Source organism: the organism of the source record quoted next, unplaced genomic scaffold (assembly GCF_019419815.1).
Source record: "Pyrus x bretschneideri cultivar Hongxiangsu unplaced genomic scaffold, Pyrus_bretschneideri_v1 Contig43, whole genome shotgun sequence".
Lineage (NCBI taxonomy): Eukaryota > Viridiplantae > Streptophyta > Magnoliopsida > Rosales > Rosaceae > Pyrus > Pyrus x bretschneideri.
In genome coordinates, this window is record NW_025999757.1 from 3069383 (window position 1) to 3141471 (window position 72089).

General features: G+C 36.7%; 6 protein-coding genes across 7 annotated transcripts in view; 1 reads left to right on the forward strand and 5 right to left on the reverse strand.

Annotated features, from left to right (window-relative positions):
• The first annotated feature begins 28046 nt into the window (after positions 1 to 28046).
• LOC103962250 lies at positions 28047 to 31748 on the forward strand. Its single transcript, XM_048566838.1, is given in 6 exon segments — positions 28047 to 28507; positions 29260 to 29667; positions 30204 to 30296; positions 30647 to 30786; positions 31127 to 31394; positions 31396 to 31748. Coding segments are annotated over 6 exon segments (1512 nt in total). The 5' UTR covers positions 28047 to 28099; the 3' UTR covers positions 31591 to 31748.
• On the reverse strand, positions 31697 to 37191 carry LOC103962269 (cell division cycle 7-related protein kinase-like). The gene is given in 16 exon segments (XM_048566839.1): positions 31697 to 32057; positions 32296 to 32383; positions 32478 to 32587; positions 32782 to 32843; positions 32918 to 33278; positions 33281 to 33447; positions 33688 to 33715; positions 33830 to 33919; positions 34049 to 34132; positions 34292 to 34385; positions 34470 to 34533; positions 34832 to 34894; positions 34992 to 35052; positions 35150 to 36040; positions 36305 to 36364; positions 36456 to 37191. Coding segments are annotated over 16 exon segments (2532 nt in total). The 5' UTR covers positions 36510 to 37191; the 3' UTR covers positions 31697 to 31802.
• Positions 37192 to 40831: 3640 nt separating this feature from the next.
• LOC103962251 (protein mago nashi homolog) lies at positions 40832 to 43836 on the reverse strand. The gene is given in 4 exon segments (XM_009374934.3): positions 40832 to 41054; positions 41613 to 41756; positions 41758 to 41790; positions 43490 to 43836. Coding segments are annotated over 4 exon segments (456 nt in total). The 5' UTR covers positions 43709 to 43836; the 3' UTR covers positions 40832 to 40994.
• Positions 43837 to 44534: 698 nt separating this feature from the next.
• On the reverse strand, positions 44535 to 45413 carry LOC103962252 (uclacyanin-3). Its single transcript, XM_009374935.2, has 2 exons — positions 45185 to 45413; positions 44535 to 45067 (listed from the first exon to the last, which is right to left on the reverse strand). The coding sequence occupies exons 1-2, from the start codon at positions 45336 to 45338 to the stop codon at positions 44691 to 44693; spliced, it is 531 nt and encodes a 176-aa protein (XP_009373210.2). The 5' UTR covers positions 45339 to 45413; the 3' UTR covers positions 44535 to 44690.
• Positions 45414 to 54865: 9452 nt separating this feature from the next.
• On the reverse strand, positions 54866 to 59162 carry LOC103962253 (RGG repeats nuclear RNA binding protein A). Its single transcript, XM_009374936.3, is given in 8 exon segments — positions 54866 to 55359; positions 56261 to 56314; positions 56416 to 56546; positions 56549 to 56573; positions 57145 to 57277; positions 57409 to 57474; positions 57571 to 57892; positions 58781 to 59162. Coding segments are annotated over 8 exon segments (1116 nt in total). The 5' UTR covers positions 58980 to 59162; the 3' UTR covers positions 54866 to 55173.
• Positions 59163 to 60426: 1264 nt separating this feature from the next.
• The window catches only part of LOC103962255 (glycine--tRNA ligase, chloroplastic/mitochondrial 2), a 14947-nt gene continuing 3284 nt past the window's right edge, over positions 60427 to 72089 (reverse strand). For both annotated transcript variants that reach the window (XM_009374937.3, XM_009374938.3), the window contains exons 9-36: positions 72042 to 72089; positions 71683 to 71799; positions 71487 to 71588; positions 70505 to 70631; positions 70166 to 70249; positions 69942 to 70028; positions 69129 to 69230; positions 68853 to 68916; positions 68675 to 68730; positions 67800 to 67871; positions 67258 to 67340; positions 66307 to 66355; positions 66099 to 66161; positions 65894 to 65983; positions 65730 to 65816; positions 65309 to 65380; positions 65142 to 65200; positions 64022 to 64115; positions 63618 to 63836; positions 63385 to 63479; positions 62890 to 62980; positions 62709 to 62813; positions 62401 to 62439; positions 61993 to 62082; positions 61553 to 61654; positions 61331 to 61412; positions 61149 to 61234; positions 60427 to 60801 (exon numbers count right to left, since the gene is read on the reverse strand). The exon at positions 72042 to 72089 is cut by the window's right edge and continues 23 nt beyond it. In XM_009374937.3, the coding sequence (XP_009373212.2) occupies positions 60703 to 60801; positions 61149 to 61234; positions 61331 to 61412; positions 61553 to 61654; positions 61993 to 62082; positions 62401 to 62439; positions 62709 to 62813; positions 62890 to 62980; positions 63385 to 63479; positions 63618 to 63836; positions 64022 to 64115; positions 65142 to 65200; positions 65309 to 65380; positions 65730 to 65816; positions 65894 to 65983; positions 66099 to 66161; positions 66307 to 66355; positions 67258 to 67340; positions 67800 to 67871; positions 68675 to 68730; positions 68853 to 68916; positions 69129 to 69230; positions 69942 to 70028; positions 70166 to 70249; positions 70505 to 70631; positions 71487 to 71588; positions 71683 to 71799; positions 72042 to 72089 (2464 nt within the window). In that variant the 3' untranslated portion in view covers positions 60427 to 60702. The remainder of the gene's footprint in view (positions 60802 to 61148; positions 61235 to 61330; positions 61413 to 61552; positions 61655 to 61992; positions 62083 to 62400; positions 62440 to 62708; positions 62814 to 62889; positions 62981 to 63384; positions 63480 to 63617; positions 63837 to 64021; positions 64116 to 65141; positions 65201 to 65308; positions 65381 to 65729; positions 65817 to 65893; positions 65984 to 66098; positions 66162 to 66306; positions 66356 to 67257; positions 67341 to 67799; positions 67872 to 68674; positions 68731 to 68852; positions 68917 to 69128; positions 69231 to 69941; positions 70029 to 70165; positions 70250 to 70504; positions 70632 to 71486; positions 71589 to 71682; positions 71800 to 72041) is intronic.

Genomic DNA, 72089 nt, shown 5'->3' on the forward strand with positions numbered 1-72089 from the left:
TTTTAAGGTTAACAAATGGATAACATAAATTGGCCAACATGAATTGAGTAACGTGAAACATGTGTAATTTTTTAGCTGTACACATCACAATTTGGCTATAATACCAGGAAAGAAGTTTGACCTATTAAAAAGTGAGGAAATATCACATGGGGTGTAGCCAAGCATGGTATCATGGCATGATGGATCTAATTCATTTCCGAAGAGTCCCTACCAGCCTAACATCATTTGGTACATTGATTATCAAATCTAAAGGTCCACAGGCATCGCATGGGTCTCCAACAAAGTTTATGTGCTAATTTATGTAGTGGGTGTGTTAACAAGGAGCGTGTTTGAAAGTATGTCTAAAATGATTGAAATTTTTTTTGATAAAAATGTTTTTAGAATTAATTAATTCTAGTAAAGAATATTTGAAGTTTTTACCACGAGATATTTCTTTTAAAATGTACTTTAAGTGTTTTTAGTACTTAAAAACATTTTTTTTTGTCAAATGATAGATTTTGTTATATTAGATATTAGATTAGTCATTGATGGGGTTCGAACTCATGCCGTAATGCAAATAATCAACCCCTTTCCATCACTGTGGTAAAGGGCCAAACATATTTTCAGTCATTTTAAAAACATTTCCGAACGAGTTCTTATAACTATTATGTTGTTAAGCTTGATATTTATTGACATATTGACATATTTATTGACATGTTCTTTTTGAAAAGACTAATTACATGACGAAGAAAGCAAAACTAATTATTAAACTAAATCTACACTACCGTTTCAACAAATTTTTTTTTATTAAATGGTGTGCGTGCACAGCGTGGTGAGAAAACAAAACTAATCTGAATCATATACATAGAAAACTGAACGAGATATTTGAAGACATCAATCAAGATTCTAACAATAACATTTAAAAAATAATTCATATATGGGATTTGCTTAATTAAAAATTAATATATTTTAATTTACACTTGGGAAAGGGATATGATTAACCCTGAAAGTTGTGGATTAAAAGAGGAAGACAGTAACCGCTAGAGCAATTTACCATTTGCTCATTACTCCGCAAGTGGTGGGTTACATGATAGATAGGGTCTTCATCTTCTACTTATTGCTTTTTGAGTTTAACATTGCACTGATACTATATTGCTTGTAATAGAAAAACATTTCCCTCTCTCAGTGGTTGGGGACGAATTCTACGCTCGTATTTCACATGGCGTGTCCTGAGTTTGATTCCTATGGTGAATCACATGATGATGGTCAGGATTGAAATGTCTCTGTATTCTTCTTAGCCTCTGGAAAGGTAAACTATCGTGGCGAAGACACCAACTGAAGTTAAAAAAAAAAAAAAAAAAATACAAACAAACATACCACATGATAGATAGGGTCTTCATCTTCTACTTATTGCTTTTTGAGTTTAACATTGCACTGATACTATATTGCTTGTAATAGAAAAACATTTCCCTCTCTCAGTGGTTGGGGACGAATTCTACGTCTGTATTTCACATGGCGTGTCCTGAGTTTGATTCCTATGGTGAATCACATGATGATGGTCAGGAGAAGGTTGAAATGTCTTTGTATTCTTCTTGGCCTCCGGAAAGGTAAACTGTCATGGCGAAGACACCAACTGAAGTTAAAAAAAAAAAAAAAAAAAAAACAAACAGACAAACAAACATACCACATGCACATGTTTTTTGTTTGATCACATGCATATTTTGTAGATATTATACTCTAAAATATAATCTCACCGTTCACAAATATTACAACACATCGATTATAATATTACATGACGATATATGCAAATATCATTGTAAAATCTTTTTCAAGTATTCGGCTTCTGATAATATGCAATATCATCGTGGGTTGCTTCTTCTTGAGAATAAAGGTGGAAGATAAGAGGGTTGCTTCTTCTTTAGAATAAAGGTGAAAGTGGTTGCAATCCTTAGTGCGTGCATGCGTCCTTGTATATATCCCCACTCCATCACACTAAAGATAAAAGGTATGAAAAAGTTCTATACTTTTTTCTCCACTTTCTTCCATTGGATACTTGGAGTATAAGTAAATTCTCTATAACGTTGAAACATTGCACTCCTTCGTTAGATTACATGACACTTGGCGCACACTAATCGTACGTGTAGTGCAAAGCGAAGCTGGATTCTCAGATTTTTCCATATACTCGAGCACGAGCCAGTACAATACATATAATAATATAACTAGCGAGAAGTTTCTCTTTTTTACATATGTTCCTCCATTCACATTATTTTTGGAGCCAAAAAATTATAGAACTAACACGTAAATTATTTTTCAAGCAAGACAAAACTATCCCTATTAAATGAGGGGCAAGCAACCTCATTCACCACGTTCAGCTGAAGTAGAGCAGACAGAGATTAACGACTGCTCAAGGCATGATAGAATAATCCCTTATTCTTATCATAAATACATTTCTAATTAAAGATGACATCTTTCAAGTAAGTTATCCTAATTTCATTTATTTAGAATATTTACCTAATTACTTCAAAATATTTATTTACACAAATATCTTGAAATATTCTCATCTAAAATATCACATAGGGCCTGCCACCTTAAATCCTAGAGGTCGGCCCACTCCTCCATCTCTCCTATAAATATACCATTTATCTCCAAAATTCAGTAAACTTTAGTTACCCCTAAAGTAGATTTTTGCTATCCACAAACACTCAAACACATTCTTTTCAAAATTCTAATTTTGGCATTGGAGATTCTTCGAACAAAACTCCCCATTTATCGTGGGAGCGTGAGACTTTTGATCTTAACATTAAGTGTTACTATTTTACAAGTGCAAATTCATCAATCAAAAGAAAGCTCACATTATGATATTGTGATGTACCACTGCACCAGTCCATGTTTGAATACACTGAAAAATTTATTATGGACTCTCTCCACAATCTACATCACTTTGCTGAAACCAAGAATCCTATGAAATTTGCCATCCGATCGTGTGAGCTCTGACGATTATGATGATTTTTAATGGAAATTGACATTGACTTTTCAATTAACAAAGGCATATATGGAACTTTTTTATTTTTTATTTTTTTTTATTTGAAGAACATGGAGCTTTAGTTTTATTGATCAGTCGTGTTATGCCCGCCATGTACCTGTAGGGCAAAGTAGGCCTTTTGAATTAAAGGCCTTTTAGGGTTTTAGCATTGTCGGCCACAAGGAAGGGTGGTAGGGTTTTCGGGTTGAAAACTTTTAGGGCTCGTGAGCATCTCTGATTCATGTTTCATCCATTTGCTAAGTGTTATTGTCACCGTTCAAATGAGAGGACATTGAAGGAGAGGGAGATTTGGAGGGAAGAGATTGTAAGTTTTATTATTATTATTATTATTTTATTTATTTTTTTATTATTTTTTTAACAAATGATATATCTATGGTAAGAGAAAAGGATTGAGAGTTGGTTTAGCTTCATAATAGATTAGTAATAATATGGTTCAAATTCGTTTTTTGTGAGAATAAAACCTAAAACATCTCACTTATAATTGAAGAAGAATACCACTAGTACGTAGTACTAAGTAAAAAAAGATCCTATATGTTATTTTCGAAAGCCAGAGCAGCTGCCATGCCAAGACCGCGCAAGAACCTCGCAAACTTTGACCGTCATATCCAAGGTTGGGGAAAGGAGGAGAGATTGACCAATATTACTAATTTATTAGTGTGAAAGAAAAGTGGAGTGGAATATAAAGTGAGACATATTTTTGGGATAATATTACGTATTTGATTTAAAGAGTAGAATATAAATTTATGGTCAAAGATTGATGCCATGACTTACTTCATGCGAAATGAATTCCCAGCGAACTTATGTTAAATATTGTCGGATGCATGTATCCATGAAGACTTAGTGTTCCGATTATAATCAACATGACCAACGAGTTAGATAATATAAGCAGTAAGAGCGTCTTAAAAAGAAAAATGTAAAATACATGACATTGTGTATTGTATACTTTTAATTAATCGAAAACCTCTAATATAATGTCATGTATCACTAAATTTTAATGTTGACCCGTAAAATTCATAAAAGGAAAAAACGAGCTCATGTCCATTTGATAGAAACCCGAAGAAAAGAAAAGTGACCGGCTTTCCAGAAAGAAAAAAGCTACATATTTCTTTTTCAGGTCAAAGAAAACCCCACCTATGCAAAGTCTTTTTCTACTTTTTCTATTTAAAAAGAAATAATGCTTTCACAAGGGTTTTTTTTTCTCTTTTTTCTTTTTTTAATATTCAATCAACTACCACTTTTGACCTAACGCGACTTGTTAAAAGGATGAGGAATCTTTCCGAATCGTCGTTTTATTCGTTGATCGTATACCGTGTAATTAATTCTCGTTAAAAATTTATTGATGTTTAATTTTAAACTAAAAAAAATTCAAAATGATTTCTAATCGAAAATGTACGATAAACGAATAGAATGTGAAAATCCTAATTTGAATGGGATCCAAATTACCAAGGCCAGCTCATGAAAAAGAAAGGCATCGTTATCAAATTTAGAAAGACTAGCCTTCATGCATGTGTTCACACATGTACATAAAGTATTTTTTGAATCATGGAGTGCTACGCACAACTTACACGTTTTAAATGTATTTATATGCGTGAATTGACAAAAGGAAACTTAAATATTTGAAGTAAATGAATAATCTTATATCATGTTAGAAAAAACTCCTCACAAACCAATCAAAGCAGTTGAATTCACATAATAAAATTGATCTTTCAATTTTCATCTACATTCTATTGAATTTACATAAAGAATAGAGAAAATAATATTTAATAAACAACTAATTGAATCACATTATTGCTAACCCATTATGAGGCTAAGCCCACCCTCCCCCTTCTTGTAAATAATGTCGTTTGTTCAAAAAAAAAAAAAATCATTTGACAACTAATTTGATCACATTATTATGCGTGTACGAAATACCTTTTTTTATAATCAGTATTACACGCCTCTTAAGATGTTTTGAACCTGTTTAAAAATAGAGAAAATAATATTTAATGAATAACTGATTGAATAACATTATTGCTTGCTTATTATGAGATACTAATTAAAAAAAAAACTGTACCAAATCAATTAATTATTAAAAAAAACACTATTAAAATGATGAAAATACCCTACATTATTTGGTGCATTATTTTGGGTTGCTTTTGAAATTTTTTTGTTTTGGGGACATTTTTGTCCAAAATTTTTTGGTGAAACTTGTGACCCAAAAGTAGTTGTTAGCTTTATATATAAAGATAAAAGTTTCCGTATACCAGAGAACACGAATCTAAGAATTCACTTAAGCAATTCTTATTACAAATAATATTAGCTTTAATTTGCTTAAAAAAGGAGCTTAATTTAAGAGATTGGATCACGCCATCATGATTAAACTAGTAAGAGCAAGAGCATCTTCTACGATATTTGGGTGAATTTATTTAATGAATATCCACAAAAATTCCAACCATTCATTGGACCCTTTCCTTTTTCAACTCACATCACATTGCTTATGGAAACTTTTATTCAGCTACTTATTGAGATATATTTAATCAACGTATGAAATTGGCATTTGGTTGCAAAGCTTCTAGTATCCAACAAAGTGGAACACACGTTTGTCGACGCAATCATGTGATATAGTTAGTCAAAAACCAAGATAAGAAGATGTGGTTCTCATGTTGCTTCAATCATAACAATATTGTTTTCTATTGTTTGCCATCTGAAAACTACGTGGAATGTTTATTTGATCAAGACCTTTGCCTCATCACATTTTTCTTCAACATAAAGCAACTGTTGTTAGAGAACAAGATTCCACATTGCTCATTGATAAAATAATATGCAATTAATATATGGGAGTTAACGTCTCGTTTAGACTTTTTGTAATAAAATCTAATATGTAGTAATAGATTATTAAATTAAAATAGTATTGATGATATCGTTTCCAAAATCAGAAACTTCATATTCTATGTTGGTCAAAAACTAGGACATTCTACAGTTTGGATTAACCGTATTAGTATATAGCTTAAGATTTAGGGTGTTTATTTTATGAAATATGATGATTCTTTAGTTCTCTGCATTTATTAAATGTGATACGAGAATTATTTTATTGTTTAACTTTTTTATGGGTTTACTAATGCATATGAAATAAAAAAAAAATTGTGTGTTCTCTTGAAATCTGTAATCAAATACCTATAAATCAGGAATAGATCAAGTGGGAGTGTTAGTTGATCCAATTTCCTTTCTTTACTTCTCATGTTTTTAAATTCTCCAATTCCTTCCTTCTTCCATTTTTTGAGAAGCAAACATGCCTTAAACTGAGAAAGATATTATGAAAAAGAAATGTATTTTGGTTCGTTTGGATCCTCACTTCAAGGGGAGTTCCAAGATGAAGTTCAGACTTTTGATTATTACTTCGCAGCTGGAAGTAAGCTACACGAACAACATCCACCACCCTTGCAACCCACGACATTTGGGGGAGAGCAACAGACCACTGAACAGCAATGTAGCAGGACTCAGGGCCCATTTCATTTCAAGAGGAAGAACAACCCACGAATTTTGGGCCTAAGGCTCCACGGAGTGAGTTGTGGCCCATGGTTTTCAGTGAAACAGAGCAGCAGCTAGTGCGGGAATTATCCCCATATGGTGTACCGATTTAGAGTATGGGCTCATCTGCGATTAATACTCATAAACAATCGTCTTCTACACCGGAGCGTATTAACCAAGGTATCCCTAAACCCACTTAGTCACCTGTCTAAATCAAATAAGTAATTCATATATCAATTATCTACTATATCTATTCCTTATAGTGTGCAAGAGGCCTTAGTAGATTCTCGTTGGAAAAAGCAATAAATGAGGAATTAAGATCATTGAAGAAGAATGTTACCTGGGAAATAACAAATTTTGTTAAGTACTAGGTTTATTGTTTGGCTTACCTTGTCAAAAAATTGCAAATCTTACCACACATGCTCATAATTTAGAGTTAGGGGACAATGCTGATCTTGGATTTCTGCTGGAATTAAATCATCAAACCACCAGCTATCTTCACCACAAAAGGTTTGAATCATACATTTGCATATGCATGTCAAGCATATTTTTCCAAAATCATTTGTCTAGTTAAAATTTTGGTCTATTTTTCCAGATGTCTAGGCACGCAAAATAAGATAGCCTATATGGCCCTTCTGACACATTTTCTTGTGTGTGGATCTTTCACCCTTGATCTGGGGAAGGTCTTTTTGGCTCGTGACACGCATCTCCTTATTCCCCTTGTTTGAAACATTCATCTCCTTCATTATAAGCGTTTTCAAGGTTTCATTTGTTCCTTGGTTAGGTTTTTTCACATTTTCAAGAAAAGAGTGCATTTAGCCAAGAGCTACCTCTTAAGCTTCCAAGCCAAAACGCTAGCCACAAAACCATCTCATGCATAAATACTCAATCACTGCATATTAGGGTTGCATTGTATTCATGGTTTTCCACTAAGTTCTTAGGCTAATCTTCAAAGTTTCATATCTTTCTTAGACTAAGCATTTGGATTCATGTTAAGTTCTTCTTCAACTGTTAGACTGGAGAACCGGACTAGTCGTTGAATCCTCATTTCATGAGCACATTATAACATCATATCATTTCATTGATCATGTTGATATCGGTATCACAAGGTGAATAGCTCAGGAGGAACCGCCACTTCGTGAAGACCGAATGAGTTCATCTCATGTAAAGCAAGGTTGCACAAAGGTAAAGTTGCTCCACAGATAGGGGTCTAGGAATTGAGCTTGTGTGGTCTTTGTATGAACCTTGTTTACACTAGTGGATTGGACTCAGTAAAGAGTTGCCGGTTTTTTAACCCAAATGTGGGTTTTTCCGGCTAAAATTTCCTTATTAATACTTTGCAAAGTTACCTTGATGTCCAAATAATCATTGTTAGAGATAAACTTTGTAAGGTGTGCTAGTATTGACACTTTGTTAACTAAGTAAACTTAACTTAAGAACAAAGGCTAAAACAATAACTGGAGATCATTTGTTTTGCTTTAGCAATATCAGGTTTACTTGGTTTATATGCTTGTGGCTATTTAACAACCTGTACTAGTTTACTAATTTATCTGACTAGTCAATACAATTGCTTCTTAGTTTTTATTGTAGGGTAATCCACCTGGTACCAATTTCAATTGGTATCTAAGCCTTGCTCTAGTCTAGACATACATAGAGTAATCTTTGGGATTTTATTGGTATTGGGTGGTCTCACATTATGGATAGTGATCGTGTTTCTGGATCGTGTAATTCTCCTCCATTTTTTGATGGTGTGAACTATGTGGCATATAGTGAGATGTTTCAAATATTCCTTTAGGCATATGATTTTCTTGTTGATTATCTTACTCTTAAGTAGAGGGCTCATTCTAGGTTATTAATGGGGAGTTGGTGATCAAACCTAAAAGTGAATGGACTACTGGTGAAGTGACATCTGCCATGGCAAACAGAAGGCACAAAATGCCATTGTATCAGCCATATCACCAACTCAGTTTGCTCATATTCACTACTGTACAACTACCAAGCAAGCTTGGGATAAACTTTGAATCCTTCATGAAGGTGACAAACAAATGAAAGATTTGAAGCAAACGATCCTTTCAAAGTTTGAATATCTAAGAATGCTTGAGTCTAAAACCTTCTTTGCCTTCTATGAAAAAGGTTGAAATGTTGACAAATGAAGTCTTGGGATTAGGGAAACCAATCTATGAAACGACAATTGTTCAAAAGAACTTGAGATCTTTGCCCAAAAGATTATCAGCAAAGAAGGCTGCCATCCAAGAGTTTCAAGATTTAAATGAGATTAAACTCGGGAAGTTAGTTGGGAAACTCATTACTTATGAGATAGAGCTTAATATGAATGAAAGTGTCATTAAAAAAGGAAAAGATGTCACTCTTCAAAGTGTTGATAACATCAACATTATAAGTAACTATTGTGACTTGCTTTCAGAGGATGATCTTACCCTATTTGTCAAGCAATTTAGAAGAGGTCTCAAAAACAAAGGAAGGGGTGCCAAGTGGTCTGAGGGGTCATCAAACAATTGTGGGAAACCTTTTTTTGGTGAAAAATCTAGTGATTCTTCAAGAAAGAAAGACATAAATCCATCAAAAGTTTATGGTCCTTGCTATGCATGTGGTGGAAGTGGGCACCATGCCGTTGAGTGTGCCAACACTAGACTTTTTGGCCAGAAATGTGAAAAGGCTATGATGGCCACTTGGAGTGACATTGATGATCAAGATTATATGTCATCAGACAAGTCATCAAATAATGAAGAAGATATTGTTGCATTCATTGCATCTGTTGATGGAGCATCTTCCAGTGAAAAAGATATGTTGTTGGATGATACTAATGTGTCATCATCTCAGGAGTTGTCAATCTTATATGAATCACTATTTGATGAGATGTGTGTTTCATCATTGGATAATGATGAGCTTACCAAAAAGATATTTGTGTTGCAAGAAGAGGTTATGTCTCTTCGACTAGTTAAATCAGAACTGAGTGACAGAATTATACAATTAGAGGTTGAACTTCACAAGCTAAATGAAAGAGGCTTCTTCTTAGAGGTTAATGATATCGCACGAAAGTCTACTTCAACAAATTCATTTGTTGCGAGAAAACAATGAACTGTATTAAGAAACTAATTTGAAGCTGACTTATGAATTGAATGATGCTACTTGCAAGTTAAACTGTCTGTCTATGGGTGCTGACTCATCAGAAAGAGCATTTGCTACAAGAAATCAGTTTGAAGATGATGATATGGTTGCTTGTGATGAAAGCAGTTCAAGTTCTATGGGTTTGAACTTGCATGCTTCTAAGAAATTATATGTTATATCTCATTTGGCTAACTCTACTTCAGGGTCTAGATTCGTTCCCAAATGTCATCATTATGGTGATCTTGGCCACATTAGACTTAGGTGTAGAAAACATCTGGAAAGGAAAAAGGATCTAAAGAACCAAGTGGAGCGTTTAACTTTAAAGGTCAGCAGAATGTCCAATATTGTTAATTTTTCAAGCTTAAGAAATGCCAAGTCAAGTTCAAGTGGCTTTCAACGTGGATTTGGGAAGTGTTTGATTGCTTAAAGTTCAGCATCATCTTCTAGGCCAGACACCTAGCACCTTAACAATGGTTTCTCTCATCATATGACTGGTGGTAAAGATGCTTTCAGGTCTCTTATATCATTTAAAAGTGTTATGATTGAGTTTGGTGAAGGAGACAAGGCTGAGATTGTTGGAAAATTAGTGGTGGAAATTCATGGACTTCCTATGCTTGAAGATGTTTACTATGTGACTGGATTGTCAACCAGTCTTTTTAGTATTGGTCAACTCTGTGACACAGTGGTCAATGAAGTTTGCTTTTCCAAGACAAGTTGCAAAATTGTTGATAAATATGGGAAAAACATATTGGTGGTTCCAAGATTCAAGGAAAATTGCTATACAATTGTTGTCTCTGGGTGTGATGATTCCTCAAGTTGGAACACTAACTCTTCTCAACAAACGGTCCAATGTGAACAATTATAAGTCTTCATCTATGAATGTTACTTGTGTGAACCTTGCATTTTTGGGAAGGCATCCTATTATATCTCACACAAAGGGGTATCACTCTGATCTTGCCAAGGACTATTATCCAGAGAATGAAATTATGTTCATTCAATCTTCATTGTGGATTCATGGTGAGATGCCTCTCATATTGACTGCTGGAGGTATTACAACACCAAGGTATTCTTCCCTCTTTTCTGTGAATGCAAACTTTCCATATACCTTGTTTGATTGCATCTCTGTAATGTGGGTTGTTCTTCTATAACCTTAACTTGATTTATGATATGTATCCTAATCAAATTTATGCATTAGATGTTTGGATGATAGGTTTCTGCAAAGAAATGTTTTTGTTATAAACTTGATGCCATGTGAGGAATAGCTAGCCGTGTATTTCATAAGCCTTCTCGAAAATCAAAGACGCAAATGACTTCCATGGTCTATTGACTTGTGTGCTTTTGACTAAATAGGTTATGTAACCTTGGTTTCATGTTGTTATTCTACTGCATGTTTCTTTTCTTGTTCTTTGTCTGTCTTGTCAATTAACTCATCAGTTAAGTTTGTGTGTGACTTTGTGCATTTCTTAATTGTCTCACTTGTTGGCATTTTGTAGATTAGCCTTGATTAATTCCTTCCCTGTGATGTCAAAGGTTCTCCTTGTTATGGCTAATAGCTTGTGAAAAATCTTTGTCTCATTTGATAAAAGAACTTGTTGATTTGAGGGTTAGACTTACTTTGGTCTTGATTAAGGTGTAGTGACAATTCTTCTCTATGATTTGGGCTAAGTGTCTCTTCCAGTGTAAAACACCACCTAGTTTGTTCTTCATTGTGCTTAGATCCTCTCAAAATTAAAATCATTTATCTGAGCTTCAACCACTTCGCTCATGAGCAAAGTTCTCAAAAATTCAAAAAAAAAAAAAAAAAAAAAAAAAGGAAAATTCTAGATTTCTCAAAAGTATTGTCTCATGCAATGTCATGATCATTCGATTCCTCTCTCCTTATCACAAGAAAGTCTCAAAATGTGTCTTAGATTGTCAAAGTGCAATTCTCAACAGTCCTATCAATGGTCATGTGCACCGCATCTCATTTGTCAACTTAAAAGTTCTAGTCTTAATCTCAATGGGTTATTAAAAGTTTGGTTAGCTTTTGAATTAAATCTTTGCTTATTTGCGTGTAACTTAGTTTTCAATGGCTATCACCAATCCTTTTTTCCCTACCTGGACACATGATGGATGTGGTATGAACAAGTGTTAATCTTGTTGTTCTTTCATTGTGTGTCCGTAAAGAATTGTTTCTGAAGCATTGCATTGCATGTTTCTTTTCAAATGTACTTGCTTTGTCAAATACTTATAATCAACATTGTCATGGAAGCTTGGTGATTGAATCTTTTTATTCTTGGTCTTTTCTCTTGAAATTCACGATTGGTTGTAGCTAAAATGGTACTAGATTTGTATTTGTAGCTTGTTTTCTTATGTTTGTGTGCTATATTCTCTTATGGATACATCTTGTTGCACTTTATTAGTTGTGTTGTAGCTCTCTGATTAGTCACGCTATCTAATAAGAAATGTGAGGTTCGTTAAGGATATTTTTTTCTTTACACTGTCTGTTTTTAACTGGTGCATCTCATCCATTGGTTTTTCATTGCATGGCTTATATTTCTTCACAGTGTCCTATGTTTTAACCTTCTCTTACCCAGCCAGATTTTTACCCTCTTCATTTTGTGTCATTTGCTTTGAGTTCCTTTTCCCTCATTTCTCAAACTCTCAATCCATCTCACCAGAAAATTTTCCATACCAATGGCTGGCAACTCTGCTTCTACCCTTGCTCAACCCATTCGTCACTCTACTCGATCTCAGACTGTGGGAATTCCTTAGGAGGTGCAACTGATGAACAAGTTCATATCTTTTCGTCCATTCAAACCAAGAACTTCTTTTCTACAATGGCTGCTAGAAAGGTTGTGCCTGAATGACGAATCGTATGGAATGGTCTCCAAGTGACTGATGTTATCTGATCTAATGACCTTATCGATAAGTACAAGCTTCATAGGGTAAACTCCCTTCCTCCCAATTTCAATCTGACCATGGTTCAATAATTTATTCTAATATTTCATCCAATTTTCCTGATTTTGGTGGGGTTGTATATGTTTGTGGTATCTTAGTACCTTTTGACCCATCTGTCATTTGCACGGTTCTAGAGCTTGATCCTTCTTCTGCCTCTATTTTGCCAAGCTATAACTTAGCTACTTGTCAGTATAACAAGATAGCCTACCATCGTGAGGCTTATGTTAACTCATCCATTCCACTAGTTAAAGATTAAGTGTCCAAGTCTTGTCTCAAACCCTTCTATAGGAGTTGATCTGATTTTATCCGTAGAAATGTCTTAGGAATGTCGAATAAAGGTAATCCTACCCTTGTGTCAGCTAAAGTATTGTTTGCAATGTTAACTCACTGTGATATTCCTTTTGGCTTTCTAATTTTCAAGTTTATTTTGGTCTAAGTCCAAGCGTGCTGGAACCCACCAGAGAGGGTCTACCATTCACCCTTGTCTGATTACTCAGTTATGTGAGCTTGTTGGCATTCATAAACGTCCTGATGATTTGTGTCCTAGAACAAATAAGGACCTTGATAGAAATATGATGAATCTCAGTAATGTACATCTATGTCGTAGCTCAGGGTGATCCTAAACCAATCCCACTGTCAATTGCCTCACAAGATAGGAAAATAACATATCTTGAGTTTGAAATCAACTCTCTTCAAAAGCAATTTGTTGATTTTAAGTCTTTGGTTGATTAATCAGCGTATTTATCACTTGTCAGTAACTTATTCTCCTCACCATCTTTAAGTCAAAACTCTTTGAATCCTTCTTCATTTGTCCTCGAGCCTTCTTTGCAACCTCCAAAGCCTGTCCTTCATCGCCTTGTGGATCCTTTATCTGTATCCTATCACACCGCTGCTTCCTCTGACCATTCTGGTGCCATTGCTGCCAAGATGGCTATTATTTATGCTGCTAAATGAAAAGGAGTGTCCATCAATGTCACCCAGCATTTCCCTCACTCCTACCTCGAAAGGCAAGCACATCAGGTTCACATATTCCTCTGATGAAGATAAAGATGAAGAAGGTCTAGGTCATGGTCCATGCCCTAAAGATGTTCATGTTGAAGATGCCATTGCTGCTGGATATCCTGTTGTCTCAGATGACTCATCATAATCAAAAGAGTGCTGGGTTTATTTGGGGAACACCTATAGAGGTTTAATCTTGAACAATGTTGCTAAACCTTGAATAATGTTGCTAAAGTTGAAACTTCTTTTTGTTTGGGTTTTTGATGTAATTAACCTTGCTACATTTGTTTTATTGTTGTTCTTTCATGCCTACTTAGAACTCTTGAGCTTCAATTGCTACTTTTCTGACTTATTTGGTACCTAGAATTGTAAATGTTTAAGTTCTTTTGGTGTTCCGAATTGCATTGTCCCTTCATTGTTATTCCTTACCAGTTTTTGTGCTTATCTGTTTTTCACATTCTTCCTTTGTCTTACCATGACAAAACGGGGGAGAAAAATATGAACCAATTTAAATATGAATCTTTTTAATTTGTGTTTTGGAATATACATCTGTTGGTGTCACTTGAGCATACTTTGTTGTTTCAATCTCATTACCCATGATGAACCTCACTTGTCTCTTGTCGAGAAATGTGTGTTGCCATAGGAGTTGTTACTTGCTTTTCTCTTGTCACTACATGGTTTATTGAGTGTGGGTGAAGTGTGAGTCTAGTTATAGGTTTCGGGCTATTTTTCCAAGGAAAGCCAAAGGGGGAGATTGTTAAGTACTAGGTTTATTGTTTAGCTTCCCTTGTCAAAAAATTGTAAATGTTACCATACATGCTCATAATTTAGAGTTAGGGTACAATGCTGATCTTGGATTTCTGCTGGAATTAAATCATCAAAGCACCAACGATCTTCACCACAAAAGGTTTGAATCATACATTTGCATATGCATGTCAAGCTTATTTTTCTAGAATCCTTTGTCTGGTGTAGTTGTCTAGTTAGAATTTTCGTCTGTTTTTTTCACCTGTTTAGGCATGCAAAATAAGACAGCCCACATGAGCCATCTAACACTTTTTTTTTTCTGTGTATAGATCCCTCACCCTTGATCTGGGAAGGTCTCTTTGGCTCGTGACACGCATCTCCTTGTTCCCTTTGTTTGAAACATTCATCTCCTCCATTATAAGGGTTTTCAAGATTTCATTTGTTCCTTGGTTAGGTTTTTCACATTTTCAAGAAAATAGTGCAGTTAGCCAAAAGCTACCTCTTTAGCTTCAAACCGAACCCCTAGCCACAAAACCATCTCATGCACAAATACCTAATCATTGCATATTAGGATTGCATTGTATTCATGGTTTTGCATTAAGTTCTTAGTCTAATCTTCAAAGTTTCGTATATTTCTTAGACTAAGCATTTGGATTCATGTTAGGTTCTTCTGCAACTATTTGACTGGAGAACTTGACTAGTGTTGAATCCTCATTTCATGAGCACATCATAACATCATACCATTTTATTGATTGTGTTGATATCGGTACCACAAGGTGAAGAGCTCAGGATGAGCTGCCACATCGTGAAGATAGAATGAGTTCATCTCGTGTAAAGTAAGGTTGCATAAAGGTAAAACTGCTTCATAGATAGGGATCTAGGAATTGAACTTGTGTGGTCTTTGTATGAATCTTGTTTACACTAATGGATTAGAATCAGTGGAGAGTCCTTAGTTTTTCAACCAAGAAGTGGGCTTTTCTGACTAACTATGTCAAAATAATCATTATTAAAGCTAAACTTTGTAGGGTGTGCTGGTATTGACACTTTGTTAACTAAGTAAACTTAACTTAAGAACAAAGGCTACAATAATAACTGGAGATCATTTGTCTTGCTTTAGCAATACTAGTTTACTTGGTTTATATGCTTGTGGCTATCTAACAACCTGTACTCATTTGACTAGTCAGTACAATTGCTTCTAAGTTTTTATTGTAGGGTATTCCACTTGGTGCCAATTTCAAATTTGCTAGCTGGCAAGAAACCTGGGGGATGCAAAAGGGTCTACATAGTGAAATACAAAGTAGATGGAATAACGGATCGCTTTAAAGCGAGGTTGGTGGCAAAAGGGTATACACAGAAATATGAAATTGACTAAATTGATATCACCTGCACCAGTGGCCAAGATCAACACAGTTCGTGTTCTACTATCCTTAGCAGTGAAGCTAGAGTGGTCACTGTAATAGTTTGATGTAAAAAAAATGTGTTTCTAAATAGAGATCTAACCGAGGAAGTGATTCGGACATACAGAAATGAAAGGTGTGTAGGCTTAAGAAATCATTGTACGGGTTGAAGTAGTCTCCAAGAGCCTAGTTTGGTAGGTTTACTATGTCCATAAGAGCATTCAGATATAGGCAGAGTATTTGGGATCACACTTTGTTCCTGAAATGCCAAAACAGAAAGATTACAATAGTCACTATATACATGGACAACATGGTGATTACTGGTAGTGATCCTCTTGAGCGAGCATCTTTGCATAAATATTTGTCCACGTAATTTGAAATAGTGATCTTGGTTCTCTAAAGTATTTCCTTGGGATTGAGGTATCGAGATGCGAGTCCGGAATATTTCTGTCATAAAGAAACTATATTATTGACCTGTTGAAAGAAACCGATATGTCAGCATAGAAGCCTATGGTTACTCCTTTGGTATAAGGAATGAAGCTGAGGATTGAACAGAATAAAGTTGATAAAGGGAAGTATCAAGGGTTAGTAGGGAGATTAATGTATTTGGCCTATACTAGACTGAATCTTGCTCAAGCATTAAGTGTAGTCAGTCAATATAAACATAATTTAGAAGAACAACACATGAATGCAGTTATGAGAATATTGAGTTATTTGAAGGGAAGTTTAGGTAAAGGGATTTTGTTTAGGAAAAATGGGCATTCAAAATTAAAGGTTATACAGATACTGACTAGGCAGGTCTGACGGACGATAGGCGCTCGACATCTGGGTATTTCACATTTGTTGTAGGTAATCTAGTGACGTGAAGAAGCAAGAAGCTGAAATTAGTAGCTAGGTCAAGCGCATAAGCATAATGTAGTAGCTAGGTCAAGCGCATCAACCGAGGTTATTATGTGACAATAAAGCTCCTCATGGTATTACTCACAATCCAGTGCAACATGATAGGACCAAGCATATAGAGGTTGACAGGTTCTTTATTAAAGATAAGTTATAAGGTAAACTAACTGAGGTTCCCCCAATAAGAACTAAAGACCACGTAGCGGACATTCTCACCAAGGCGGTTTCGAGTGACAAGTTCTGAAGGGTCTTACATAAGTTGGGCACGAGTGCACCAACTTGAGGAGGATTGTTGACTTGTATTAAGATTCCTATAATATCTGGATTAAATAATCTTGGGTTTCCTAGTTTAGGGTGAATCCTGTGTAATTATTCTTCCCTTATTATGACATCATTGTATATGATTGTATATATCCTTTGAATGAGAAGAATACAAAATATGTTGAAGAGCATTTTTTTTTCTTGTATATATATATATATATTTTTTTTTTTTTTTTTGAAGAAAAACGATATCATTAATTGAGAAACGTTACACCATTTCTTGGATGAGGAGATCAAAAATAACACTTAGAGGCTCCTCAATCCAAACATGCGAGTTCCACTAGACACTGCTACCTTTGCCAAACAATGATCAACACCATTATTATTCCTAGTAATAGAAATAAACTTTGAAGCAGTAAAAGAAGTTGCACTATATAAAACATCTCCTGCTAACAAGTCCATAGCTGAGGCCTGATCCACACAAGAGTTGACAATGGACACTGATTGAAAAGAATCACTTTTGACTTGGACCTTTTGATAGCCAAGCTGTTAAGCCAATTCCACGCTATGCTTGATTGCTAACAATTCTGCCTGAAGAGCCAAGGAAACATTGGGAAGAAATCATGTCACTGCAGCCACGAAACCACCATGTGCATCACGGATCATTACTCCAGCTCCACCCACATATGCCTGCGGTTTTGTAGCGCCATCCACAGTCACTCGCACCCAATCATCCACCATCTCCTTGTCCAACAAACCTCCTCCATCCCACAGCTGAGTTCCTGACGTCTGTTGCTGCACCGCAAGGGCATGTTGATGTTGATGTTTAAGCTTTGCAGCTGTCTTCCGATTAAAGTGTCTTGTTTTCTTTGTAATTCAAAGTTGTTGCTCTTAGTTTGTAATGTAGGGCTTAGATTAAATCAAAGCTAATAGGCTAGATGTGTGTCTCATGGTATAACAACTCACTTATAAGTGAACATGTGATGAGCACGTGAGTGTGTGTGTGTGGTAGGTGTGTGAGTGCGCCTTCAAACGGCTATATCTCTCTCCCTACTCTATGTTTTGTAGCTTCATCAATTCAATCATAGCAGAATAGAATCAAAGAAAAGAAAGAGATCTTTTCATCTTCTTCGCACCTTCATTTTCTTCATGTTTTCTTAAAAGAAATCAAAATCTTATTGATTTCTTTTGATTTGTGCTCTGCTCCTTCATAAAACTCTTACATGGCCTTAGAGCCAGGCTCATCGCTTTAATCTGGGCGTGAATCTGTGATTTCTGGGTTCTTCAGTGAATCGCTTTCTTTGAGCTTTATCGCTGAAGAATCGCATTTCTTAAATCTTCAAAATCGAAGATCTGAGTCTAATATGGCTGGATCAATGAGTTCTGAACTTCGCACTCCCATTTTCAATGGAGAGAACTATGAATTCTGAAATATCAGAATGCGAACCATTCTCAGGTCTCATGGACTGTGGGAGCTTGTAGAGACTGGGTTCACTATCCCAGAATCATTTACTGTGGTTGTGGTAGCTGATGAAAAGAAGAAGAAGGATGCAGCTACTGAAATTCCAATAAACGTTGCAGAGATCATAATGAAGGATGCCAAAGCTCTTGGGTTGATCCAAGGAGCTGTGACTGATTATATTTTTCCCAGGATTTCTAACGAAGAAACCTCCAAAGAAGCTTGGGATATCCTACAACAAGAATTCAGAGGTGACAAACAGGTTAGAAATGTGAAGTTACAAGGTTTACGCAGAGAATTTGAGTATACTAGGATGAGAGATGATGAATCCTTATCTGCATACCTTACTAAACTGTTTGACATCATGAATCAAATGAGAGGTTATGGTGAAGAACTATCTAGGGAGAGGGTTGTTCAAAAATTACTTATAAGCTTGCCTAGAAGTTATGACTCTATCTGTGTTGTGATTGAACATTCAAAGGATATTGAAACACTTGAAATCCTAGAAGTGGTTGCCTCTCTGAAGGGTTAGGAACAAAGGCTTGATATGCATGCTGATCACTCTACTGAAAAGGCATTTGCTAGCCTAAATGTTAGGTCTAAGTTTCAAAAACTCAGTGGGTTCTCTAGTACTTAAAAGTCAGGGGAAAGTTGGAAGAACAAAGGGAAAAAGTGGGATAATAAACCCAACCTTATCTTCAAGCAGAATAATTCTCATGATTTGAACAAAACAACTTGCAAACATTGTGATAAACTGCACTATGGAAAATGTTGGTTTGAAGGAAAACCTAAATGCGCAAATTGCAATAAATTTGGTCATGAGACCAGAAACTGTAATGGGAACAAAATGGTTCAGAAGGCCAACTATGCAAATTAGGTTGATGATATGGAAACCTTATTCTTTGCTTGCAATTCTGTGTCTCAGGTGAAGGTTAATAATACTTGGTATATTGACAATGGTTGTAGCAACCACATGACAGGAAATGAAAGCTTGCTGGTGAATGTGAGTAGAAACCTGAATGCAAAAGTAAAAATGGGAACTGGTGAAGTTGTGAGTGTAGCAGGAATAGGTACACTAGTCATTGAAACTAAGATGGGAAAAAAGCACATACAAGAAGTAATGCTAGTGCCTGGCTTGGAAGAAAATCTCCTAAGTGTGGGGCAAATGTTGGAACATGGTTACTATCTACTATTTGGTGGTAATGCAGTTTGTATCTTTGATAGCTGGAACTTGAATGGACTGGTTGCTTAAGGTTCAAATGACCAGCAACAGGTGCTTTCCCTTAACTATGATGCCTGTCACACCACTAGCATTAAAAGCTAGTGTATCCCATTGTACCCAGATTTGGAACAAGAGGCTAGGTCATTTAAACACAAGAAGTTTGTTGCAACTCAGGGAGCAAGGAATGGTTCATGGACTACCTCACTTGGAAAATTCCAAGGATGTATGCTTAGCAAGCAACATAGAGATGAATTTCCAAGAGAATCTGCTTGGAGAGCTAAATTCCCACTTGAATTGGTACATACAGATATCTATGGTCCAATGCAAATTGCTTCAAATGCTGGAAACAAGTACTTCATTCTGTTCATTGATGGCTGTACTAGAATGACATGGGTCTATTTTCTGAGGTACAAATCTAAGGCATTGAAGTATTTCAAAAGGTTCAAAGCAATGACAGAATTGCAGTGTGGATACAAGATCAAGTATCTAAGAAGTGATAAAGGTGGTGAGTTCATGTCTTCTGAATTCAGTGACTATTGCAATGTTTCTGGTATTCAAAGGCAACTAACCATGTCTTACACACCACAACAGAATGGTGTGTCAGAAAGAAAGAATAGAACTGTGGTGGAAATGGCAAAAACTATGTTACATGAAAAAGACATGCCATACCAGTTTTGGGCAGAAGCTGTGCACACTGCAGTATATCTCTTCAACAGGTGTCCTACTAGGGCTTTGGATAAGATGACTTCTTTTGAATCCTATAGTGGAAGAAAACCTGGAATTGCACACTTAAAGATTTTTGGGTCAGTATGCTATGTTCATGTTCCCATGAATCTAAGACACAAATTTAAGTGCAACAGTCACAAATGTGTTTTTGTGGGGTATGGAACCAGTGAGAAAGGATACAGGTTATTTGATCCTATCACTAATAAAATTATATTGTCTAGAGATGTAGTATTTGATGAGAGTGCTAGATGAGATTGGAATGACAGCTCTGAAAAACAGTCCAATGTATCAATTACTACTGATATGGCAGAATCTGAACTAACTCAAGGGTCAAAAGTTCAAGATGAAATTGTACTCCCTGAGGTTATTCTTGATATTTCACAAGATGGTTTGAGTTCTAATGCTGATGATTCAAGCTCAAAGATTAATCTATCACAGAGCTATGATTTTACTCCAAAGAAATGGAGATCCTTGAATGAAGTCATTGCACAGTGTAATGTTTGCATTATGGAACTTGAGAATTATGAAGAGGCTGCTCTAGATTTGTCTTTGATGAAAGCTACGCAAGCTGAGCTAGACATGATTGAAAGGAATAATACATAGATGCTGGTAGACATACCATCTAGCAAACCTGTGATAGGTGTGAAATGGGTATACAAAACAAAACTGAATCTTGATGGAAGCATTAAAAAAAAACAAAGCTAGACTGGTTGCAAAAGGTTATTCACAAAAGCCAGGAATTGACTTCAATGAAACCTTTGCACCAGTTGCTAGGATTGACACCATAAGGACTTTGATAGCACATGCAGCTCAGAAAGAATGGCAGCTATTTCAGTTGGATGTAAAATCTGCATTCCTTAATGGTGCACTCAAGGAGGAAGTCTATGTTGATCAACCTCAAGGATTTGTCATACAAGGCAAGGAGGATAAAGTGTATAAGTTAAATAAGGCATTATATGGCCTTAAACAAGCTCCAAGAGCTTGGTATGATGAAACTAATTCTTACTTCACCAAGGCTGGTTTTAAAAGAAGTCCTAGTGAAGCCACTTTATATACTAAGGTTGAAAACTCTGTGATTCTCATAGTTTGTGTGTATGTTGATGATATTGTGTACACTGGAAGTAGTGACACAATGCTTGACAAATTTAAAAATGAAACTGTTGGGATTGCTACACCATTTTCTTGGTATGAGAGTTGTTCAAACCAAGAAAAGCATTTTCATACATCAGAAGAAATATGCAATGAAGTTACTGGAGAAATTTGGACTACAAGGTTGTAAATCTGTGGGAACACCACTTGTAGCAAATGAAAGGTTGTGCAAGAATGATGGAAGTGAAGCTGCTGATGAGTCTAAGTATAGGAAATTAGTGGGAAGTCTTCTGTATCTTACTGCCACTAAACCAAATATAATGTTTGGTACTAGTCTCTTGGCAAGATTCATGCATGGTCCAACTAAGAAGCATATGGGAATAGCAAAAAGAGTACTGAGATACGTTCAAGGTACTATGGACTTTGGCATTGAATATGTAAAAGGAAAGTCATCACTTCTTATTGGATATTGTGACAGTGACTGGGCTGGGAGTATTGATGACATGAAAAGCACATTAGGGTATGCTTTCAATCTTGGCTCGGGTGTGTTCTCTTGGGCATCAGTCAAACAAAACACAGTGGCATTATCCACTGCAGAAGCTGAATATGTAAGTGCTGTTGAAGCAACATCTCAAGCCAAATGGTTGAGATTTGTTTTGGAAGATTTCGGGGAAGAACATGTTGAACCTACTGTGCTAATGTGCGATAACACTTTAGCAATAGCTATTGTCAAGAATCATGTGTTTCATCAGAAAACAAGACACATCAGCAGAAAATTTCACTTCATCAGGGATGCAATACAAGAGAATGAGATTGAGCTTGTTTACTGCAAATCTGAAGAACAAATGGCAGATATCCTGACTAAGGCACTACCAAAGGAGAAGTTCAATTATTTCAGAGAGATGCGAGGAGTTAAATCAGCTGCCAGCTTAGAGGAGAGTGTTGATGTTTAAGCTTTACAGCTGCCTTCCGATTAAAGTGTCTTGTTTTCTTTGTAATTCAAAGTTGTTGCTCTTAGTTTGTGATGTAGGGCTCAGATTAAATCAAAGGTAATAGGCTAGATGTGTATCTCATGGTATAACAACTCACTTATAGGTGAGCATATGATGAGCATGTGAGTGTGTGTGTGTGGTGGGTGTGTGAGTGCGCCTTCAAACGGCTATATCTCTCTCCCCACTCTATGTTTTGTAGCTTCATCAATTCAGTCATAGCAGAATAGAATCAAAGAAAAGAAAGAGATCTCTTCATCTTCTTCGCACCTTCATTTTCTTCATGTTTTCTTAGAAGAAATCAAAATCTTATTGATTTCTTTTGATTTGTGCTCTGCTCATTCATAAAACTCTTACAGTTCAGCCACCACCTGGAACTCCTACAACCATGCCACGACTCTTTGGTCCACAAAGCCAGGGGGCTCATGCTTTCCGTTCCAAATGCGATCATTCCTCACCTGCCAAATGTGCCAAACCACCATGCATATGAAGTCGAAGGCAGATTGCTTAGTTTGTAGCACCCATAAAAACCAATCCTTGATCGAACTACATGGGACAAAATTAACTAGATTGTTGCATAGGGCAAACCATGTTGCTCTAGCAAAATGACACTCCTTGAGAACATGTACCTCCATCTCCGGGGCTCCATTATAGAAAACACATATCAAATCCGATGATACTCCTTTCTTCGATAAGTTCTCTTTCATCGGGAGAATATTCTGACAAGTTCTCCACTCCATATTCCACACTTTTGGCGGAACTTTGGCCTTCCAAACAGCCTTCCATAAAGGACTAAACGGACTTCCCTCGGAAGCCGAAGAAGACGCACTTAGTGCCGGTGGCTTAATGGAATCCCAAGCAACCCAATACGCACTCTTAACAGTGAAAATACCCTGGTCATTAAAGTGCCAGATTAGTTTATAAGGCAGAAGCCGATAACTAAGGGGCAAAGCACGAATATGCTCCTTGTCTTCCTCCTCAAAGAGCTCGTTCAACAAAGTGTATTTGTATGATATGATCCCAAATGCTTTGGATAAAATAGTTAAAATGATTATTCAATGCTTTAGCATAACGGAGGGGAATGTTATTTCCTTCTTATCTTTTACACTTTCATAAAATCTTGCTAGCATGCTGCATCTTTTTATCCCCATCGTAGATTTTATGGAATTAATCTTTAAAATGTATGATATACAATTTCTATTTCACACATATCCTTTACACTTTTTCAAGCAGTTAACATAACAATTGACGCAGCACCAAAACTTTGACATCAATAATATACAGTAAGTGTACTATTGAGTATATGCAAAATCGTTTTCACTCTAATTTGTGATATTTAAAATGGTTACAATTATATAATTAATTACTATAATGTTCTACTTACTTACAAGCTTGCATTACTAGTTTTCGTTATAAATATTACATAGGGTGAACTACTAATTTAGTCCATGAATGATCACCTAAGTGAAAACTAGGTTCCTATACTATTTTTTAAGAAAAATCAGTCCTTGATTTATAAAAATCTGACAATTACATCCTTAATATTAGATTTGAAGCTACTATATTAAATTTTTCGTCAATTTAAGTCACGTTACTTACAAGTGATACACATTGGAAGGTAAATTGGTAATTTTTCATAAAGAAATAGTGTATGAAGTTAACTTGGAGGGTAAATTAGACATTAGTTGACTGTATTACACTCTAAAGTGCGTCAAGTGACTTAAGTTGACGAAAAATTGGATGAAATAGCTTTGAATATAATAGTAGAGATGAAATTAGCAATTTTTAATGAATTTAGGGACTTATTTTACCGAAAAAATAATTCAATGACCTAATTTTCACTAAGGTGATAATTTAGAGACTAAATCGATACTTCACCCTATTATATAATATATAAAAAGTTTCTGTCAGAAATAAAAAAAACAATTTATCATCATTGACCCATTTCTTCTCAGGCCACTCTATAACTACAAAGATATTTCAGTGTGTTAGAAACATAGTCCGATATATCAAGTGTAATAATACAATTGATTAGAAACTTAAAAATAAATCAAACCAATTATATTATGACATTTGACTTAAAAATAAATCCAACCATACTTCCTCAGAAACCAAACCAATCTAAATCTATGTTTACACATTAAGCCAAAAGGCCCAAAAGCCCCTTTGGGCATAAAAGCATGATTGGAGAGGAATGAATATAATGTTATAATTACATCATGAAATGTATAAGAATTTATATGGCATAAGTATACTGTTACGGTAGCATTCCTTACTAATAATACATGAATACGTGTTATTCTTTCTCCACATATCTTTGTAAAATTGATATGAAACGCTATCGCCACGGTATATGTGTGCAATACAAGTTGTTCTCCGAAAAATGGGCTCCATGATCTCTCTCTATATATGATATATGTTGGGAAATAATAAAAGAATATTTTAAAGATAGAGGAGATCCTTCTGCTAGAGAGCAAAAGAAAAAAAAGGTATTTCCCTTTTCAAGTACCACCCAATATAATTCAAGTTAAGTGTATCATATATATGTATGTATCACCCATTTCTTTCAGAATTGTTCCTACTATTTCTAGTTACTGGCCAAACCATCTTTATAGGTCACGAAGAAAATCATTCAGATCGTAATGTCACTCACTTAGACTCATTACTGGACAAAGAACTTTATGAGTTGTCAATTATGACATGTCTTTTGGTTCCTGAGGTGCCTTCAAACGCAGAGTAAGATTTTCTCTCCCTCCGTTTCACATCCTCTTTCTTCCCTACTCTCACACTTTGTTTTTTGTCTTATTGTCTTTATAAAAAAAAATTAATATAAGATGTTGACGTAGCTTAATCGTAACCATTCAAGTAGGAGAGGAGGGGAGAGAGATTAGAAGGGGAGAGAATCCTCCTCCCTCAAAGGCTTAAATGTTCCTCCATAGTAATTTGTAGACATTCAATTAATGTTATGATTCTACACAAATTATAGCACAAATTGTAGCACGTGTATTTATTTTTATTATGTATTCTAAAAGTGACATATGATATGGGTCCCAATGGATATTCTTTGGAGGATTTTATAAAAGAAATGAGTACGGGTAGTATATATCCAAGCTATCAAGGATATGTATAATGGAGTAAGGACTATTGTAAGAACTCATGAAGGACAAATTGAAAACTTTCCCATAATTGTAGGGTTACATTAAGGCTTTCCCATATATCCTTTTGCATTGATGATGGATGAGTTAATGAGACATTGGAGATCAAGAAGTGCCAAAGAGCGAATGCTTTCGCTATCTTGGATCTATCTTGCAAAAGAACGGAGAATTGGATGGAGACTTCAATCACATAATACAAGATAGATGAATGAAGTGGAAGAGTGTATCGAGTGTGTTGTGCAACCGTCGTATGCCACTAAAGCTTAAGGGAAAATTTTATAGGACGGCAATAACGCCAATAATGCTTTATGGCATAGAATGTTAGGGCGGTGAAGCATTAACAAGTACACCAAATGAATGTAGCAGAGATGAGAATGCTTCGTTGGATGTGTGGGCACACGAGAAAGGACAAGATTAGAAATGAAGATATTTTCCTAATCAAAGAAGACTTCTTTCAAGTAAGTAATCCTAATTCCATTTACTTAGGATATTTACCTAATTACTCCAAGATATTATTTACACAAATATCTTGGAATATTCCCACTTAAACACAACCCTAGGGCCGGCCACCCACAAACCCACTTTATCTCTAGAAAAAGCCCTTCGCCATATAGAAAATGCCAAACACTCATTCTCTCAAAGTTTCTAACTTAAGCATCGGAGGTCCTTTGATCAAACCCCCACTCATCGTGGCGCATGAGGCTTTTGTTCTTTGATCAAGGTGTTAATTGTTTTGCAGGTGTAGATTTGTCAATCAAAAGAAGGCAGAAATTTGCATCCACAATTACGAGAAAAGGCTTAGGGCCAAAGAGGTAAGGGAAGACTTAGGATGACTTGGAAAGAGAATGTAAGAAAATACTTGGACTACTTGGATCTAACAGAAGAAATGACATAAAACCGATCTCAATGGCATTCTAGGATTCATCTAGCCGACCCCATTGAGTGAGATAAGGCTTTGTTGTTATTGTTGTTGTATTCTAAAAATTGATGTATCAATCATATCATCTACATATATTAGCATGTAAATTGATAACACTATAACACCACGTGATAATATAGTTGATTGATGTAAAAATTTCTTGTTGAATGGTGTGAACACAAGGTAGCAAAATTAATTCCTTTCATAATTGTTTTACGTGTGACACCGTCTTGTAATAAACAAATCCTTGATTGAGTATCATGCAAGTTAAAATAACAAATATGAGCTCTTCTTAAAATTAATTACCTTATTTAGGGCATATAATATATGACATATAACCAAAGATCATCCATCACCATGCACAACACATTGTGGAGCCACACTATGTTAAAAGGTGGAGGGGTCCAAAAAGAACATAATTAAAGCATGAATTTGTTTATCTATAAATTTAATTTGCCACCTTGACAGCAACAAACCCATCTAATCTAATTCTAATCTCTAAATTACAATAAGTGCATTTATAAATTCTTTTTTTTATGCACATGATATGACTGGATTTGCGTTTAGTTAGTGAACAAATACCTTTATCTAATCCTGGATGTGCCGAAAGAGAGAGACCTATGCTTTTTATGGAACTATAGACTTTAGCTATATGGTTTGAAAATCCAACCTTTTGCTTATTTCTAAAAGAAAAACTTTTTAGCTATTAGTATTACCGTCTAATGGTATTTTTTTTTTTATGCATGTAAGTTGGAGGCTGTCTTAGAAAACTTTTAAGATGTCATTTTGATAGTTCATTTGTCATGTGTCTTTGTAGTGTATGCTTGAGTAGTTTGTTGATTGTGTATTGCAGTTCCTTTTTAACGTTGAGTTTACAACTTTAAGAGTCCGTCATCCAAATAGGATTAAAGCATTCACGGCTGATTTGCTGTCATAGTTTGAAAATTTAACTATCCTTTTAGCCTTTTTGTTTTGGGTTACATTTAGGCCCTTGCAACTCATAAGACTTTTTTTTTGAATAAAATTGAAGGAATACTGCTTGGCTCCTCATGTATAAGGTCTTTCTTTACTATCAGCAAGTCATAGTCTTACGCAAAACTCATCTTTATCTCCATATATAAAGGGCGAAACATTCAAATACCAAACATTACAATTGTGAATTATTAAGGGCTAAAGTAGTAATTCATGACATTTTGAATTAACTAAAACAATCATTCTTGGATTAAACTACCAGCTACATGCTCAGATCATTAGAATGAAAAATGTATGAGTCGTTTTCAGAGAGATTATATTCACACACCTTAAATTACTTTGTCCGCACACTTTTAACTTTTTAATATTTTTTTATTAAGTTTTAATGGTGTGTAGAACATCAAAAAATATTAAAAATAATAAAAAGGTTTGGAAGAAGTAATTTAAGGTGTGAATATAATTTTTTTTTATCAAACGTTGTAAACGGGCCCTTAAGTTTTGGCATCTTTGATTCGGTATCCCTGTTGGGCTCAGCGCTTATGATCCGGAAGAAAACTTGATCAGGCCCAAACCAGTCCAACCCAAAATCCTCCGTTTCCCTATTTTCCCCTGCTCCCTCGCTCGCTGCCACTATTTTCGCCTTCCCCTCTCTGAAACAAAACGTAAATCCCCAAAATGCCCTCACCGTCGCTCCGCCTATCCACCACCACTCACCACCACTTGGGGTTCAACCACACACTCTCATCCGCGGCGGCCCAAAACCTCTTCACCTCTTTTTCCTTCCCGCCCTCCACTTTCCCAAAATACCCTCGGAAGGCCGCTGCCCAGTGCCAAAAGAAACCAGTGCCCAACAGCAGAGCCAGAGCCAGGGACCGGGGCTTGCTCAATGTGAAGGGAAAGTCGGACAATGTCTGGAGCGTCGACAACGAGCTTGCTGCGAAGGATAAGGGGAGAGGCGGAAGCCCGAGGAGGAGAGACAAAAGGAGGGTTGTGAGGAGGAAGAGAAGCGATGACGGTGGCGGGAAAAGTGTGTTGGTCTCTGGTGCTATGTTAATGGAGGTCGAGACCGTTCTTCAAACTCAGGTATTTTCAAATATTTATTGTTTATTTGTTTGCTTAATTGTATTTTATTTTTGGGGTATTGAGTTTGGTTTTTTTTTGTTTGGTTGCTGAGAAAATGTCCGGAAAATAATGGAGAAAATTGAGTGTTTAGAGTTGGAAATTGGCTACTTGGTAATGAGGACAGTTGGGAATTGGGCACTTGGTAGAAAATATACCTCATGCTCTGGTAGTGGCTTCTATATTTTCCATTACATCATTTGGTCATGAATTTTTATATGTTGTATTCGAATTCAGAGATAATGGAAAGAAGTAGAATTAAGAACTAGCTAAAACATTCGTTTACTACTTCTTGTTGGTTATCAAGTAAAACGAAGGATTTTTATTCGACGATAATTGGCACTCTTGAGAGTGCTCGAGACTCATGCTGCTTCAAATTTTCTATGAGTAACTATATTTGAAGTTTTGCCTTCACATCTTGGGAAATTTGCACAACTTATTGCCGTCAATCAGAACATTTGTGAAATTTTTCTCAATAAACAAAATGGAAATTATTTGTGCAAATTTTGTGAGAATATGTGCATTCAAAGAGAGTTACTCCACCTCCCTAGCCTGACGAGCAATACTAGAACAAGGAGAAAAAGAAGAGGGACTGACGAGAGAAGAAAATTTGACTACGAGCGTGCATTCATGTAGGTGGTTGCTATACAGAAATTTGAGGCAGCGTTTATGGTGCCTTAAAGTTAACCTAACTCAACGGTGGTTTTTCCTGTCAGGAACCTGTAATAAGACCAGCATGGAATACATTTGCTAGTAGTGTCAGTGGGATATGGAAGGGGGTTGGAGCTGTCTTTTCACCTATCACTGCTGAAATGGAACCTATTGAAGTCGGAAGCAGGAATGAGCACCTATATGATTGCTATACTGTTTCCCGCATTGAGGATGTTCCATCTTCGTCTGGAGGGCCAACATCTCAAATCCAGAGGAAGATTAATTGGGTGACTCTAAACCCTTATGGTGAAATACCACAGCATAAAGTTGGAGATGCAGCTTTACCCAAAAATTATGCTGACAGAAGTGAGAAAAATCGTGTTTTGCCTCAATTTGGGTCTTTTAACTTTGAAAGAAGTGATGTGATGGAAGAAGATCTCATGGGCAAGGAACCTGGTCTTGTTTTCTTTGAGGTATGCTTGATCCTTGTCCTACGTCAGTGACTTTTCATAATGCATGCTAAGCTAGTGCCTACGGTACCAAGAACAAGCGATGCTATTTTTAGTTTTCAGATTAAGACTTTTGGACTTTCTTGCTGTTTGCATTTCTATATTATCATTTCTTGCTATTGAGAGAATGCTTAAGTAGTTATAACTGTATTTTAGGTATGAAGTGACTACTTGCTTCTTTTTTATTGAGTTATAATTCCATTTTTTACAGCAGTCCCATGCACCTCGGTTGAATTTTAGAAAATGTATGATTCATCAATATATGGCCTATAAGATAAAGTACATATTCAACTTTTGCAACAAGTACACGATGACTAAGAACTTATTTAGTATTGAGTCTGATAAATGTGAATCTTGTCTAATATCGAGGTAGCTTTTTGAGAGTTTTCAAGAGTGTATTCCTTATTACTCGGAAACACCCTTGCCTTTAAACAACGAGTTCATGAAAGAGAAATAAACACTAATGACAACTATTTAATGTTCTGATTGATAATGTGCAGGATGGATCTTATTCAAGGGGCCCTATTGATATCCCTGTTGGTGAAGTTGATGATTCTCAATATTACCTTTCACCAACTTTCAAATTTGAACAGGTAAGTTTTACATGGTACGCATGGTTGATTTTCAGAGTCACGCGTAAATCTATTTTGGTAAATTCATGTTCTCATACATGCCAATGAACAGGGGGTGATTGTTTTGTTTTCGTGGACTTGCAATTTCAATGTCTGTATAAAATATAAAAAAGCCAATATTGCACATCATTAACTTGTGCAGTAGAGTAAAGATCTCCCACTGATTAGTTAGTTGAATTGGGGAATTGATTAATATACCTTTTCTTTTACTAAAGTGGTTGGTATAAATGGTCTTGCAAACTAAAGCTGAGAAAAATGGAACATTTCTTGTTTAACTTAAAAACTAAGTTTCTTACCCTTTTCTTGTCTAGTGCTTGGTTAAAGGTTGCCATAAGAGACTTCGTATCGTTCATACTATAGAATTCAGCAACGGTGGTTCAAACATACAGATAATGAGAGTAGCTGTTTATGAAGAACAGTGGGATAGCCCTGCCCATCTTCAGGACCAAAGGTATCATAAGCTGCAGTTTACTTCACATTGATGTCTGTGACATTTGTTATAAATTGTATACATTGGTACTATTTAATTGGAACGTGAATTCGCTTTATGTTATTAAAAGTCTCTGTTTGGGCAACTCTAACAGCCATAAAGCTTTTGCATATTGTGACCTTCAATTGGAATTGAAATCTTTATTCTATTGTTACTTCAGCATTTGTTGAAAGTCCATTTTTCTAGTAGTCACTTCTGTATTGTTTAGGTTTTTCTACAGTTTGAATTGCTTCTAGTAAGTAATTTGTGCGGTCAATTTTGTCACTGGAGAACTCATTTGATGCTATTGCACCATAAACAGTGACCAGGAGTTGGATTTGAAACCCTTTTCTCAGCGCAAACGAACCCAGCCATCAGAGTTGGCTGGATCCTGGAAGGTATTTGAGGTCAGTGCCACTCCAATATTTGGTGAGGAGATAGATGAGATGTCTATGGCTCAAAACGATAGCACTCCATATGTCTATCTTTGCACAGAAACTCTAAAAAAGAGAAGCTTGCCTGGGAATCCAGTTTACTTCGGAGAAGAAGAGATGGTAGACATGCAAGATGTGACTATGCTTTGGCTACCAGGGTGGTGTCACTGCCTATGTTGATGTAAATAAGGATGGCATCCTTTGCATTGGAGTCGGATGGTACTCTGATGAAGGGATCAACCTTGTTATGGAGAGGGATTATGGAGTAGATGGGAAACTCAAGGAGGTCCGATCAAAGTCAGAGGTAAAAAGACGGTGGTCTGATCCGCTACCTGCCGTAAACTTTTCTTGAAACAGTTTTGATCTGTTTCTTTGTTCTCCATCGTTTTTCCCCGGTTTTATAGTAATTGGCTGTATATTATCTCCATAGTCTAGATTAAGAAAGAAACAACAGTGAATGCTTGAAAATTTACATATTGATGGTATTCAAAAGGAATTGTTATTAGCATTTCAAAATAATCATGCAGCACGACTTTTCCTTTAAAATTTGATGCTTTGACATTTTTACTCATTCTGGGTGCTCATAACCTCACGCCTGAACATTCTCTGCTTCATCAAGCTCTCATGGCACGGGGCAAAGAACTCATGCTGCAGAGCTTCCTCTGCGCTGATCCTCCGCCTTGGGTTTACCGTCAGGCACTTGTCCACAAGATCGAATAACGATCTCGGAATTTTCCTGAAAAACTGACCTCTTTTTGTCCTAGCCTTGCACCAACTTTGCAGCTTCATCGACGGCAAGTATTTGATATCCAGCAACTCCTGGGAAAATCGGAAACAACTTGATTTCCAATGTAGCAGAAACTTAAACAATGGGAAGGCAACCATACAACAAAAGAAACGCAGTGTTGAACACGTATACGAAATCAATGAAGAACTTCGTTGTAAATCGTATTGATTCCGAATCTTTTGGAGGTGTTTGTTGTATCGGTTCTCAGTGTTTAGTGTATTTCTGTTCCGAAAACAAGAAGCGAAAAAAAAATCGAATCAAAAGAGATACCACTGGAAATGAGGATTCACGGTCGTGCAGCTTGGCCACTTCCCATAGATCTTCACTGCCCCTTAATGTTGCAATGTCTTTTATACTCCTGCCATGGTTGGGATATCGTCAGTGAGTCAGTAAGGAAACGAGCATAAAAGGAAACGTAACGACCTATTTTTGTAATAAGCCAAAGGATTTACTGTTCCGGTTCTCCGGTAAAAGGAGTTCTTCCCATGATCAGGTAAAGGAGGGTGACTCCGGCTGACCAGACGTCAACCTTCGGGCCTTGATGCAAAGATCTCAACAAAACCTGAAAAATGGAGAAGTCAAATATTAGACTCACAAAGACAGGACACAAGGAGATATTCTGTGTGCAAGACATCCTAAAAAACAGGACGCACTGTGAAAACCTCACTTCGACTCAATTTCATTCAACTTTGATCTCATTTATTAACAGCGTTAGCAGAAAAGCATCTAAAAATAAGGGCAAAGGGGAAACCTCACCTCTGGAGCACGGAATCCCTTGGTTCCGACGCATGAACCTTCTTTCTTTTGTCTCCCATTACCTAAAGACAACTGAAGCAGTTAGCACCCACATTACTAGTATCCTTACTTGAAAAAATTCCATCCATTTACACACCTTTGCTTTTCAATAAGTTGGCGGCAGATACAGATCCACCAGTAAAATGCAGAGACATTGGACTTGTATAGATGATTTTATTGTCAATCTTGCCTGGAGGGGCGGCAATCCTTTTCCTTCGGGAAGCAAGAGTGTTTTTTGCATCACGGTTTGGACTGAGAACCGCATCCTGCAACAGGCTGATCAACTCTTTTCTTCCTAGGCAAGGCAGAGGTTCCCTTGCCCTTTCTGTAGATGGAGTTCTGGTGCTTATCACATCCTTCGCCGAGGTCATACCTGAGCCCTTGGCACCTTGGATTTTATATCTATCACCACCGCCCATATCAGGATAGATTTTCAAGGGACCATCATTATCCCACTTCCTTACATCTTATGAGGCTCATGAGTTTGCTTAGAATCTGTTATTTGCCCTAATTTGGTATCTGTAAGATCACCTCTTACAAACTTTTTTTCTCTGTTCAGTAGAGCAGATTTAGATTGAGGGAGAGGGACATGACTAAAGTACAGGTGAGGACTTGATTTTGATTTACCTGAGAAACGTAGAGATCCATCAGTTGATCAGATGAAATTGAGATGAATTTCATAACATAATGCATGTACTACACCCAAAAAAGGCATGATAAAGACAACAGAATGCAGATGATGAGTGATTTGGGAAGGAAGCACGTCGAGACATCTGCTTTAGTGTTTGCACTTCCCAGAGTAATGGCTATTGCAATAAGATATGACGCAGGCAACACCTTGTAAAATATCTTAAAAGACCAACTTACTTCCAATTGTGTACTTTTGCGGTAAATGCTGTGAAACAAGAAAATAGAGACTGCAAACAATCAGATTTGTTCACTGAAAATGAAAGCAGAAAGAAATAAAGTTGCACGAGCAGGGCAGCACTAGCAATACAGGGATCCTAACCTTAGCAAGGTTGAAATCAATGAGGTAACCTTTGTTTAGCCTGCGAGAGAAGAGGAAATTTCCAGGCTTAACATCTCTGTGCACCACATCCTGTAACCGTAAAATGAAGTTTAGATATCTCTGAGGTTATTTGGTATTCTTCATTCGTCATTTTTTAAAACGAAAAATTAGATCCATGAAGAATATTAAACAGATGTGCAATAATCGTAGTAGTCTTACCTGCTTATGCAAGCAATCAAGGGCTCTAAACATGCAATAGCCATACCACTGGAGCTCGTATAGATCTATTTCTTTCTTCAACACCTACCAGTTAAGATGAAACTAGAATAATGCTTTGAAAAATATAGTTCCTCCGAACACTTCACTTTTGCTAAAAGAGGTTTAATTCAATCACAACTTATCAATCCAGGGTTGCAACGTAAACCTGATACAAAAATCTGAACTGAAGCATTTCATGAGTACCTCAGGTCTGTCATGCTCAACATGTTCCAAAATAAAGCACTCACTATCACCGCTTCTGAAGGAACCTTCATATTTTATAATGAAGTTCCTACCCCTGCATCATTTGGTTTCAATGGAAAATTTTAGTTTACAATTTTGCATATAGTATTTCCTTTTGAAATGAAATCTTGTTACTTACCCAAAACGCTCAAGCATTTTTCGCTCAGTATCAACATGGTGTTTATGAGCTTTAACATGGGGATCTGAGGAGCAAGCAAAAAATATAGCATCAATAATGGCACCTTTATTCTCATGTATTTAGTGACTTATCAGTGCTTATTGTCAAAACAAAAATGAAATTCACAAGCTTTCAAACAGTCATGCAAGTAATTTTGGTTTTACTTGTAAGCTACAATGCTCATAAGACTTCTCTCATAATTTCTAATTGTTTTCCATCTTACAAGCTGTAAATTTCTCATCATTCAGCATCATAGAAAACATCTGTTTAAGAAACTCAAACAGTCAAGAACAGAATGCAAGTGGGAGATGTGTTTCTCTTACATTTAATAGCAAATCTTTTTCCATCATTCTTTCGCCTAGCCCGGTAAACAGTGCCATAACCACCTGGATGATTGAGCGTGATAAATGGCAGAAAAACAATAAAAATTGTATGAACGTTTAATTCATCTATATACAGGACAGACAACTAAATTCTGCATACCTGAACCTTCTTCTTCCTCTATGATAAAATTGTCTAACTGAGGTAGTTGTATTTTCTCCAGCTGGTCCAACAAAAAACCCAATACACATCATGTAGATCCTTCCATTTAACTAGCCATCCCGAAAAAGCACAAGGAGCAGTTCAATAATACTACTTACCTGTGGAGATAAAGAGGTAGTATCCACCATGTTTTCCTTTGCAATTATGTTCTTTTTCTTGCTACTCTTCAAGTTAGGTTGTATAGGGCGAGATTTCTGATAAGTTTTACACTGATTCTCCTGTTTGGGAATGTTAACAAGTTCATTATATTCTAATGACTCCGTGAGAACTCGTTCTTGGCATGGCAAATTCTTGCACAAGCCATTCAATTTGCCCGACGATTTTCCCAACTGCTTCTTAGGGGAAGGGCATTCAGCTAATATGGGGTCGGGCATAGACTCTGCCTTTTTCATACTCTGGTCTTTGTCCAAGGTTATGTTCACAGCATTTCTAGAGTCCAAGCAACTTGCTAGTGCTTCCACAAGCTTCACTGATAGAACAAAATTTTCAGCTTCTGCTTCTGCCCCAAATTCAGGAAAAACTTCCTCTACATTATTTTCCACCGGAGTTTGTGCATCTTCTATTAATTGATCCGTTGAAGCCTTGCACGAATGAGTATCATGAATGCCAGCATCCATATTGCTTTGCTTGTCTTCCTCTAAGCAAAATGTGAGAGTATAATCAGTTTCATTTTCTAATCTTCTGTTGCCAGCCACAGATTCCTGGCATGGTTTCCGATCATAACTACTACTTCGTAGAGGCAATTTCACATCTAGGAAGCATGCTATACCTCTATCAACTTCAACTGGCTTCAGGCTGCAAGAACCTGTCCCAATTGTGAGAAGACTATGGTGTACGTCGGGTGGGGTTTCTTCATGCATTAAACTGCTCGACTGAACACCAGCATCGCCCTCCCCATGTTCCAAATGTGTCATGCAAAAACTTGACGACTGGGGAGGATTATAATCAAGAGGTAAGGGAACCAAAGCTCTCTCGTTATTTGAATTACCCTGCCCGAAATTTTGTGACAGTTAAAGTAACAAAAGTCAACAAACACAGATACAAGTCCAAGTTAAAATTACAACAGGCATAATAAAATGGTAACATATAACAACTTCTACTGTACGTCGATTAGGTCAGTTGACTAAGGCATCGCGCCTGCCCCTTGCACCCAAATTCAAATTTCTCTCCCCCGTGAAATTCAGTAGTTTAGAATATTGTCTTGACAAAAAGATTAACGATTTCGAGGAATTTAAAAGTAGACATGAGACTACCTCGAGAAAATCGTAGGTGAGAAGCATTTGGCAAACATCCCAACTTTCCATCTGCTTCACCTGATATATCATTTCAATTTTCAATTAATACGAAATAAGTTGCAATAAAAGCAACGAAAATTCAAAATTTGAAACACACAAAGTTTCATACCATTCTCTGTTGGTAAATGCAATCTCCTTTTCGCCGCCGTCGGCACCCCCGCATTGTTCGAAACCTGCTTTTTCCGTTTCCTAGAGTATGCCTTCACATTACCATTCCGCATTGTATCGGGCACGAACTCCCCTGAAGCCGAAACCGCCTCCGCTGACACCAGTCCCTTATCCGCCAAATAAATTGGAGAGTTAGGGATCGAGCACAGCCTCGGAACAATGTCTGCAGTCGCATCGGATGATCGGCATCGCGAAGCAAGTTCTTCCGGACTGGCGGGGTGGCCAATGGTCGACAGAACGGAGCAATTGTGCCCTGTCTTTTCTCTCTCCGCCGCACTTCTTGTAAACCGTCGCGGTTGTTGTTGCTGCTGCTGCTCTGAGCTCGTGAGGTGGTGCTCTGGCATGGCGGGCTTTGATTAAACGATTTTCGGTTTGAATTGGAGAGTTGAGAGCTAACATTTCAAGATTGTGTTGGACTCTGGTGTTTGGAGCACTCAAGCGGAGCTGATTTTCCGTCTCATTTTCTCGGCAAACAAACAGGATTAGAAATTTTGTAATGACAAACTTAAAAAGAAAAATGTAAATTTTATTTTAATTTTTGGGTTAAAATAAGAAAAGAGAATTTTAATGGAAGTGGATGAAGAGAAGCGGGAAATTGGAATTATTTTACGCTTTCGCGCTCTTTTGACTTGGCCTCGGGAGGAAACCGCCACAAAGTTGGAATGAAATTGCACTAACGTTCCCCTCCGGCCTCGGCTAAGGTGGACATCAACAACCCGATCAAACCGATTATACTGCACTAAAAAAATGTGAAAGTTCGGTTAAGACACATAATGAATTATTTAATTTAGCATTGAATTGTCATTTTACGAGATTCGAACCTAAGACCTCTCATTTACAAGTAAAGATAAATATCACCAGACCGTAGTACTAAATGACAGCTTAGTTTAGTTTTAGCTAAAGAAAAGTCAACAAACGAAATTAAATCGTAATAAATTAGTTTGGTTACGGTTTTTAAGCATTTGTAGACTAACCTAACTCGAATCGGACCAATTGCTTTGGTATTGGTATTTATATGATTTTATTTTGGAAATTTTTATTTGAACTCATATAATATAATCTCTCTTAACACTTATCTTACTCTTTACATTCATATTATTTTTAATTAAATTATTAATATCTCTTTAAACTCAAATTTATTACTTAAACTGTCATCACAAATCCAATTCAGTTTATCTTTTACACTCATTTAAAAAATAATCCAAAATCAAAGCATTCTCTCCTCTAACGTTATCTCCTTCCAACAATTACTTTTAATGGAATCTCCATTATCCTCTACATTGTTGCTCTCGATAAATCTCATGTTGCTTTGTGTAACCATGTCAAACAAGTCATCCTCTTTAAACTACCCTCTTGCATTTGTTTATTTTGGCTTCTCCAGCACACTCACTTATACATCAGCATATGTTTGCACCTAGGTCCCAGTCCGAAGGAAGACAGAAGAAAAGCTAGTTGAGAGCAACTCCATAATCCATGTGGTGAGAAAACTTCTTGTTCGTTTGTACTGGGTGCTGTCGATTTTTTTGTAAGAGACAGAAGCATGAATATAAACATAAAAACTGTATTGCTGATCATTTTTTTAATAACATGATTTGTATTGGGTGTGAGTTTAATAATAAAATTTATTTTTACTGTTAATTTATGTAGTACTTGATGGTGATTATGCAATAGGGTAATACAAACATTTCACATTTAAAGTTTAAATTGGGTGTAAAGAAAAGTTATATGAATTTAAATAAAATTTTCCTTTTATTTTATTCGTATAGTTTCTTTAATGGTTAACAACTACGTTAAGATGTTGAATTTGAAGGTTTTGCTAACGTTGAAGTTATTAATCTATGAGTTGTGACTATATCAATTATTAAATTTTCAAGTTTGATGACATCTTGGATTTTAGGATGATATGATGTACTAAAAAATGATATCATGAAACCTAATTTTCTCACAAACGTATTTTTTAACACTATCTTAAAGTGGATCTTTCATCTTCTAACTGAATGAGTGTCGTAAAACATGGATGTAGCCGCATTGGCTAGATTAGACCTGATATCCCATATGTACTCAAATTCGATTAGTTTTAGTAGCATATCGCTTTATATAAAAGAAAAAGTGAATGAGTGTCAACCTTAAAGATAACTAGCCTCTACCAAAGATAAAATCAAGGGTAAAGTACAAAAAACTACCTCAACTATTGGTCTCACGACATTTTCATACTTCATCTTTTTAAAATGACAATGACATACCTTATCTTACGAATTTGTGTCAATGTCATACCTCCGTCAGTTTTTCTATTAATTTCTCAGTTAAATGCTGACTAGGCTTGATTCAGGACCCACTTTCTATTAAAAAATTATTAAAAATTAAAAAAAAATCATTTAATATTTTTTAAATATTAAAATAATAAAGAAATTTTTTTTTTTTAAAAAAAAAACCAAACAAAACTTCCCCTCTGCGCGCCCTCTCTCTTCTCCCCCATCTTCATCTCCTTTCCTCTTCTTCCTACTTCCTACCTGATGTAACCCAAAAAAAGAAAAAAGAAAATAAAATAAAACTTTGTCCTCCACCCCCCCCCCCCCCCGGGCGCCCTCTCTCTTCTCCCTCATCTTCATCTTCTTTCCTCTTCTTCCCCCTATATGCTGCAACCCAGAAAAAAAAAAAAAAAAAAAAAAAAAAAAAAAAAAAAACCACACACACACACACCCCCTCCCGCGCGCCCTCTCTCTCTCCCCCATCTTCATCTCCTTTCCTCTTCTTCCTACCTGCTGCAACACAGGAAAAAGAAAGAAAAAAAAAAAACAAAACTTTGTCCCTTCACCCCCCCCCCCGGTGCCCTCTCTCTTCCCACCCATCTTCATCTTCTTTCCTCTTCTTCCCATATCTGCTGCAACCTAGAAAAAAAATAAAATAAGCAAAAACTTTGTCCCTTCACCCCCCCTCTCTTCTCCCCAATCTTCATCTTCTTTCCTCTTCTTCCCCCTATATGTTGCAACCTAGAAAAAAAAAAAAAAAAAAAAAACCAATTGTCTTCCCTCCCCAAACCCAACTCCGCACCCACCCTCTTCCCTCCTCTACACACCCCACTCCTTAAATCCACAACCATTCCCCCCCCCCCATTTTCTCCGCGCCCAGGTTCTCCACCCGAGGAATTGGCCTGGCCAATGGGATCTGGGTTTCTTTCTTCTCTCGTCTTCTTCTTTTTGGGTTGCAGGGGGTTGGATTTGTTTTTTTTTTGGGGGGGGGGGACGAACTGGATTGGGGTTTTTTTTTCCTCCTTCTTCTTCTTCGAAGATTAAGCAGGGAAGAAGATGAAGATGGGGACAGAGAGAAGGGGGAGGGGTGGAAAGGACGAAAGGTTTTGTTTTTTTGTTTTTTAACTTTTTTTTATTATTTTAATATTTAAGAATATTAAATGATTTTGTTTTTAGTTTTTTTTATTTTTTTAATAGAAAGTGGGGTCTGGATCAAGCCACGTCAGCATTTAACTGACAAATCAACAGCAGGCTAACGGAAGGTATAACATTGGCATAAATTCGTAAAATAAGGTATGACATTGTTAATTTTAAAAGATGAGGTATAAAAGTGTCGTGACACCAATGGTTGAGCATGGTGTCCTAGTTGGATTGGCCTTACTCAAGGGACACCAAAAGTGTCATGACGCCAATGATTGAGCATGACACCTGGATACAAGGGTGTGGGCATGGTGCCCTAGTCGGATTGGCCTTACTCAAGTCTATGTAGAAAAATATATAGTTTACTCATAATTGGCGCTAATTATGTTTCTAAAAGTGTGCTCCGCTCAAAGATGGATAGTTACCAATAGATCAAGCTCATATCATTACAGAATGACCTCTCCAGGATGCGTATAAAAAATGTCCTTTGAATTACTTGTTTGATTCGGAGCTAGCTAAGTCCGGCTAGTTGTACTTGCTTGTCTCTCTAGGGAATAATGCTAGAGAGAAATAATCCAATCATATATCCACATCATTTGGTTTACGAGCTTTGATTTAGAAATTTAGTCTCTCTAGCATTCCTCCTCTCTAGGGTCTGACCTTTGGGATATTTCCGGAGGAACTCAAGCTGACCTTTGGGAAGTGAGTAAGAATATTGAAAGAGAGAATTCTAATGCATTTGAAGCAATACAGTGAGTTGCGAGACGACAATGCTCATGTTAATATCATAAATTCCACCTAAATCAGTTGGCATGCTATCTGCTTTCTTTGGCAGTTGCACGTAAGAAAGCGCACACGGTACAATGAACCGCTACCGCCTGCAGCCCCGAAACACACAGTCGGAGGTGCAGAGTCGACACCGAGAAACTGGAGATTTGGCATATATTCCGAAATCCACTTGTAACCATCCCAAATAACAGAAGTTACAAAAAGATTGTCAAATGATTAGGCCTTCATATTAAAAATGTTAACTGTATTGAAAGGCATACAAAACCCAGGAGTGCAACTTGTCAAGCAAACACTGATACATCTTATATCGGCTTGATCTTGAAGTGAAGGGAGATGAGAGAGAACACAAAGCACTTCAGATCCTGCGATCAAATAAAAATGTCATTAAGATACAGTCTTGGGCAGAAAACTCATGCTAAGTCACTCAGACAGAAACAAGACTTCATGAAAGAACTTGTATACGAGGCTAAAAATGGACACAATATGCAACATGTGAGGAAACTAAGGTGTTTCATTGCATAAATAGAAAAACCAGCATAGACCCATCACCCATGCAAAATTGGGCAGAGATACCATCTTATCATTCTTCCATAAGATAAGTCATTCAACACCAAACGGTTTGAACATCCGCGGAAAAAGCACTGCCCTGTTAAGCACCTGATTCTCAAAAACTCACATATGCACATAATAGCATGTTCTCTCCATCTACGACATAACATACAAGAATGTATTGAATACTAGAAGCGTATTCCACAGAACAAGCTCAAGCTCATACCGTGCAGCAATTATACACAGTGAAATCTCGCTTATAGGAGGACATAATTACAGCAGTGACATATATGAGCTATCAGCATTATGCAATGAGAATCCAGAAAAGGAAAGCATCTCCTAATACTAAATGAAAGTGCAAATTAACTAACCTGAACGAGATAATAAAAGATACGAAGACCTTCAGGATCCTTACTGCTCTGGACATCAACAAGCGATCCAATCTTTGAAGTAGTGAAGGAGATATGCTCATTCCCCATTACAATTTCAAGCTCCTGCCGCCCAACACGGTCAGGCTTCTGGCCAGTTCACATCATCTTCCTTCATGATCTGAATTGAAGCAAACACTGTAACCAATTAAGGAAATCAGGACAACAGAATTCCAATACTCAAATTCCAGGAAGAATACAGTTCCCAAGATCAATCAATTTGAATGCATAATCAATGTAAGGAGTGAGTAGTTGACAAGTACTTTCACTGTTCAGTTAAGATAAAACGAATGTTTGTTTTCCATCCTTTAATAAGACATAGCTAATTCCACCCAATATTAATGTTTCCTTTAACCTTATTACATGGCAATCTGAAACAAGAGTTATTAATTAATGGAAAAATTGAACTTCATGTTTTAGAGGTGATTTCCTTGCTCTTGATTTCCCAATTTCAATGTTGTGAACTTAATGTTAACTGAAATATTAGAAGAAAATTCAGATTGCTATCAATACCTGGGAATCCAAAAATACACTCCAATAATGTTACTATTAAACTTATTTTATCTCATATTTGCCTCCACTGGACAGGCACAATTTCCTTGTCATTTCCCCAATCTCGAATTTTCCATGCTCTCAGCCTCCAAGCAGGAAACCCAAAAACTTTAACCAAAAGATGGTAGTATAGTACTGCAACCATACATTAAATCACCTCTAAAACCAGCCACATTAAATCACATCTAAAACCAGCCACATTAAATCACAATTGCTTAGATCGTACGAGAACCAAACACATATATACTTTACTTTTTCTCAATCCCCTGACTCCTCGAGGATGAGATAGAAAAGCCTAAACCATCAATCAGATGACTATAAACCTATGTTTTGGATGAGGGGCTTTCAAAGTACCAAGGAACTTTACACTTAATTGGTATAAATGCACCAGAAGGAGGATATCAGCAATGAACTACTCAAACACTACAAATACATTAAACAAAGTACTTTCAAAATAGAACCTTGAAAGGTGTCATTTGAAAGTTCTGCCAAACGTATTTGATTAAGTCATTTTGTAGGGCACGCCTAACAAATTTAGCCTAAGTTACAGGAAGTTTAAATTTCCTAATCCAAATATAGGATAATAGTCATAAGCTGAAATGCATTCACGTTCCTAACACAAGACATGAAACCTCTTCTTAAACTCACTCCCACCTTATTTTCTTCGACTTAACTTTCATAGAACCCAAACGAAAATCCAAGGCCTAAAGCGGAAACAAATAATCAACATAATGTAAATAATTAAATTAATAGACATTTAGACACTAACAAGTAACAATCCAAACAATCCAGCCCCCGTAAAATATCCTCAATCACGCACGAAAGATCCACCTTGTTTCCTTTCCTCCTATCTGAGAAATCAAACAGAGAATATCCCATTTACGCTAAATTCCACTTAACCCATCAAATTTCCCATAACAAACAGAAACCCACATAACAAAACACCCTTAAATAAATAAAAATCGCAGAAACCCCCTCAAAATTTCCTAAAACAAACCCTAATCTGCATAATCTAATTCCAATACATAAAAACAATACAGCACCCAATAACTCATATAAAACACCAAAATATCGTACTTCTTTTTGCAATGTAGGCAATTGTAGCATTAAACCGACCCCAACAAAACTTCCCCAACAACAGACGAACCCTAAAACCCTAATCACCAAATCAATAAAATAAAAAAAACCATAAACCCTGAAACCCAAAACAAAACAAATAGAGAGATTACAAGTGACAGAAACAAAAGGGTTTACAATTGAAGACGAACCTCACTCTCCGAGATGATACGACAGCACTCCCTGACGACAGCGGGAGTGACGTAGACCTCCTTGCGGATGATGGTGTCGTTCTTGTAGTTGGAGTTGTTGGCGTAGCGGAGCTTGCCGTCGGGTCGAAACTCGAACTCCAGGAACTCGTGGCCGAACTTGCCCTTGTGGCCGACGTAGTACCTAAGGTAGAACTCGCTGTTCTCTTCCTCTCCGGCCATCTCTGTCTCTCTCGCTTGCTTTTTGTCCTTTTGAAATCAGATGGAGCGAAAGGAAGGAGGAGGAGGGGGTTTGGATTTGAGGACTTTAGGCGAAGGTAAAAGGGGTTGAATTTTGTGGGTCGCGCAACTCGCGAGCTGGGCTTAATTGTAAATTAATATTTAGAGGGCCGGATCTTGTGTTTTCGGATAGGTATTCGTTTGAATGTACTTTTAAAATAATTAAAAACGTTTTTGAAAAAAAATATTTTGAACTCCAAAAGCACTTAAAATGCTTTCAGCACTTCTAAGTGATTTTTCATAATTTACTTGTATTTTTACTAAGAATTGATTTCAAAATTACTTTTACAAAAAACGTTTTCAGTCATTTTAAAAGCACATTCAAACGATGTGCGGACAAATCTAAACAGCTAACAACAAATCAGTCAAACCGAGCTTAAGGTGAAACTAGGTTATAAATGACCTGTTAATAACCGAGCTTAAGATGAAATTGGGTTATAAATGACCCGTTAATTATTGCCCAAACAGAATTGGACAATATTTACAAAAATTGAATTGCGACTTACCCGTGCATTTAGTTTGTCGTCTCCCTCGGTCCAAGACTTCTCCGCGAATCAATATTTTCAATGAGTTTTACAGACCGTCTCCGGCAGCGTCTTCCACACCACGTATTCGAAATCAACCACAGCTTTCGAATTCAAATATTGTTGAAGGAAAAATGCAGGGTAGTGTATTAGGAGGGGTAAAATACAAGGTTTATCAGACAAAGGGTTCGAAGTGGTTCAAATAAATACTGAAAGCTTTGGTATTTGATAAGAGATACCGAAAGTTTACGAACCAATTGTTCATTCATAATAAACATAAAATCTACATTATCATCTCTTAACACCACCCAAATTCAGCAAAATACAAGAAGATTTGGTCAATTATTAAACTAGAAAAAGAAAAAGAAAAAAAAACGAAGATCAATAGCACTGCCTCCTCCCTAGCCCATGAATGCAACCAAGGTTGCCAACACAAGTGGAAACCCAAGCATATTCATGTCAAGAGAATTTGCTGCTCCCTTAGGAGGTGGTGGCGGTGGCGGTGGTGAAGGATTGCTTCCAGGAGTGGTGGGTGTAGATGGGGGGGTGGTTGACGGAGTACCACTTGGGGTGCCAGCTGCTACAACATTGACTGAAAGCTTCATGCCATTAGCACAGTGGCCTGCAGAAGGGCATATGAAGTAGGCTGGACCAGGTTGGGAGAGGGTGATTGTCGTGGCGCCATCATCATAGGTTTTTAGGGAATTGCTTGAACTGCAACTGGCGTAGTCAGCTTGGTTTACAATATCCACTTTGTGGGAACTATCATAGTTGAACACTGGTAAGATCAAATTTTAGGTCAAGAGGTGTTAGAGAAACATGTTCAAGTGCCTATGAGCTCCATATTTTATAGCGTTGAAAGAGAAATCATGAGTTATGAAGAGCATGTGATTACCAAGAGTGTCACCAACAGTGAAGGTGTTACTTGCAGCCCAAGAGTCATAATCTACCGATGTGCTCCAACCAGAGGCGTCACCGACAATGTGCTGCACTCCATACACTGTTGGGGCTGCCAGCAGGAGAATCAGCAGAGCTGTTGCAATGGCCATGTTTGAAGTCTTTTCTGTGTAGTTTAGAGAGAGAAAGCGTGCTGAGGACCCTTGAGCATGTAATATGTCATATATAGAGAGGCAGCTAGCTAAAAGTATAATGAGTTGTTAGTAATATACAAATAGGAATGAGAGAGAATCATTCACCTACCAACAACACCTTTATTTGGTTTGGGTGCTACTATTTTCCTACTACTAAAACAATTATTCTTATGTATAGCTTAGTTGTTAAGGACTCGGTGGAGATGATGCACATTATTACTCAATTCTTTGTTAAAACAGAGAACGAAAACTAGAGTAGGTCTTTGTCAACTGTCGTGTGCTAGGCAAAAGTATAGGCAAAAGGTTAGCTTAGTTGTTGTGTCCTTATACATTAACACATAAACCCTAGCAAAAGTTAAGCTAACCTAATGAAGCAGAAGGTCAATATATTTCCATGTGTAGACAAGGGGCTGTCAATTTTCCCCCTCGACTTTAATTTTAGTCAGTTATCCCCTGAAGTTTTATAATTAACTAATTTTCCTCTTGAACTTTAATTTTATCCAATTACCCCTAAACTTTTTTTAATTGGCCAATTTCCCCTTGGCATTAGATTTTGGAGTTTTTTTTATCCAATTTTCCATTCATCTTGGTCACATGCACGACACATTGCAATTGTTTGAGGGCAAAAAGGTAATTTTATTCTTAATGTGGACACCATGTTGTTTTCTTCTTCTTCTCTTCCGCTAGTTCAATCCGTGCACTTTTTGTTTGAATTTTGTCCCTAATGTGGACAACTATGAATCTTCTCTATGGTCTTGCTTTTCTGGCAACATGGAGTTATGATGTCATTTCATTAGCCTTCCTTGTGACTTGTAATTTGATTCACATAATCATCTTGGTTCACCTATTTCAATTCAAGATCGAAATTCAAATAAGAAAACTAATTACTCATCTCAACAAATTTGTTGGCCAATTATAAACGTTCATGAATAATTAGCTAAAATTAAAATTGAAGGGGGAAATTGCCCAATTACGAAAGTTTAGGAGTTAATCGGTTAAAATTAAAGTTGGGGGGGGGGGGGCGAATTGACCAATTATAAAAATTTAGAGGGGTAATTGGCTAAAATTAAAGTTCTAGAGAAATTGGCAGTTCCTTACAAGTTTGGGGAAAAAAATCCGTAAATACCTCTACATTCTATACGTGTATGTATATATTATGCATGATTTCATCATTTATATCTATGTATTTATTTTTTCTCTATCATTGCCACCTAACATGAGATAAGGAACATCAAAATGTAGAGATTAGGTACCCTTTGAACCCACACCTTCAATATTGGAAAATATATTTGTTAGCCTTGGGAAAATGATGTTGACTGTGTAACACCAAGAAACCGGTGGAGTTGTTAAAGCATTCCTTATTTTATTTATGAGCCAGACATGTTCAAACTTCTTCCTCTCATATATGACATAATTTTGAAGCAAAAAGCGATGCCATTTCGATCGTTATCGCCACACCTAAACCAAAAACTAGCATAGAATAGGCACCACACAAGATCAGAGGTAAAGTCAAACGATATGGCCAATGTGAGCGAGAGTCTCTCGTTCGACCTTTGTAGAGAGTCTCACTCACATTACGATTACAGAGGAAATTGTAGCAATGATCCTTCAACTTGAAGTCAATTGAAGCAATGGTTCTGCAACTAAAAATCAATGACGAATGGTCTCTTAACTTCTCAAAACGTGCAGTTATAATCATTTTCATCAACTCCGTTAGAACTTTCATCGTGTTGGAAAAACCATTACTACAGTTGGGTTAAAGTTGAACACCATTTCTCCAATTGGGTTAAAGTTGAAGGACCATTTCTACATTTTTTTTCATTTAATTTCCCATATTTTCCCCTTGATTCTAACCTCACATGCGTGGCACCTGACTCATTTTGATGGAAGTTTAACGGAGTTAACGAAAAAGACCATAGCTATAGGTTTTGATGAGTTAAGGGACCAATGATCATGGATTTTTAATTGATAGACCATTGCTCCATTTAAATTAAAGTTGAGAGACCCTTACTACAATTTTCTCTACGATTACATATAAGAAGCCATATGCTATTCTCTTATTCAAACAAATTAAATATTTCAAAAACGATTGAAAACATGGAGATAAGTCGTTTGGTATCTATTGACGTTTGAAAGCAATTTCGGCAAGCACCTGCTGATGCACTACTTTGACAGATTCTTGCCGAAAATTCAAATCAATTTCGGCAGAGCTATATGCTGAAACTGTGCGCGCTTTTGTTTGGAAGCTACTAACTAGAGGTGGGCACTTGGAACCAAAAACTGAAACTGAAACACGAATTAAATCGGACCGCACTGAACCGTTTGGTTTTGCGGTTTTGAAACCGAACCACATTATAAGGAACGGTTTGATTTTGATTTTGGCTTTTGAAAACCACATCGAAACCGAACCGCACTGTAAATACTAATAAACATTATATGAGATGTGATGTTTTAATTGGTTGTTTGTTAGAGTTCCATACATTTAGTATCTACTCAACCACACTAGAATATTATCATTCATCATTTGTTGCATGTTTGCTTGCTGCATATATAGTTGCTGAAGGTTTGTTTGTGCATATATTGTCCTAATTTTAGACAGAAATAGATTATCAAAACATCCTCATTCAATGTACTCATTCTTAACATGTGTTCATTAATTAATGTATTGTGTAGAAAATGAGACCGTCTTATGAGCAGATAGGTTTATATTTTAAAATGTACATTTCTTTCTTAAAAACTAAACTGAACCAAACAGTAAAAAATTTCGGTTTCAGTTTTGGTTTCACTCAAAACCGCATCAAACCAAACCGTGCCCACTCCTACTACTAACATTTTAAAACAAGATTATTGCTGGAAAGTTGTGTGTGAGGGTGCCAATATAATCACTAGATCCCACTACGTGTAACCGATTGAAGTTTTGCCAACAGGATCCTCTCCAGATTCTTTTGGTGGGGATCTTGGGGATCCAACGTGTCCATTCATCGTACATCATACAATCAATTTTTGTCAGATACTGTTTGTATTTAATTTTAAATAAGAATATTTAAAATGATTTCTGATCTCACGATGTACGATGAACGGATAAGATTCATAGATTCTCGGAATCCTCATAAAGAGGATCCAGATTCGAAGTTTTGGACCATTTTATCTTCTTACTTTTCTTCAAAGCAATTTTTAGTGTACTTAAAACACCGTCATATGACTTTACCATTCCACCCAAATTATAAAATGAGCCTCATTTTTTTTATAACCTAAAAATGCGACATCTCAACTATGAATGATTGGCAGCATGCGATCAAAATGACAAACTACGAAATATAATAATATGTAAAATATTGGCATTATTGTGTGTGATGGAATATAATTATAAATGGTGATAATCAAATTATATCTAGGGTCAACAAATAATAAAATTAACGTAAAGGGTTTGGTTTGGCTTAAGCCATTTTCGAATAGGTCCACCGAACAAACTAAACTAATCACCGATTCGTTTAATTCAGTTTAATATACAGTCTTTGAAACCGAACCAAACCAAACTACTCTGATTAATTTAGTTAGGCAAATCTGCAATCTGCAACTTTGAATGATTTGGCCGGTATGGTGTCCAATCGTAATTTCTACTTCAGAATGGCGAGCGATTATGAATGAGAGTTCTAGTTATGAATGATGAACGGAAGGGGTGTGATGAACATCTCAGCCTCACACATGAGGCTCATGTGCAGGCTATTAAGAAAGGAACGACGGAAAGTTTAATTTTGAGAATATATCCTAATAGACTTCACCATATGAGTTTAAATCATAATTATCTTCTGAATACCTTATGATCACAAGGACCGTTTATCCGATGAGGCCAACAAAAAAAAAATGGTGAGTCTACTAGTGCTTTAAACTTTAATTTTTTGGTATCAAAGTGTTTGGGAAAGAATCAATAATAATTAAATATTTTAGACTTTAGTCCATGTTTGATGCCATTACATGAGAAAATTATTCAGCAGGAACTCAAACTTTTCCCCATGGGATGTTCCTTTTTTATAGTAGGGTAGATGAGCACTACATTCGGTTTTTTTTTTTTTTTTTTAAACATATGGTTTATGTTTTTTTACTTTGACAAACGATATTATTTACACTAAGGAGTTTGGAAAGTAGGCTAAGTTTCATAATGGGTTGGCAAATAATATGATTCAAATTTGCTTTTAGTGAGAATCAAATGTAAGATCTCTCACTTATAAGTAAAAAGAATATCATTAGACTGTAATACTAATTGGCTAATGATTTATGCTTTTAAGCAAATCAAAAGAATTGATAATGGATTAAAGTGTAATCCATCCAATAATATTTGTGAGGTATCCATAGATTTGGAAAAGGAGCACGAGTAGCATATATCCAAGTAATAAAAGATATGTATGATAGAGTAAGGATATGAGTAAGAACTCATGAAAGACAACTAAAATTTTCTCATAATCATAGGGTTACACTAAGTTTCAGTTTTAAGTCCTTACCATTTTGCATTGGTAATAGATAAGTTAACGGCACATATTCAAGATGATATCCTTTGGTGTATGATTTTTGTAAATGGTACGTATAGTGTTGATAGAGAAGCAAGAGAGAGTAAATGTGAAGCTTAACCTTTGGCGGGAAGTGTTGGAATCTAAAGGTCTTCGTTTATGTAGGTCAAAGATAGAATACACGTAGTGCAAGTTCAGTGGGAATGGGGGTTCAAATGAGATAGGGGTAAGGATTGGAGATTAGGGAGTACCAAAGAGTGAATGCTTTCGTATCTTGGATCTATCTTGCAAAAGAACGCATAATTGGATGAAGATCTCAATCATATACAAGTTGGAAGGATAAGGTGGAAAAGCACATCGAGTTTGTTGTGCGACGTCGTATGCCACTAAAATTCAAGGAAAAATTTTATAGGACAACAATAAAGCTACCGATGCTTTACTGCACGGAATGTTGAAGCTGTCAAGCATCAACACGTGCAAAAAATAAGTATAGTAGAGATGAGAATGCTTCGTTGGATGTGTGGATAAACGTGAAAGGACATGATTAAGAATGAGAATATCTTAGGTAAAGTAGCAGTGGCCGCAATTGAAGATAAGATGAGAAAAAAAATCAATTAAGGTAGTTTGGATATGTGAAACAATGACCTACAAATAGTCCAATTTGAAAATATGATTATGAGACATATATTATGGCAAAAAGAGTAGAGGAAAACCTTTAAAAAAACTTGGAAAGAGGCTTTGAGATAAGACATGGATGAGTGGAAGCTAACGGAAGACTTGGCGCAAAATTAAGCGCATTGACGTTTTAAGATTCTTACACCCGACCCCACTTATTGAGATAAGACTTTGTTGTTGCATCCATATGATACTCATTTTCCTGGAGGGACGAAACTATTCCGTTTTGTGATGACCCATCCCGAATAAATATATATATTTTCTCCCCGAATGTGTGGAAATGACGATTATGCCCTCGTTGGCTTGGTGATGTGGATGTACGTATATAGTTTTAAATTATTTTTCCCACTAATGTGACCAAATTGTACTTGAAGCCATGAGAGCGTTAACGTGAGTTAGGGCCGAATCGGGTTCGTAGCGAAAATGTTACAAAGGAATAAGTGAAATTTGGGTTGGTTTCTTTTTAGTTGGACTCAATTGTTTGAGCCCTAAACATTTTAGCCCAACTAGGGTTTGAGACCCTTTTATTTCTGACCTATTCCGTGACATACACACGTGCCAAACCCTTCCCCTCTCCTTCTTTGTCGAACCCTCTTTCTCGTTGTATAACCTTAGACCAATTGTGCAGACAACCCTCCAAACCTCACATATTGACCTTTCTAAGACCATCATCACTCTTCTCTTGACTCCACAAGACTGGTGGTACCATTGGTTTGAAGAAAGGATGCCGGGAACCTGAGAACTCGCGAGCTTCAGTGGGGTAAAAGTTACTCTGACGTGATTGTCAAGATTTTTTTAAGGTTTTAAGGTCCAAAAAGGTTCCTAACTAACTCTATTGGGACCCTAGGCTAGTTTTGAAGTGACTTGGACATCAAAATAGGCTAGTTCGTAGAGTTGCAGACCTTGCCGACATTTCAAAGGATTTTTCGACTACTTTTCGTCGGTTTTAGGACTTCAAATAAGTAAGGTTATGTTCTCCTTGTTGAGAGCTTCAAATCCATATAAGATTTGTGGAATTTGGTTGAAAAATGAATGAGAACATAAAGTTTTAAATTTTTCCAGAAACCGGCGTTGCAGACAGCGACTAGCTACGATTCCTGGCGAGTCATCGGAGAAGGAAGGGGAATATTCCTTCAACTTTGACGGAATATACTAGCGGTGTTAGGTAATTTTAACGGAATATTCCCTAACGCCGTTATGGATTTCGTCAGCGTGCCAAGCACGTGCCTGTGCGTGGCTGGCACAGGTGGCCATGCCTTGGTCGGCGCGTGAGACACTAGAATTTTTTCTAAAAATATGGAGATGCTCGTGGTGTTGAGTTGGCCATGATGGTATATTCAAACACCCCATTTGAGCAACGTATGAGAAGTTATTACACGGTTTTGGTTATGTGCTTAAAATTAACGTTAAATTAGTTGTTTCGCATATAGGTGAGACGTTTCTGGAGGATGAGCGTAGCCAGGCGAGACTCGGGGGTTACGACCCTGCTACATACCAATGAGTGGGCTTTTGGTTTTCAATATATACGTATATATGTTTTCCATTTTCCCAGAAATGGTTTTAAATGGATTTGCGTTTTTAAATGCCATGTCAATTGCATTACATTTTAGTATATGCATTAGTATAGATATGCATATTATTGCATGACGTTGCAAACACCCAGGTAAGCTTCAGGTGAGTACATATTGATGATAGTAATTGCAATGTGTATGGTTATGTTTAGATGCATTTAGTGCTCATTATCCTGCACCCCGGTGTTAGTGCTCCGCCCAAGGCCAGGGCCTAGCCTTCACATGATCGTTCACCTCCCGCACCACACGCTCACCTTGGATCCAAGGCAGGTGCCAGCTTGTTGTACAGACCACATTAGGTGGTTCCGACTCGTAGGTGACTTGCAATACTTCGCACAACCTTCACTTGAGCGTATCTATTTACACCTAGCCTATCGTACAAACCACATTAGGTGGTTTCGACTTGTGTGCAGGAGATGGTAGATAAGCTATAGGCTCAGCCGTACAGGTCACATTAGGTGACTCCGGCTGACATATTAGTTTACATTGATTTATTTCACCTGGCTTACTTATTTCATTGCTGAGATACTTGACATGGCATATACTTGGTTTTCACTACTCTTGAGCATGATTTCTACATATGTATGTATTACTATTTTCTGAGAAATTGTACGGGTTTTACAGTGAGGGGTTATTATTTTTTGAAAGAAATATGGTTTTAAAAAGTTTTGTTTTTGCCCACTTACGTTTTCTGTTTTGCGCCCCTCCAGGTTCTAGTTAAAGACGTTCGTGTTGGTGGCTTGCGAGGAATCTACGGCGGTTATGACAGACTTCAATTAATGTAGGAACTTTATTTCATAACCTGTATAATTAATACTTAGCCAACTGGATTGCTCTTAGGTTACATATGCTTTGAATATGTGTATTTACACTTTAAATACCCTCACTCGCACTTATATATTTGTCTAGTGTAAGTTAGCTAGTTTGGTTTTTGTTCACCCACATTTACATAATACTCACTTATGCATTGCGCACATAGCTACGTCACCCTCGCGTGACAACCAGCAGGGGCCAGCATGCCTCGATTTCGATCGGGATGTTATCACGTTATCTCTTCAAAATAAAGATTCTACCTGTCTTCCACTGAATAAAACCCAGCCATACTCTATAGGTTTCGCATTTGTAATTCAATACTTTTTTAAAAAGTTAAAAGTGTTTCTGTATTTCAAAACAGCAATTCAAATACTTTTTCAAAAAGCACTTGCATTTCTATAAAAAATTTGAAACGCTTCTAAGAGCATTCCCACAGTAGCAAATTGCTCGGGGGACAGTCTCCAAAACAAAGGCCCGAGGGCCGGTGGTTGGCCTCCAGCGTGAGGCAGCCCGGTGGATGGGGGAGGCCCGAGGGCCAGGCCCGTGAGGGATTGCCAGGCCTTGAGCCCGAGGTGGGGATGACGCCATTCTGACGCCAGGGTGGCGTCAGCGTATTATTTAATTTTTTTTGTGTCAGGCGCGTGCACCCCACCCGCGCGTGGGGGCGCGTCCCGACACAATAATCAGAAAAAAAAAAGGTTTTTGTCAGTTACCGTTGGGAAGCCACGTGGCTTCCCACAATGCGTTAGATCCTAACGGTCATTTAATGTGGACCGTTAGATCTCAACGGTAAAAAAAAAAAAGTGTCAGATTTAATATCCACCGTTCGATCTGAGATCAACGGTGGATATTAAAATGCTTTATAAATTAAAAAATAAATGAAAAAATAGTTTAAAAAATATGAAAAGTTACCGTTGTGACACGTGGCACAATCTGGAGCGTTGGAATTCAAATTTTTTTTATATCCAACGGCAGAGATTAATTAATTGAATAAAATTCAAATTTTTTTTATATCCAACGGCAGATATTAATTAATTGAATAAAAATTAAAAAAAAATTGTAAAAAATTCAAAAAAATTCAAAAAAAATATCTGAAAAATCTGAAAAAAAATTGTAAAAAAAATTGTTTTTACTTTTTTATAAATACCTTCTCATTATCATCTACCTTCACAATCTTATCAGAAATCCATCACCAATAATTGTATTATTTAATAATACTTAGGATAATGACACGTGGCGCAACGAGAACGATTAAAAATCTTATCCGATATTACATTTAAAATTATTTTGTATTAATTTTATAAATAACAAAAATACTAATATTTTATTGCCTATTGCCAGGGCTATAGAAGTGTAACGGTGGAGATGCAAAATCTATTGCCAGGGCTACTTACTGTTCATTAAGGGCAATTACTGTTCATTAGATGGATTGAATAGTGTATTGCCAAGGCGGAGGGCTCCAACGCTGGAGTTGCTCTAATAGAAGCACTGGAAGCGCTTTTAGCATTAGTGTCCCAAATATGTATTTCCAGACGGACCCTAAACTGGTGGTAGAAAGCCAACATTTTCCGGGCTTGCAGATTTGATCCTCCCGACCGAGTTTAGATATTATTATGCTCTTTGAAACCCAAAACCTAAATCAAGCGATACAAAACCCTAATCTACATCACATGTACATTATAAGCATATAACATCCGACAGCAGCACTTTCCACTAACACATCATACCGATAAGTGCATGCCATCTACAACAAACAAACTTAGCATGCATGCTTAGTGTAATGGTCCGTGACAGTGCTCGTCTCCCGAGCATTGTTGCGGACCATACAGATTAAAATATCTCATCACCACTACAAAAATAGAACGGAATAACGCAAAACACAACTCCTGGGTTACCAAGTAGGAAAAATAATAGCCAATTCTAGAGGCGACAAGTCAACACAATCTATTCGAAAGCAAAACTGGTCAAGGATGTTCACATGCCCCAAAGTCGTAAAACCAAGTCACATTGCACAACAATTAAAAAAGAAAAAGAAAAAAGAAAAAAAAAAAAAAAAAAACTACTGGGGACATATGAAATTGAAATTTACAGTTTTAAGTCATAAAATTTCTTTTAAAAAAAAATTAATACAGGAAACCCAATTATTCTAGCTAATTTCCTGCTTCAGATGAACGGAAAGAACCCAAAAATCGAATGCCACTGAGAATGCAGGTAGGGTTCTTATGAAACTCACTTGCCGCCCAAGGTAGGGAACTGCCCAGGATCTTCAATGGATGGGGCTGCTGCACTGCTATGCGAGTAATTGCTGCTAAACCCTCCTCCTCTGGAACCACGACCACGGCCACGGCCACGACCACCTGGGTTGTAGGATCTCTCCCCTTCAGCAGGCTTTAAGAACTCATTGATGCTGACAGACTAGGGCCACAAGAATAAGATAACCGCATTTCAGCGTGATCCATGGAGGAGAGCATGAACAAAGTAAATCAATTGAAAGAGTAGCACACGTGTCACATATATAACAAACATGGATGTTCTCATAATGACCAGAGAGAACACCACCTAGGGCATGTCAATGGAAAAACAATTTCATGCAGAACAAATGTATCAGGAAATTTGGAGACTACATCACCAAAATAATTCTTTGAGCCATACCAGCTAACATATCAAATCAATGTTAGACATCATGGTGGTCTGTCCACCCCATATAGTTCAACGGGATCAATCATGTTATGGCACAGTTCCAGAGATCTGGTGCAATGATTACTAAACGGACTAAGGAATTGCCGGGAATAATTCATTAACTAGTTAGTTATTCTGGTGAACTGACAGTGAAGGATGGGAGAGGAATAGAGTTGCCCCATGTTCCCTTCAACTACAAATGCAAAAAAGAACATTTTCCAACACGGGATAAGTGTTGCATGATGTGAGAGTGATCTCGTCAAAAGCAACTGATCAGTAGGTCAGGATACACATCCTGCAACTAAACCATAACACGCACCCACCATAACTACACAGAAATAGGAGGAGGACTGGGTTCTATTTGAAAAGGGTTAAAAAAAATATAAAATAAAAATAGCCAGCAGTGCAGACATCGAGGGGGAAAATCCAATAGCGTCATACCTGGGCAGGAATTTGGTACACCTTAGACATTCAAAGGCCACAAAATCCCAATGAGTGTGTAATAGAAATACAGATACAGAAAAGTGGGGAAGAAAAATAGTCTTCCTAGAAGCCAGAGTGCATAGAAGGTAACCAGGATTGAGAATAAAATTAATAAATAGAGAGAGCCTCCCATGAAAGGAAAAGGCAGTAGTACCTTTTTGGATTTTTCTTCCTTCTCAGCATCTTTCTTCTTATCCTTGTCCGAGCCCTATGAAGAAGAAAAGGTCAAGTGGAATGGACTACGTGATGCTAAGTTCCACAAGACGAACGGGGACTTAGATACTCCTACAAAGGACTAGAGGATCTCACCAATTTAATGAAGATTTCATCATTGGCCTTCTTGTTTGATAGCTGTTGGAATGATTCAAATTCCTTAGCATCAACCTTTCTTTCCTCAGTAGTCTTAAGTGCCTGAAGGGCCTTCCTCTTCTCCTCGAGCACTTCTCATACTCTTCAAGTGTCATTTCCTATTCAAAAACCAAAAAAAATCACAAACCGCAGATAAACACAAAGCTGAAAGGCTAGAGTAGCAAACTAAGTTATTGACCGAATAAAAGGCAAGACAAAGATCTAATACCAAATTTTTATGTTCATCAAACTAATCATCAACCATAGCTGGTTTCACATAAAAGACTGCATTTAACAAAAATCTGCAGCTAACTACAGGGACAAAAGATTGTTCAACAAAATAATTGACTCAACAAAGTAAATGTTCCACACAAAGGAAACAAGGAGAATTTTCACAGTTCAACATAGAAACAAATTAAACTAATCAGAGATTTTCTTTAGCAAGACAGAAAAAAACACTTATTTGGGTTCCTATTATGAAATTCTCATATAACACCAATTTTTGCAGCATTTACATTAAAAGATTACAACAGCCAATAGTTGTTACTTTGCACTAATGTTAGACGCCCTACGGAAAATAAATAAACCCGCAGTGAGACATTTCAGATAGCTTACATTCTGGAGGGAAACAAGGGCAGAACTATTGAGAGATGCTGCAACAAAAATGAAAATAAAAAAGAAGAAGCTCACCTTATCCTCAGGTTCTTTTTCTCCAGGTTCATTAGCAGGGGTATCCTTGTTGCCATCTGCTGCATCTCCCTCTTCCACAGGCTTCTCATCACCTAAATTCTTTTCAGTTACATTAGCAACTTCTTCGGTCACCCTATGTACAAAAAAAATGTTAGACGTCAAGGTCGTCAACATGATTAAAATGTATTTCAACCAAATAAAACTAGGTATTAAAATGGATTTTAGAGTGATAATGCAATTGGGTAGCAAGAGAGGTGCATTTACTCAGAAAGTTCATCAGCTTGTGCTCCCCAGTTGCCACGACCAGAACCTTCGCGTTTGACTTCACTTCTGCAAACAAAAAAAAATAAAAAATAAAATACATTAAGCCTCAGAACTATATGAGTATATAATGTAATAGAATGGAAAGCTAAAAGTAACGTTTACCCGCGTCCAGTCCCACTACGGCGTTCATATACCCTGCGGCGTTCCCCATCACCAGCTTCCCCATTTCCGAAACCACCACGGCGACCACCACGGTAAGGACCACGAGGTCCGCCATAGCCACGCCTTTCCCTCTCATCACCATCTTCATGAGCACCTTGACCAGCAGGAGCTCCACTGTTGCTGAATGTATTCTCATAGTTGGCTGATTCGCGATTGTAACCCCCATCACCACTACCACCACCACCACGTCCACGGGTATAACCATATCCACGTCCACCTCCACGACCTCCCCCGCGACCAGCTTCATTCTTTGCATCCCTCACTGCTCAAGAAGAAACAACTACTTAAAACAAACAGTAACAGAAAGCAATTTCACAAAAAAGTATCACTGAAAGTCTGAAACTTGGTTCCCATGACAAAGTAAATGATACAACCAATTTAAATTGTCATAATAGGCACAGAAAAGGTTTCATCTTCTATATTTCTACATAAATCAATAAATCGCAACAATGTGAAATACAACTTTCCACATTATTATTTCCCACAACTTCCAAGCTTCAGGGAAAGAGAACAAAAGAAACTAAAACAAAAATTTCCCTGATTCAAAAAGTTTTTATAAATGCAAACACAATAAAATACTCCTAAACATAGTCATAACAAAAACGAGTACCATTCTGAGTAAGAAAATCAAAAGTCAAAGTAGCCCACTGTTAATTATGCGTGTACATACATACAAAAGTATCATTATGAGTGCCTGTCTTTTGTGCATTTTTCTGAGAAAAAGATGCATCCCTAAATGAAAGTACATTATGCATTGAATGAAATATACATGGGTGTATTTTATCAACACACGTATACAAAAGCGCGCAAACATACACAATTACATACATTTGAGTAGGTGTGAATGTACCAAGTAACAATCCAATCCATAGTTAACAGAATCCACAAAAAACCACCATTCAAAATTCATGGAACATTCAAAGACGTAAACGAAACCGGAAACGTAAATCTCAATGAAGAAAAAGGAAAGAATCCAAGATTACCCAAAACCAACAGAAACAGAAGGCAAACCATTTCCAATCATAACTTCACCATTGCAACCACTTCCAGTTGATAAACAAAATGCCAAGAAACCTCACAAAAACCAAACAAACAAGAACACAACTTATTCACTAAAGAACTATATATAAAGCGACAATCAGAAGCTCACCAGCCTGAGCAGGAGGTGCAGGCTTGGAAGGCAGCTTGGCCGGCTTGGTCTCTTGACCCTGAACCCCCGCCTTGGCCGGCTGAGCCGGGACTGCCTTCTTGGGCGCCGCAGCCAGTTTCTGCTGCTGAGCTGCGATCAGCTGCGACGGGTCCTCGGCATCATCGTCACCCAACAAATCAAACGGGTTCATGGTCGCCATTTCTTCAATAAACCCCTCACAAAAACCCTAAAATCCGCGAGATGCTTGCTGTCAGAGGCGACAAAGAGACCCTACCTTACCAATATCTCCATGGATGTACTGAGACGAAGATAATATCGAGACTAAGGGGAGAGAGAGATCTGAAAGATTGAGGCTTTAGGGTTGAGAGAGGGAGAGAGAGAAGGAGAGAGAAAAACCCTAGCCGCAACCAGTCATTGAGCAAATAACCTATGGAGTGAGAGTACGCGTGTCTCTGGGAACCTAATCTGAAATGCTCAATTTATTATTATTTAGTCTCGTTTATATGCACATGCGGCCTAATACATCCAACCAATATACACATTTCATTTTCAATTTTTGTTAACAAACATCAATGATATTCACTCAAAAAGTAGACGTACAAGATACAAATTTTAACATTAATTCAAAAATTTACAATAATAAAATCTAACATAGTACGTCACTTAAGCTCGAAGTTTAGTAGCATTCGTTAAAGGTCTTATTATTGTATTAAAAACCCATACCTAACCCTGAAACAACCAAATCTTAATTAAATCTAAATCATAACAATTTGTTTATCACCACAAATTGAAGTTGCACCACCACATAAAATTATGCAGCATCTAGCTAAGAAGAACATGTAGAACAATGGACAAATATGGAGAAGAATCAATCTTCAACAATCCAATTGTGCAACAGAAGAGTCGATTGTATAGTAGCGACTAAGAGTCGCCATCTAATAAAGAAGGTAAAAATAGCATGGACAAATTGAAATGAAATCATTCATTGTCAATTAATTTGTCTAACTTTTTTTCTGTCGAACAATTAATTTGTCTAACTTTTGATTTTCTCTTTTCTCTAAGAGTTACAAATGTAAGGTGAAATAAATAATAGAACGGAAACTTAATCTTTCGTCCCTCACAAAAAACAGTAAAAGAAACTAACTGAATTACAAACAATTTGCAACATTGAAACTCTTTAATAAATGCACATGACTTGGAAGCATGTAGGAAGCATGTATATCCACAATGCTCGGTGGCAACAACGTGGCATCATCAATCAGGGCCGTTGATGTCGTTGGGATTAGGCATTTGGTGGGCTCCACTCAATCAACAAGTGAATGGCGTCGTTGTCTCTCTGTATTTAAGCAAAAATGGATAGGACTGAGATATGTCGTTTTCTTGCCTGCCTCCTTCAATTAATAATTTGCATATTGTTCATATTAATCGTTTGATAATTATTTTATTTTAATTATTATTTTCAAAATTAAAAACTTGTTAAGTAAAAAACTTCTTCGTCTCTCCTTTTTATATTCCCTACATCTCTAAGAAAAAATATATAATTATAAAAAATAAAAAAAAAGGGTTATCAAACATCATCGAAAGAAAAACCAAACATATAGCGCGGATCAAATTAAACCCGTTCATAATGTCCAGAACGATGACAGTGGCTCAAAACATTGAATTATATTTTTATGGTTTTGACTTCTAAAACTATTTTCTCTTCTTTACAATGAATTTCCTACTCATCCAATTTACACACACAAAAAAAATGTATTTAACACTGCCTTGATATCTGATAACTATAACATTATATGCAAATCAACATACAAATTGGAAGACAAATACAACCTTGAGACTCTTCTCTTTCCATCGTATTTTTCACTTCAGCGAAAAAATGATGTCCCTTCGCTAGTAAAATGACAAGAAGAAAGACAGACAACTCAAAATCCAGGCAAAATTGACAGGTCGGCTACTCCTCTTGGAAGGTCGGAAACTTTCTTCAGCAAAGCAAGCCTGTTCTTCCGAATTCTTTCTTCTTCCTGTGTACACGTAATGTCAAAAAGACAAATTGAGTTTTGTTTTCCTGTCTCAACTCGATTGACGATAATAATGAACTAGGACTTGAGAATTATCAAAATGCAGTTTCAAATGACGTAGCTGCCTCAAGGAGTCTAATATTCAGTTCCCTGATCTAACGACTCTTAGAGTCGGACTGTAAGTTTTGGAAGTTCTAAGGTTTTTGTTAGAATGTATTAAACCCGAAGGGGGATACTGTCCTAATTAATCCTAATTTACGCACACATACAAGTAAACACACGTTCAAGGTACAAGGTACGAGCTGTGAAGATGCAAGTGGTAAAAGCAAATGGTAAAGGAGGATTCATACCACCATTACAAACACATGATTAAAGAAATCCTCGAGGGGTTGTAGTAGCTGCGACGATACTGCAACAAACTCATCAACCTCAATACCTAGGAGCCACCAGGAAGGAGTTCAAGGTTACTTAATATGCTAACAAAGTTATTCAACTCTAAAACAGATTGGAAATCTTTTGGAGAAAGAAATACCATGACATATTTTGTTTTGAACGGACAAGAAAGAATTCCATAATGCTTTCTCTTCGTCTGTCTCAAAGGCTGCCTCGTCCACCTAAGAAGATTATTACACGCGTTGTGAGGATATAAGAGTAAGATAGGCAATAATAGTGTACGGAAATCATAATAGCCATTCAACCAGATAATTTCAGGTCCTAAAGACAGAAATTAATCTTCACTACAGAGAAAGAGTACCTCAATATGAGGATCCACATCCTTCCCTCGAACTATTCTTGTAGGACGAGAATATGCTTCAACAACCTTTTGGAAAAGCTCGCCTTTTGACAAGGCTTCCATCTACAGTTAATCATATACACCATAAAGAATTGACATGATTCGAGATGTAAAAGAAGTGAGAAAAAAAAAGTACTACAAAACATGAAAAGGAATAAAAATATATCCTTTTTTATAGAACCAGAAAATAATTCATCTTTTTTGGTCAAAATGTTCTGCCCAAAGAAAACACGAGTAATATGGGTTTACAATTTAGGCATCTAGATGTCATGATATTACAAGCATCATCAAATTCAAGGTAGTACAACCAGTAATTATTTCTCAGAGAAATCTAATGGCCTTGTCAACATATTCACAGAACACTTTGCAGCAGGATCAGCAGTAACAATCAAGCAACTTACTTTACAGGCAGATCTTGCTGCGAGGCAAGGTGAATTTGCACGCTCTGCAAGTACAGAACGAACCACTTCTGAACTTATTCCCTTATCAACCTGTAAACATAATGTAACCAAAGTGTATAAAATCAAGAATAAGACAAGTAACACAACAAAAAGATACCATGAGAAGAAAAGATAATAAGGTTAAACTATAATACATGAATTATACAAAATCTAATATTGGAACATAAATGAAGAAAATAAAGAACTAATATACTGACAGAGTAGCATATGAACATGCAAACTCAGAGAGTCTAGCATATGAACGTGAGAAAACCAAAATACAAGACTTGTTTAGGGGTTGTTTCCATATTTTATACTCTACAATATTACAGAACAGGATTCAGATGGATGCAGGAGATGTATACGTACCAGATATTGTTCTAATCTCCGTGTAACAAATTGATGTGCCTGAGTGAAGGGGCAAAGAAAAAAGATGCAATCAACATCACTTGATGTCCATACTGACTTAAACAAGATAACAAGAGCATTAATATAATTAAATATTCCCAAAGGAACCTTTAGATGGTAGGTTACATCATGACTCATGATAACCCTCTCTGCATCATTACCCTTCCTTTTCAGAACTTCATGTCGACATTATATTTTAATTTGAAATGCTAAAGTGGCCAAAAAGAAAATCTAGGTTTCCAACCATAACTAAGAAGTTTAGTTCATACATCATTTATAGTACTTGCATCTACTTCAATGGGTTGGACATCTGCAGCAAGTTCCAATGCTTGTTGTAAGTCCAGATGCTTATCTTTTTCCACCAACACCTGGACCTAGAGGAAACAAATTTTAACTTGTTTAATCTTAGTTAGCTGAGCCTCAAAACATCAGAATGACCATGGAACTTACAAGACCATAAGAGATTCGTCGCAGGCCAAACGCATCATTAGCAGAACTGGGCTGACAACCAGCAGCAAATAAGCCGACAAGACTATCTAATCTGCAAAAGACATATCAAGTCAAGAGATTTGCAACTAGAGTTCCACTATGAAAGATAGACATGCAATCGGCAACTTAGCCTGAAAGGATATGGTAGGGCATACCCATAACATTTGCAAAAATGATTATTCTATGCATATATGAGAGAGGTCAAACCAAAACAAGCTGAACTTCTTTGGGGTTTTTCATTTTGATAATTTTCTTCTGGAAGCAGCATGATGGAAAATGACATTGCATATTAAAAACGTGAACTGTCTTCACATAGAATTATCCCCAATAAAAGCAAATAAACATGCATTATACACCCCCTTTGTACTATATATTCGTGTGTGTACTGTTGACTATTTGACAAACTGCGATGCTTCAACGCAAACTAAAATGGACCTATTCAGTTCTCAGCATTACCTGTCAGCGACAGACAGAACTATGCCTGCATCAGTTTTAGGAAGCGTATCTCCAGAAAACCTCGGAAGTGTGATCTCAAACAAAGCTTCTGCAACCTGAAACATATCAACAAAAAGGTGGGGTAAGGAGCAATTACTTCTGAGCAAGAAGTGAGAGTACTATTATTGTCAATTCCCACAAGAAGCTTGAGTGCACAAATACACAGGAAAAATATAACCAACACCAAGACAAACCTGCTCTGAATAGCCATCTCTAAGAGCGTAATGACGAGCCATTACTCCTGAAAGGGAAGTAAACTCTGTGACAACCGCTGTAGCCAGATCTGCCATAGCGAGTGACGCAGCATCCTGGACAACTTTGTTCGTATTTTCATTCATTCCAAGGGCCAAGCTTAGCTTGTTAACCGTATTCTGTATGCGCAGCACCTTGTCCAGCATTGTTCCTAACTTCTCCTATTAATATGGTCAAAATAAAGGAGCTATTATCAGGAATCCTTTATAAAATAAAATATTAAAACTGTCTAATTGTTCTTTATTGCGCTAACATTAAGTTTTGATAACCATCTCATTCTTTTTTTCTTATCAATATGAAAAGGTAAGATAATCTCTTCTTAAATAAGACAAAATAAAAGGCTTACATGGAAAAGAATCCCTTTCAGTTGAATTCTAAATTCTGAAAACCTTTTCCGTGTATCCATTTCATAGAAGAACTTAGCATCTTCATAGCGAGCTCTGCATAGACAGTGAAATGCTCAGACACTTTTCAAGATTAATAAAAGCCAGAGAACTTGAATTGAAGAAGAGAATCTGCCAGCATGTAATCCAGAGAGCAGAGAGCAGCCCCATCAGAAAAAAGTGTTCGAGAACAAGATTTTATGCAAATCTACCCTCCTGCACTATTTAATATTTGGTAACAGTGGCCACTGAATATCAGAAATGGGAAAAAGAAAAGAATACATAACTGGAAACAAACATATATAGACACAGGTTCAGTGTCATGTTACGCCAATTAGCTCATGAACTTTTCTCCTAAGCTTAAAATTCCATATCACCCATTATATGAAAATTAATCTTGGGAGCATAATGGCTTTACAACAATAGGCTATCTATCCTATGATATTTTTCTTTGGCTTAAAACTTATTATTTTCTTTTCAACAACAACGAAGCCTTTTCCCACTAAGTGGGGTCGGCTATATGAATCCTAGAACGCTATTGCACTCGGTTCTGTGTCATGTCTTCCGTTAGATCCAAGTACTCTAAGTCTTTTCTTAGAGTCTCCTCCAAAGTGTTCCTAGGTCTTCCTCTACCCCTTCGGCCCTGAACCTCTGTCCCGTAATTGCATCTTCTAACCGGAGCATTAGTAGGCCTTCGTTTCACATGTCCAAACCACCGTAACCGATTTTCTCTCATCTTTCCTTCAATTTCGGCTACTCCTACTTTACCTCAGATATCCTCATTCCTAATCTTATCCTTTCTCGTGTGCCCACACATCCAACGAAGCATTCTCATCTCCACTACACCCATTATTTGCTTTTCAAAGGAGAAAAATGTGACAAATGTGCAAAACCATGTATGAGAGCGCTAGCATATGTACAACGAAACACACTAGAGAGATTTTTAAAACCATTTCACTGAACAAATATCTCATGGTTTCTTTACTTGTCCGCCAAAATAGCAATGAGAAAATGCAAATCCAGCAGATCATGAACTTTCCAGTGCACAAGGAATACAAAAGAATTAGCAAGATGCATGCTTACCTCAGTACAGCCTCATTTCCTTTTTTGACTACAATCTCATCAATTGCTCCATTTGCCACCTATAAAAAGGGTCTTACGTCAACAAAACAAAATATGAATATATTAACTGCCACCATAAAGCAAAATATTAGGTCAAGAGTCATATATGACTGGAAAGCATGTCTCACAGCAATGAAATATGGCAGCAGCCTTCCATTTTCATCTTTCACAGCAAAATACTTCTGATGCTTCTGCATAACCTGCAGGGATCCCTCATAATATAGTAAATAAAAACAAACAATTCTAAAAAAATGACAGAAAAATCTTACATCATCCTGCCATTTAGATATTGGAAAACTAACCATTAGAAAGAACAAAATAACAATAGATTCTATCCAATTCTGAAAGAATCGCATCAGAACTGGGACAAATTTTCACAACCAAGTATCTAATTGACCCAGATGCCATTGCTATTTTCTAGGCAATTCCACCTTACTTGGAATAGCCTTCCCAATGGGAAGCATCCCAACCATACCTAGTTTACCTTTTCAAAATATAGTTAAGCTTCACAAGGACTTCATGATAGTCTACAAAGATTAAACAGCTTACCATAGTCAGAAGATCACTAGGAAGCTCTAAGAAGGACCTTTTAAACTCCCCAAGGACCGGAACAGGTGCCTCAACAAGATTTACAACCTATCATAATTTGTTGGAAAATGGTTAAAAACATGTTTATCGTTGGCACTGCCAACCACAGACAACAATTTACCAACCTCATTAAGTAAGCCCTCCTGAATAAACACTCGTCCGTTTACACTTCTGGCTAATGCATTAGACCCCTCCAATACTGTTTTCTTACGTTCCTGCGAGTAGAGTACTTGTTTAAGTAACCAGTCACTATTAATAAGGTCTAATCATTCCATGTGAAAGAGCTATTCCTAAGAAGAAAGTTATCAGATTGCAATATGATATTGATACCTCAATTTCAATATTGATCCCAGCCTTCCTCATTACACCAGCATAAGATTCAGCACTATCAACCTGTGACAATACTTGTGCAGCTTAGCATCGTCAGAAGATCACTAGCAAGCTCTAAGGACCTTTATGCTCTCTCATTTTATATTTATATTTACATATAGAGAGAGCGCATGAGAGAGAGAGAGAGAGAGAGAGAGACAACACATACCTTGACAGTAGATGCAGGCGTGTTACGGAGACCATGTGACAGGTTTCCACTGCAAAAAAAAATAAAATTAAAGGAGTAATAGAACAACCAAATAATTAAGTTCACGGTTATACCAACAACAAATAACAATGGTACGACAATGCACAATGTAAATTTGGGATTATTAATTATTTTTTCAGTAAGATGCACAAATTCAAAGGAAAAGAAAATGAGCACTGGCTGATATCAAACAGGACTTATCAAAATAGCATATATGAGAGACAATGACAAAACTTGGTAGATATGCATATGCCAACATAAAGAATAATTTTCAACACTACCACACGAATCTTCCAAAACAACCTTATCAAGACCACATCTTGACACCTGTAAACATACACATCTGGCAAACATATTACTAGCTAGAAACTGGATAGAAAATCAATTATAAACATAACTGGTGGTAAAAAACAAAACCTTCGGTGACTGGATCAATGTCATCCTGAATTGCTATAGCACATAATAAATAATTGTTTCATCATTGTGAGCATTGACATGCAGTACTATTTAACTCCCAAATTCCCAATTGAGACCTAAGTTGTACAACCAAATTAAAGCTTGAGGCGGCTATAATATGCCACCAAGTGCAATGTATTAATCCGAGAACTGAAACACATTTAGTGAATTATTCTTTAAACAATAAAAAGGAGAATGGTCATGCATTTTGGGTTAGAAAGAGGAGTTGTTGATCACGCCATTGATGTGGCGACTAACATGGGTTAGTGAGTAGCAAGTTAGCAACAGAGATAATTTATGGGATAAATGAACTCAAACGAGTTAAGGACTTCCACTCAAGAGCTATGGGATCATTCTCCCTCAAGTGACCCAAAACAAGTCCAGCCCAGCAAGTCATGTAAATTACCACTCAACTACACAATCAGATTTCAGAGATATGCACGTAACCCTTATTACCTCAAAACTTCAGCAAAAGTAAAGGGCACTACTACATCTCCATGGAGTGCCAAAATCCAACGAATAGGTCTGCTAAACATAACCTAGATACAATGCAAGAAACACAAAAATAACACATTAGCTAAACGATACTCTTACAAGTGCTCTGAGGATATTAGCTTGCTCCTCTTTGTGGCAATAATAAAAAGAAACAAGGTAAGCAAAGTCAGGAGTTTTAGGCTAGTGTGTTCAGGTGGGACAATGGAGCACTGTACAATTTCTGAAATTACATCAAAAGACATAATGTCCTGATATAATAATGTTTCTTTAGTGTTGAGATGGTGTCTTTTAATATAGGAGAATGTGCAGGCACAGAAGGGGCTTTCTATAATAGTATAGATGAATAAATGAAAACACAAGTACAGGTATGTTCACGCACTACAACATGAAAGTACACTTATACTGATGGCAACGAGGCAGGGTGGGTAGGGCTAGTTCTCCATCTCAGCCACAGCCCAGTATGTGTCCACATATATATAACATAAAATTAAAATACAATATACCTGAGAGTTCCAGCGCATTGACTTTGGAAATGAAAGTCTAGCAATCACATTGGGAAAATCCTCAGACAAAACCTAATCAAGAGAGAATTAAAAAAACACTTTTATTGCAATGAAACTGTATAGACAACTTTTTTCATTAGGAAACAGAGTGAACCAGAGGTCCACCCATAGTGCAATTAAACCAGCAGCCAAAGTAACTAGCCATCAAGTCCATAGAAGGGGAAACCACGGAACAAGTTTTCAGTTCATATTAACTTTCTCCAACAATTGGGTTCATATGTACTTACAGAGGCATTTGCAATCATATTCATTCACGGACAACAGTTTAATTCATAAGAATAACAATCATAAATAGCATTCAACTAGTTGGGTTCACAAATTTTTTGCTCATATTAACTTGCATACCAACATACAGGATGACATACAAGACAAAGATATCCAAACATGCTTTAGAGTTATTTATGTGATCTGTCTAAATGAAAATATATTAACAATAACAACAATAGTATTAATAAGATGAAGAATGATGATACTAACAAAACAACAATAATAATATTGCAACGATCCCATCCAATTCAAATAAAAAACCAAAGATGTTCTCCTACCCTTGAGTTTTTTCTTATTCCTTTTGTCATCATATGCAAATAGTTGACTGAACAAACTTACCAATGATATACTAGCTAATAAATTTGAAAAGGTCAACACTTTCAGTTTTATGACTTCAATAAGCACACAGAACAGCAACATAAGCATTTTAAAAGGGCATCAGCTTCTACTGAAGTACAGATGAAATTTCCACAGGAAATAAATAAATAAAGATGAGAAATCTGAAAATTCAATTCTTCTAGCAAACAGGAAAAGATAAGAATTTGAACCTCGACAGCAAGTCGGGCAGACTCTGTTACTCGAGCATAGACATACTCTGTTTTCCCTGAAAAGTGAGAAACAAGCTCCTAATGAATGTTTGCAACTAGAACAAAGCAGCAACAAAATCTAAATCATGAAATACGAGGTTCAAAACACATCTAAAGTGTGAATCAGCCCAGGTCTCACCATCAGACTTTCGATATAACAAGTTCAATGGTGCAGAGTATCTCCGGCAGAAACCCTCAGCAGCCTGACATGAAATAGCAGGTTCAACACTAAACACCTTTGTATATCCATTATAATATAACAATTAATGACATGGGCAATCCTTATACTACGTTAATATGAAAAAGTAATGACATCAATAAGCATGATAAACCAAATAGGTATAATGGAGAAGGCCCACAAGCCTTCAAGGAGAGGCCATACAGGAAAGAAAGGAAATGGAAACTCAGGTATCACCTTTGTAGGATTTCCCTGATCATCATAAGCTTTTGAAACAGGAGGTCCTCGAACCTCAACCTCATTCTCAATTTGTTTAGTGCAGAGATTCTCGACAGAAACCTAGAATGCAAAAGTAAATATTCAAAGCAAGATCATAAGACTACGTCCACAAATTCTCTAATCCCAACGTACTTCATTTAAGTTCCAAGTCGTGCATAAATATGTCGTAATTATATAAAACAGTGCATCTAAGGTGTGTAACATGACAAGTCAAAACATTTGCAATCTAAATGAAATAAAATAAAGGCTTGAATTGGAAATTTCATAAAGGAAAAGGAAGAAAGAGAACCATCATAACTGATATCGAAGAAAAGGAGAAACTTAAATTATGTAACGGAAGTTCAACACATACAAAATGATAAAACAAAAATAGCCACTAAAACTATCTAAAACTCAAAAAGAAAATGAGATATAATAGAAGAAATGGACATCCTGAGAACGAGAAATTTCAACCCAGCAAAAAGGAAGAAAGGGGCCCAGACATATCCAACCATAAAACTGTGTAAGTATATCAAAGAAAGATAAGCCTGAATTATGCAATGGAAGTTCAACACAACAAAAGGGTGAACTGAATATGGCTACTAAAAATATCTAAACACTTTAAAATGAAAAAGGAAGAAACAGAATAGAAGAAATGGATATCTTGATCAGCCAATTATAGTGATAAACCTAATGGAATAAGAAAAATTCATCTTCGAAATTAAAATGTTTGAGTAGAGGAATAAATCTATAAATTGCCAATGCATACGCAGACAAAATTTCTAATCTTACCACCAGTCTGCGAGGTGTGCCAAAAGCTTGTATCTCACCATGGCTCAGTCTTTGCTTTGCTAGTAACTGAGCAGTTAAATCTTTCAGCTGCAATGATCAGCTGAACACAATCAGAGAAAGAACACAAATGGAAAAGGCACATAACTTTCAAAATGCTCATGGAATTTCAAAAAGGACAAAATGCATGTAAAAAAAAAAAAATGATCATATGCAATTAATTGTACTTGCTGGCTGGCATCGACAACATCTTGTGGTGGCATCTCTTCAGTTCCAATTTCAAGAACAAATAACCTTGAATCATCATGCACCTGGGACATAAGTCAACAAACAAAAAAGCACACTAAATAATAAGAAATAATCATATGTATAACAAATTGACATAAACCTAAACATCTGAAATGGTGAACACGTAGCAATTCTGAAAACCTCAATTCAACCAAATTTTTGTATTTCTTTATTGGTCAAAACCAATTTTGTTCTTAAAGAAACAGAATTTAATTGAAAACAAAATAAAGTAAAACCATTCCGGATAAGCTTGCAAATTCCAATATACAAAAGCTGACCTTTTTAACCGCTGCCTCCACAAGCTCTTGAGGACATACAAGACTAACAGTTTCAGAAATTGCGCCTAACGGATATCCAAGGGACTCCCTGGTCTTTAACCAAAGTTGTGCACACTGACGAGCTAAACTGATAAAAGTATTTTTAAGAAACAAAGAGAAGTAATAAGCATAGGCACAAAATTGGGGAATAGAGTCACAAAATTAGGTATTTTATAACTAATTTTTTCAACATTTGTAAACATTAGCTCCATTTCTCACAAAAAAAGCTCAACATTTTTAAGGTGCCCCCTCTTAGTTAATTTCTGGCTTCGCCCCTGCTCATATGGAGCCCTTTATCTTGGCCGTTCAAATAGATCAAATTGTAATGAATGGTGCCAATTCATTTAATGAGGATGATTATGATTTTATCGTATGTTTATCCCTTCATCTTTCACCGTCCAAGAGCCCAGCAAAAAAAAAAAAAAAACATTGCCCAGCAGACCTTTCATGGTTGCCAAGTCCCAAGGGCCCTCCTTCTTCTTCACCTACACCCATATGACAAAGCCCCCAATATATTCTCCTAATTGATGTTGGCATAATACTCAATTTTTTGTCAAACCAGATCATTTTTATTAGAATTTCTTGATATTCATTGACTGATTGTGTTTACAATATATAGCAGCCAATAGGTAATTAAAATAACAATGCTTTGTACTCTACCATATTTCACCAGTGACCTATAATATTTTCTACAACTTTTCTACATTAATCCAAAAAACAATTTAGGTTCAACAAAACTGGGTTTGTACTCACTACTCTCACATAAATGTAACGAGATGTATATTATTGAACAAAGAAAAAATGGCTTGGCTTTGTTCTTTTCTAACTATACTCCCCAAGACTATTCCACAGCAGAGAAAAGTTTCCAGTGTTGATTTTGACTACACAAACTGTTCTACAAGTTTTCAAGCAAATTTCTTTGCTATCAGGAAAGAAATCTTACCTACGCATACGACCAAAGTAACGAGCACGCTCTGTTACCCCAACAAAGCCTCTAGAGTCTAAGATATTGAAGGAATGTGATGTTTTCAGAAGCTGATCATACCTAGAAAGTAATAGGGGAAATGTAAAGAAATGTGAACCAAAAACTCATTAGTTACAATTCCAAAAATAAGACAAAGTAACAAAGCATGTCATACGCAGGAATTGCGAGGCCTGAAGCAAGCAATGAACGAGCTTCCTCCTCGAAAAGATCAAAGTGTTTCTGAAGATGATGCACCTCAGCATTCTCTAGATAATATGCACTCATTTCCTTCCTGAAGAGAAATACAACGTATATTATTTTACATTCTTACTAGAAAATGAGAAATAAGATGAACAAAGAAGAAGAATAGTATCATATTCATAACATTACTGAATCTCCAACTCAAAATACTGTGCAGTACAAATATATATTCTTGGGATCCTTATCAATCTAACACACTCTTCCACAGGGAAAAAGATTATATGTATATGTCAACAGAAGAGATCGTAATCAGTAGTTCAAGTAGTTCATTACTCATTCTCCAAGAATAGCTCTCCGTATGTAATTCCATCAGCATACTGA

Excerpts from the sequence above, each read along its gene's own strand:
- LOC103962252 (XM_009374935.2), bottom strand. The coding sequence starts at position 45,338 with ATGGCCATTGCAACAGCTCTGCTGATTCTCCTGCTGGCAGCCCCAACA. Across the intron at positions 45,068-45,184 it reads CACTGTTGGTGACACTCTTG|TGTTCAACTATGATAGTTCC; the intron begins GTAATCACATGC and ends TGATCTTACCAG.